The sequence below is a fragment of the Stegodyphus dumicola genome, chromosome 3, assembly GCF_044657685.1.
Source record: "Stegodyphus dumicola isolate Sdum_Otavi_A_Nest chromosome 3, ASM4465768v1".
NCBI lineage: Eukaryota > Metazoa > Arthropoda > Arachnida > Araneae > Eresidae > Stegodyphus > Stegodyphus dumicola.
The window spans coordinates 51,358,602-51,430,690 of NC_140770.1; positions in this window are offsets into that span (position 1 = coordinate 51,358,602).

Sequence of the window (72,089 nt, forward strand, 5' to 3'; positions counted from 1 at the left end):
TAATATCAATACAAATTCTTGAATTCTCCGGACCTCTGGAAGAACGTACAAAAAATATAAGTGGGCCTTGTGGATGGTGATTAAAATAATATTCGGGTTTTGTTCCAGAAATATGCAATGAAGGAATACGAAATCACATGCATGCGGATGCAATTTCGTTGTCTCAGTAATCTTGTCGAAAATACCATCACTCGCCTCTGTAAATAAGACGTATGTACTCAAAATGTTCAGATTCGAGACGAAGCCTCTAATAATGAAGAAGGTTTCTATTCTAAAACTTTTGCACTCAAGTGATGGGAAATATATCTCGAGATTAAGATCCTGCTTTATCTAAATAGGATTATCACGGTATTTTTAAAAAAAGACTTTAGTCGGTGCCTTCTTAAATTTGCATGATTTTCATATTGCGTCAAAGATAATCCGACGTACAACTGCGTCTTATGAAAAAGCGGAAAAGTAACTTCCGTCCGGTATTCGGAAGATTATTGGCTCATATAGTACGTATTCACCTCTTTTGAAACCATCTCCAGATGCGAAAAAAGGAAACCGGTCAATCTTCGTGGAATCAATTTCCTTTAAGCTCCTGCTTGTAAATGCGCTAAAATAACTTAACCATGCTATCGATGCAAATAAATCTTTTGCATGATTTGTGAAACATATAAGGAATGAAAAAGATGAAACTTGCCTGGCTTCATTTCTTAAATTAATTGAAGAACGCAAAATAGCCTGCATAATTCTTCAAAAACTGACGTTATGACAGTATGTCCTTCAAAAATGGCTTAAACAAAGAAGTTTTAGTTTCTTGCCTTCTAGCTAAGGGGATACTCGTTTAAGATAATTTCTGTCTGTTCTCCTCTTGTCTTGGTTTCCCAGTGAAGCAGATAGTTACATTTCCTATTAGATCGTACAAACTGGTTTCTGTATTCTGACTGATTCTTCGCAGCAAAACAATAGAATATTTGTTGCCTACTTCTCTATTTTTCCATGAGATACTACCACTATGACTTCTTTTGGGAAATGGATATGAACGGGAATTTTTAATAATTATACATACAATGAATCTGAAAGTAATTTGTCAAAAAAAAACTGAACCTGATATTTTAAAATTGAAATATCAAGTATCTGATGATATAAAAAGAAATAAAATCTCTAATTTACCTCTTTCGAAAGGAAAGTATCTGTACCCGACTTGATAAATGGCGACAATGTCGCTAACAAATGCATTGATAATTTAAGTCTACCAGAACCGTTTAAGTCAGTCGTGTACTATTTTTGGATTATCATAGCACTTTCCAAATACAAAATTGGAGTAGTCGAAAATGAAAAGTCGCCTTATGCGCTACAGTATTTCTATAATACAACCATGGATTGTAATAATAACTATATTATAAATTAAGGAGAACAAACCTTCGAATGGAAAAATTGGCCCTTTTAATAGCATGAATATAAAAGCAGGAAGACAAGCTGTGTCGGACATATGATATATTCAATGCATAATTTATCACGTATGTTAGCAGGTGTGCTAAATTATAAACATATTGCATGGAATTCCAGAACCTATATTTTAATCTCTTTATGTTATATACCTACATGGTTCAAAATACAGGCGTCGTCATCGGCAACGAAGCTCAAGAACATTTTTCTCTATTTGCAGTTTAATTTTTTTTTGCTTCAGTATGCAGAAAATTCCGTACATAATAATTCCTTCTCAGCTGTGATCAGGCAAATGGCCTCTGGTTATTCACTGTTTGCGGATTCCAGTACCAAATGTTTCTCGTAGTGAGTTCTGGATATTATAAAGCGAGTTCTGGATATTATAATCTATAATAATAATAACATTCCAGTAACTGCTTCAATTCATCAGAAATACCTTGTTCTAGGGAGACACAGGTAAGCTTCAAAATACTCTACACCGCACCAAAGCTACTTAACGAAGAATAAGCACGAAACCATAATTCTGTGTCTTATTTTGGCCAAGGTTAATATGAAAACAGATTACTCAAAATTTGCAAAGAACATTTGGTCTAAATGATGAAGTTTGCATTTGACACACAAAAATCTGAGACAACGGGAAAATGCTCAACCTTTTAAAACGACAAATGGTGCGAAAAATGTCGAAATCAAACTCATAAGAATTATCCCATGTTTGGAAGTTTCAAAATCATTGAAAACGTTATAAAGCGAATTCGGCCCGATGAGAATAATTCCCTGTAATGAGCACTAAGTCCAATTAGCCTACTCATATTGCAGATGCCTTCGCCAATATACTTTAAAAGCAATTCTAAAATAACGTTACTTCAGTAATGAACCTATGAGAAATTAATGACGAATTTCTATCTTCAAGCCGAGAGTAGCTATTTCATATGACAAGAACTTCCATAACATAATTTCTGCAGTTTTCAGCAAAATTCTGCAGGTTACAACAGAATTTCACATCATTGCAAGCAATATGAACCCAAGGAATCATTCATTATGGCTAAAGCAAAAAAAGGAAAAATGAAACAACATTGAATTCGTTACTGCAAGGATGAGAATATAGACTTCTGGAATAAGGCGATAATCTTAAGCGAAGAACACGGATGAAAATATAAAATTTCTTTTCAGAACCATTACAGAGAGCAGAAGGTAAAATGCTTGCCATAAGCAACAAAAATGAGCCGCTTTGTATGTCTCTAGGTTCGAGTAAGAGCTCTAAGTTTCGGAAAATAAATAAATTACTTAACAACTCAATCACTCCAGTTGTTTAGCAATCTTGAAATATCCTTCATGGAAACTGGGTCAACAGCAGATACTAATGAGAAAGTCGACAATGAACTTGCAATGCACTTGTTGCTAAAACTGACCATCAGGAAGACGATAAGAAAATGAAAGGTTCAGCTAAAATTGCTCCTGGAAGCGAGACGGCACAAGCATAGTGACCTATTTATTAAGGAAATCACATTATAAGAATTGGCTACTGCTCTCAAATTTCAAGGGAATTAAATCACTTGTAAATAATTTTATTTCCGCGGAAACGTTAAAAAACTTGGTTATAAACCAAGACAATCCTTAACAGATCATGGAAATGAGATAGGATCTCTAAGGCACGTAATATTTTTATCATTGTCAAACCAAATAAATCGCTACAGAATGCAAGAAATGTATGACCTACCGCCCTCCCAAGGAGCCTTTGCAAGACCTATAGAAATCAACATTATACGGAAGTTCAATTATTCTATCTCAATCAATCTATCATCGATGATTTCCAAGAACAACTACCAAAATGGTCATCGCTGTTTTTTATATGACTTCTGCATCTAGAAATAGGGCCGCCGAGTGGGTATTAGGTGCCCTTCTTCAAACTGAAAATTTGGCGCCCCTTTATGGAGTTTTGTTGCACATTTATAAAGTGCTGCAAATTATATGTGAAATACTCTCTTATAGTATTCAAAATTTGACTTTCGAATTGAAAAGTTTAAAAATTATAATATTAATACACGTTTGTCTTATTGTTTTTTATTATTTTTATTATTTCATTAATTATAATAACCCGATAATTTTTTTCCTAATTCTTTCCTAATTCCTGTTTTAAAATTTCGTTGTCACTCCAGTGTATGTAAATTAGGTATATAGTCAACATTGAAGAAAATGTAATTTTCTTTTAATTAAATGAATCTTTCAGTAATTGAAGAAATAGCAGTGTCTAATATTATATTGTAAAATTCAACCTTAAATTTTTGTCTTGTATTGTTGATTGGTTCGTCCGTTTGTTCATCTTGAAATAGTTTCTTTTTAAACCTGTATCGACTTTGTGGAAAATCAGTATCTACCCCCAAATCATCAGCAATGATACTTGCATTGGCAATTGCATGTTCATCCGCTTCATCTGATCTACGATTATTTAGTTCTGATATAAGATTTTCTATATTATCAGTCACGATTTGTAAATCACATTTAGAATTTTGCGTTATTTCATTTACCACAGTTACTAAATTTAAAATATCGTGCCAGATGTTAATGGAATAAAAGAATTTAAACCAGAAAACCTTCTGAATCAAATTTTTTGCTTCAGTTCTTGATTCCATGTCTCTTGTTTGATCTTGAATATTTATTAACGCTCTCAAAATTCCCTTCAAATCGTTCTTCAATGGTCTTAAAGCTTGAATTTTATTTTCCAATCTGGTGTTGAAGAGTGCCTTTTAAGTTAGATTTTCAACATACTGCTACAAAATAGACCAACGTTTAACAGATGAAGAAAAGTACTTGTAAAGCTCCTGCACTACTCCGAAGAAATTAACTGTTTCGAAGCAAATTTTAGCTGCGTCATTTACAACTAAGTTTAGAGAATCGGAAGAGCATTGGATATACAGTGCCTTGAAATATTTTCAATAATTATTTGTTGCAGTCCCTTGTGCTTTCCTCTCATATTGGCACCATTATCGTAAGATTGGCCTAGTAAATCTGATAAATTTAGTTCTAACGATTTTAAATGTCCATTTATGAATTCAAACAGACCTTGTCCAGTAGTGTCGTCGACAGATTGAAATCGTAAAAAATGTTCTTCAGTTTGGGCTTTATTGCTTTCCTCGTTTTTATAAGCAAATCGAATTACAGCAGTCAACTGTTCGGTATTACTGACATCCGGTGTAATATTCAGAATTAGTGAGTAATATTTTGACGATTTAATCATATATAATAAATGCTTTCTAATTCCGTCTAAAGATATCCCACTACTTTACTTATGATAAAGCACTAATTTAAGAAATGTTTATTTAATTTCTTCGTAATAATAACAAATATTTACACCTCTAGTAAGCAGGCATATTTGGCACCAAGATTGAATATACATTTATGGAAAAAGGCATTTACATCGCATCCTTATTACAGGAGGAAGAATATTTCAGTGGTTATAGGAACAGCAGTATTACAGTAATATCTAGGATATATTAAATTTAACAGATGTGTTAATTTTCTTTCTACTACGATCTCGAATCAATGTGTATGAAGGAAAGGCGAGGGAGTTATACTTCACACTGCAGACACACCTTCTTATACACCAGCTGAACATTCGCATTTATACCGTTAGGGAAGCCTTACTTGTCATTTTTGTTTCTATTCCAGTACACCTGAAATAATATACATCCTAAGCATAAATTTCTTGTCTAACCAAAATTCTTGTCGTTTTCCCAAAGTTAAGTATAGTTGATTTAAATGGATTTATTGTTAATATTTTGAAAGTTAGAGCTTCATTGAAAGACTTCGTAAAGCTCTGCTAAAAGCCTTTGACAGTATTTTTAAAAGAATATTAATTACTCTTATTCGCATAGTTAATAACATCCTCATAAATTGAGCTAGATCAATTAGGTTATGATTGTGCACAAATGAAAGTAAATTAAGCTAAAAAATCATTTAAATGCAGCAGTTAGGTATTTAATTATCTATTGATTTTATAGAAAACGTAATTACAATATATGTATATTATCCTAAAACTGAAAGACAAATTGTTTCGTTTTCGATTATTCACGGAAGATTAAACCGTAAACACTTTAATTCTGATTAAATAGGCTTGCATAACTAATTAATGTATCTATATATACATGTCAGCAACATTGCTTTCGTTGCTGAGGTTTCACAAAGTCGATGAGGATCACTACAGAGCGTTTTACACGGGAGCATTAAAAAAGATTAATGAAATTTGTGTAATCAATTGATTATAACGTCTGAAAGGTTTTTCAAGTTTTATGTCAACATATGAACGCTTTGAGCTCTCTCCTCATTGGCATGAGAAGAACAGATCTGCTATTATGCTTGAGCTGTTGTTGCATGTCCTCTGGATGCGAAAATCTGCTATCTGTGCACCACGATCAATGCCCGTAAGAGAAGCACAAGTAATATAACTTAAATAAATGTTGTTGAGTTAGATGGACATACAAAACCCTTGGAGGAAATACTTTGGAATCATGTGTTGCTATAAGTGAACAGCATGTCATCAGCTTAAAGTCTCACTGCATAAATTATAGGATTATTTGCATCAGTTTCATAGAATCACGTACTGTGCCAGATATAGAAATGTTTCATAGAATATGTGCATGTATCAATATTGTTGCGTGCGTACGGGTTCGTTACGAAATGAATGCACAAGTCTGATGAAAAAAATGAACAAAAATTTATTATTATCACAACAAAAATGCTTAAATTTCCTCAAATTATCATGCAGTATTACAATATCTCACAGTAGTTATCTTCTAACTACTCAAATGTCCAATAGAACGTAATTCAAAACAGCTAAAGAAAGCTAATCCGCGAATTCGCTACAATCAACAAGAGCAGTTTTCTAAACAACAACAAACTAAGCAACTACTACAAACTGAGATGTTTTCCTCCTTTTATAAGATTTTAAAATCACGAGCTAGAATTTTCCAGTACCTTCTCGAAATGAAAAAGAGATATCTATTTATTTAATGCACGCGCTCTTGTATTTTCAATTTTCCGGCTTAGCTTTCTTTTAATATTCGTCACGCGCTGCACTACGCGAGAAATAAAACCATTTAATTTATTATTGAACTATCATTAGCTTTTTAAATACCAAATTCCTAACAATATAATAATAATACTTGGCAGGAATATTTACAAACTATCGGGTCAGTCCATAAGTTCGTGCGCATTAAGAGTATGCGTGGAATTCACTATGACGCATTTACCAAAACAATACAATTCTCAACCTGTTGAAATTTTTCATTATTTGACTAACATATTATTCAGTTCATCACCAACTTTCGTAAATATCGAACGCGTTTTAGTACCCATAGAAGATGAATATAGATAATCAGTACAAATGTGCTGTGCTACATTTTTTTTTTTTTATTTTCGTGTGGTGAATCTGCCAGGTTTGCAGCGATAAAAAGTAATAGTGTACATGGTGAACACACTATTAGCACTATTAGTCTAAGGACTGTTCATAAATGGTTTAAAAAATTTAAAGTTGGAAAAAGCAGCATTGATGATGAACCCCGTTTCAGGACGTTTTGAACTGTTAGAACCAAATCAAACGATTAATTCAGAAGTTTATAATGAACAACTTTGCAGTCTAAACTCAGAAAGTGTTGTTTCATCATGATAATGCTAGACCGCATACGGCTCGAATAATGCTGCAAAACATGAGTGAATTTAATTGGGAGCTTTTGCCACATCCTGCTTACTTCCCAGATATTATCTCAAATGATTTTCACTTATTTCGTGCTTTAGAATCTTTTTTACTGTGAAACAAATTAAATTTTAAACAGGATGTACACAATGAACGTTCAAGTTTTTGTTGCATCAAAACCAGAATCTTTCTACAGCAATGGCATAAAGCTGCTTGTAAGATGACAAGACATTGTAGGTAATGGAGGAAAATATATAATTGGTTAAAATGTTAAATTGTGTTTTTTATATTATTTAAAATACCAAAAAATGCGCACTAATTAAAGTACTGACCCAATATTTACAATATAATGGTATCGACAACGTGAGGGAAATACATGCCTTGCAGATTAAACGTTATCTGAGACTGAACAACGTACTTAGTAGTAGACAGTTCAGTATTAAGAGTAAAGTTCTTTCCGATATATTACCAACGATACTAAATATTATCAACATTAGCTTTATGTGCAATTGCTTTGAGAGTTTTGGTTACACCCTTTTCATTTTCTGCTAGTCATGCTCTCAAGGCCTGAAGTTTATTTTCAGAGGGTTCTGAAAGATAAGTAATGTCTCAAATTGCCTACTTTACCGCAGAAGCACTAGTCTTAATCCCTAAGGTCGGCTGCTAGTAAAGGAAAGAATACAGAATGAAACGTAAGGAGCTTTGCCGTTGCCATTGCAGGCTTGTACTCCAGGGTGTGTGAATAGAGTAAGTTGGGAAAATCCCTCCCTTAACACTGTCAGTAACTTACGTTTACCAGCCGACAGTTGGTGGCGCTTCGGTATTCCGAAATTTTCGGTTTCAGTCTTAAAAGTAAGTTATTTAGCGGTTAATTCAACATACTGCAGCTATCGGATATAAATACTCGTACCAATGTAAATTTCAATATTTAGCTGTTAATACATTTGATTTAAAGTATAAACAGTAGACATTTCTTGCAGGTATCAACACCTAGACTTTAGATAAGAACTAAATGTAACTTTTAATTTTTCTTTTCATTATTATTATTATTATTATTGTTCATGTAAGCTATGATAAGTATTCAGTAAATGGAATTTACAATGTAGTCAATTTTTCTATTCTGTTTTGTTAAAAATATTTTAAAATTTTCTTTAAAAAATGCCATGGCCTTCAACTGCTTTCAGATCGAGCATTCGACCCGCATACAATTTGACTTCGAGACTACAATCTTAAATCATACTGAAAAGCAAAGTAATTTGATTCTCAGATAAAATAACAGTTCATTACTAATTGTATATTCAGAATACTATACCCATTATGTTCTGTTTAGTTGACATGCAGCGTACTATTAATTACACATTACTCATCGTTTAACCATCTACGCTTAGGGCCCACCAGCGAGCGAGCGGTAAAAGTCGCTGAATACTGGTAGTTCGGTCCGAGGCTCAAATCTCGCGAATGGGCTGGCTGCATGGCCGTTTTCATAGTTTTCCCTTTGTGCAACTCGTAGTCTCTCTACGATAAGAAAAGCTTTCGCCAGTTAGTCTGCAGCTGTCTGTTGCCGTAGAAACGAGCCTTGACCCATTTTCTGTACGGATGTCTTCAAACCAAATGATAAACTGTTTTCCCATCAGCCAACAGGCGCCAAAACCAAAATAACAGTAAAGCAACCATTGGTTCGCCCCTATTCCAAATATACTAGCACTGTTGCTAGCGACTGCCACCCGCCAGACACTGTGGCGGGATCTGTTCTTCTCGTAGACAGACAGTATACCAGCCAGTTTCACTTACAAAGTCCTCTACGAAGGCATCCTTCCCCCTAGGCAGATAGCCCTCGAGGCTTTGCCATCACAGCATAAATAAAAAAATATGATGTGTACACCACATGACCTCCTTGTGCGGAATATTAAATTATGCGCATTTTTTCTTGCATTTCGTTTAAACTTATTGGATTGAATTAAACCTACTTCGCCGACAGCTCATAAACCACAAAAGAATAAATGCATTCTTTAAAATTCACTTTGTTTACCATAGCGACACTCTGGTCACTAGGTTTACTTAACAGTATTATATTTCGTTCATATTCTAACTCAGAATGAACAAACTTTATGTCATTTAAAGAATGATCTAATCGTATTATAACTCAGAATGCACAAAATTTATATCATTTAAAAAATTATCTAATCGTTGCCACATGTTCTATTCAAATACTATAATAAAGCTAGAACGATGTATAAAAGAAATTAAGTAAACAAAGCAAAAAAGAAACAGTTTTTCACAGAAGATTGAGTATTTTACATTCAATTAATTCAGTTCTCACTTCGCGACAAGGCAAAAATATATAAAATTTCAAATCTGTATTAAAAATTACGAAGTAAATCTTAAACACTTATTTCCTCGAAAAAATTCCAGAAAGCATTAAGCATAATTTAATTGGCAAAACAAAATCTGTTGAGGAATATACAAATATATTACTTTAGAATTAGCCACTGAACCTTGAAAACTGCTCCTTTTCACTTCCTTGTACGAAGTAAAGGAATTCCTTTACTTTTATTTTAATTTTAAAACCTAAAATGGATTCAGAAGAGATTTTCTCAAGATATCTGTACGTACGTATGTATGTATCTCGCATAACTCAAAAACACGTACCCTCAGAACATTGAAATTTTGATATAGTAGCTATAATATGTAGTTGTGCACCTGCCTTTTTGGTTAAAATCAGACGCACCAAAAGTATATATATAGTATATATATATGTGATGTACCAGCTTTAGTCGTAGCTTAAATTATCAGACGATAAGTTTTTAAAAAAAAGAACAGGATCCATTTATAATTATTCAGGAGAAATAGCAGTTACAAAATCAGATATCCGGAGTAAATAAAAATAATTACTAATAACTTTTTGTATGAAGGTTACTGCATCGTGACATTTAAGAAAAAGCCCCGATATTCTTTTGCGAGTCCTTTTATAGCCTCTGGAAAGGCGGAGCTTCCAAGAAATGACGTCAGCCTCGTCAGCCAATCCAGTTCGCTTTAAATATTTTCAGAACATTCTATAACTGTACGTGTAGAAAAGGCGGGAAAAACAACTTGACTACGGGGCTGTAGATTTAATTCCACGTACTTTCAAATAAGAGAACGTCGCCATTAAAAATGAAAAGAACATACAGTTAGAAATTTAAGTGTATTCTTGACTATGGAATTTTATTATTACATATATATATATACTTGCTCTGTTACTCGGCTCCGTGAGCTCAGTTTTTTTTTATATATATTAGTAAACTGTGCATTTTTTTCTTTAAAGATGATTGAATTACGTTGTTCTTATCTTCCGGTTATGCTTTTATGCCTGTGGGTAATCTGCATGCAATAGTTTAGAATTATCAACAATTTAAAAGTTTTAATTTAGAAATCATACAACAAAACTCAGCGTTCTATTTTCAAATTTTCACAGGACTGTTTTCGATGTTTTTACGGAAACATCATCCTCAGCTGCAAAAGAGCTAATGAATGCGCTTATTATTCGTAAACACATTAGCAATTAAATCAGCCCCACGGAAGCACTCTAAGAGCTCGCCGTGGATGTATGCCCTTTTTGCATTAAAATTGCGCCCACGGCGCCAGAGTCCCTAGTCGGCATCAGCATTCATTTGCGCTTTTGCAGATGAGGATGATTGCTCGGTAAACCCATCGAAACTAGTCCTGTGAAAATTTGAAAATATAACGCTGATGTTTGTTATTTGACTTCTAAATTAATACTTGTTCGGGTGTTATCGTATTTTAGTTTAAAAGTTGTTTAAGTCTTTCTAAGCCTAATTCTTTTCACCATTGCTACCATATTTTTTTACTTATTAAACTTTAAAGAAGAGTAAATTAAGTAAGCTTCTGCACCTTTAATGCCTTTTTGCCGAGTGGGACTAAACGGAACTTTCAGTTTTGTACACGTAAAAATCTGCGTTCTTACTCGCTGGCCGAATTGCTTGTTTTTGCATTGAAAGTCTAATTTTAATTGTAAAAATTGTTTTTTAATTTTTTAAACTGTATTTGACGTTTTATATTTTTCTATAGTCTTCAATTTTCGATAAAGGTATTTTGAGGTTTTATGTATTTTTTGCCTTGCCACGAAGGGAGAACTGAATTAATTGAATTAGGAACTATATCTCTAATGAAATTCAAGGAAATAAGTTTAAATGAAATGCAGGAAAAAATTCGTATAATTTAACATTCCGTGCAAGAAAGTCGTGTGGTATATACATCCGTCTTTTAATTTATAGATTATTCAGAAATCCAATAGTTTCACGAGGAGTTATTATCTCAAGTTTAAATATTATAAACTAACTTTTACTATTCAGGAGAGTAATATTCGTTGAAAAAGAAAAGTAATAAAAGAGATTTCTCGCACTTAGATGGAAAAAAAAATTGCTTTTATCTCTTACGTCTCCAGAAAAACATTTTCTAGTTTTCCACTATTTATTTCATGATTTTGCTGTCCAAAATAGGAAGCCTTAGAATCTCTCATCAATCAAACACATGAACATTCGTAACATCTTGAGATTACAAGAGAATTGTGGATTGCCGTCGGGCGTGAGAAATTCGCTGCAAGTGTGGTAAATAAAAATTTATGACAACTTATCTGATTATATATAACTGCTGCACACTCTTTTGGCTAAATTTAATACTCCATTTAACTCTGATCTTGAAGAATTTTGAGGTTTTCGTAAAAACCTAGGATTTCGGTATTATGGTGTACTAGTAGGTATTGCTTACTAGTTAATGTATTTTAATAATGCCCATATATATACATGCAATTAATTATAGCATCGGTAACAAAATTCGGTATCTGTATGCCTGTATTAGTGATGTCTTCATCAATATATTTAGAACTAGTTTATGCACTTTTTTAAAAAGAGTGTTTTACAGACATGTACTTATGTACAAATCTATAGTGTCTGGTATGCTACATGTGATTATAGCAAAGCTTCGAGGGTTATCTGCCTAATTGGAGGGATGTCTTCGTCGAGGATTTTCTAAGGTGAATTGGCTCGTATACACGTTTCACATGGAGAAAACTACGAAAACGCCCATGCAGCCAGCCCTTTCGCGGAGATTGAACCTCGGATCGAACAGCCAGTGTTCAGCGACTTTCCCGCTCGGCCGCTCGTGGGCTGTGTAGGGTCTTGACCGAAATTCGTTAACATGAAGAATTCTTCATTTGAATGATTAATCGGTTTGCAACAATGATAACGTTTCGTAGGCAGTACATTTGCTCCCATTTCCCCCCCCCCCTCTATTATAATCTTTATAGTTTGTCTTTCAATATTTATTACTTTTGTTCATTTTGTCTTGCAAAGACAGACTTTAGGGAACATGACCTAAGATAATTAGAAATAATTATAATCGTCAACAGGAATTAAACAGGCGAACAAGGTATATTTAATTATAGAAACTTTATGGCAAAGCACTCGAGGACTCGACTTAACTTTATGGTAAATCCCATGAGGGATGCCATCATGGCCTGCTTAAGAGAAGGGATGCCTTCGTGGCCTGCTTAAGAGAAGGGATGCCTTCGTGGCCTACCTAAGATAAGGGATGCCTTCGTGGCCTTTCTAAGACAAGGGATGCCTTCGTGGATTTCTAAGAAAAAAAGGCTCGTATAAACGTTACACATTGATAGTTAGAAATAATTATAATATTAATTACAGTTATAAATAATTATAATCGTCGACAGGAATTAAACAGGCCGACAAGGTATATTTAATTATAGAAAGTTTGTGGCAAAGCATTCGAGGATATGCCTTCGTGGTGCAATGGCCAGCAAACTCGGCGCGTATTCAAAAGGCCCAAGGTTCGAGTTCCGGCTTGGATGCTGTTCATTTTTCATGTGTCCTGCTTCGAAACAACATAATGTCTCTGCAAATTGAAGAGTCAATTATTAATCTTTTTAAGCAATTTTAAGTGCAATTTCTATTTACGATTTTACGTATACCAAATACACGAAAATGTCCAATGTTTGTGAATAAGTGTCTAATGTTAGTATATTAAGCAACGAGCACTGACACATATTGTTGTAAAATGGTTTGTTCAATGTAAAACTTTCCAAAAAAGAGTTCTTACTTCAAAAACTCTCATAAAATGTATGTCTAGTAAACAACCAGAGGCACATCACTAATTCGTAATATTATTTGCATGGATTAAAAATGAAGCATATTTCCAGTTGAAAATTTGTTTATTTATGAGAATTAGGTTATGATCCTGAAGCAATAAAATTCCGTATGAATATTATAAAATATTTTTTTGCTTTGAAAATTTGAAATATATATGATCCTGAAGTAATAAAATTTCGTATGAATATTGTAGCGTTGCGCGCCTCCAACTTGCACGCAACCAAGAGGTGACTGTGAAAACTGGATAAAAGACAGAGTCTTGTTAAGGGTTTAAGCCTATTTTTATTCAACGTAATAAATTACAAGTGCGTGCTCTTAACGCTCACAAACTGCGCCAACTCGGCGGTCAAAAAAAATAATAACCTGAAAAGAAAGTAAAGACAAGACTCTAACTACGAGGCTCTCTAAAAGTAACTAATCTCACCGCGTTTTACAATACCGCTGCGAATTCAGCAAACTTGAAGATCACGTTGAACGATTAACAATACTTCCAGGCAAGCACACAGGCCAAAACGCGGGGTTCTTCAATTTCTGGCTAACTACCTCCGCGCTCGTTAAGTAAGAACAGCACACCTTGAACTCGTTTCCCTTCTATTTATTTCAGAATACTTCCGCTGATAATTTGAATCCTTGCGCGTTCTACTAAAATTTACATACTCTGGCATTGGCAGTTCCAGGGGAAAAGTAAGGCTTGACAGGAAAGGTAGTTTAAACTTAAAATAAATGTTAGTTAAAATAAATATAAACCCTACATTTGCCGCTGCCAGAATTTGGAAAACTTGGAAGCAGGTCCTATAAACAACCTGTTGTAAGTTTCTATAATTCTGAACTAACTCTCGAGAACCTCGTTTACACAAAAAAAAATCTTATGTAACAAATTGTATACTAAAATTCTGTATATACTTATAACTCTCTCTTCTTACAGCAACTTTTCCTGGACTTCATCAATCAATCTTGGTCTTTTCCTTCCAGCATCTGGAAGGAATAAGTATCAGTATCTTTCTAAATACATTATAATTTACACTTTCTTGACACAATAAATTGTTGTTTTAAAACGATTCGTATTCCTTAGTTATTGCTTAATTTACATTCATTCAATTTTTCAAGCATTAATTTAACTTTACCCTGGCTCTCCACCATGTGTGGTGTCAAACGGGAATATTCGTGTTTTAGTCTTACAACACTTCCCCTAACCACCATGATTTGTTAGAATTCAAGGACCAAATAGACACACCTTACTCGACATTCTACAACTCAATGAGCTACTTTCACATTCTTAAAAATTCAAGTGTAGGTGGAGAACCCTACAAAACACATTCATTCTAACTTCCCCCTCATTCATCTTTAAACATGCAGACTTCCGCTCTAAAGCATGACTTTATCTACAGTTTAATACTTAAATTTTGAATTCATTCCTTTTGAGCATTTTACTTTTAGCATCTAAAATTTTATGCTTCTAGACTAAATTCTACTTTTACATAACATTCAAGTATTTACGTACATTTACAAAATTTTAATACATATGATTTTTACAATTTACCATAAAATGAATAAGAGAAATAAATTTTTATTTTACTCATTCTTCGCCAAGCTGGCGGCACTGAAACTAAAATTCTTATTAATACAAGAATACGAAGTTATTTTTATCTTCGGCCAAATTTTGGCTTTAACATAACAGAATTAGTCTTTCGACCAACAGAAAATGCTTGTTCTTAGCTTTTATACTTAAAGAAAATAATACTTTCGCCTTAGCTAAATAAAGTAAAACAAAACTAAGTCTCAACCGAGACATATTGACTTTCGTCAAAACATAGAACTCCGTACTTATGCATAACATTTCGGAACAAAAGAGAAAAAAAATTTATAGAAGATTTTAACTTATCTTTGAGTTTTCGATGCTTGAAACTCCGTCATTCTTTTGTGGCAATATTGTTCCCAAGTTAGAGGTTTCATGGACGTCAATCTTCTCCTTACAGACCTCCGAGTGTCGTCCACATTAGTTTTTCTTTTGCGTCCTCTGCATGCTGGCCTCTTGGCGGAGTAATCGTCTGGTTGTTGTCGTTTCCGTTTTTCCATGGGACGGCTGGTCTTGACGTCCTCCGGCCTGGAGTCCTTCTTGAATTTCTTCTGTTCCTGGTATTTTTGTTCCTCCTGTTGCCGTTTAAGTTTCCGGAACGGCGGCCTTGCTGGCATCTGACTCTCTGGCCCTGGGCGCGTTCTCCTTGATGTATAATTTCTCCTGCGATCCGTTGTAGGTGGTGTTTTGCTCTTTACCACGGTTTCTTTACGCGGTGCATCTGTATTCTTGTTTTTCTTAACTGCTGGAGTTTGAAAGTTTTTCTTTTTTCTTTTTGGTACCGTCGTCCGAGTTGTAGAAGGGCTAGGTCTCTCTTCAATTCTCTGCTTCTTGGGTGGTGGAACAGTTGTTGTTATCTCTGGACCTTCTACTTCGTTTAGACTTGAGTCCTGCAAGAAACTTTTAAGGATTTCAAAATCATTTGGATTATAGTATTTTTTCACCTGGTCGGGACTTGCTTTACAGACCTCCCCTCTCTCGTTCTTAAGATATAATACGACACCTTTGATTTCCTGAATTACATAGGGGCCTTCAAATTTTGGAGCTAGCTTTGCCGTAAAATTGTCTGGGGCACTTGATAAAGAAAATTTCCGCTTCAATACTTTATCCCCAACTTTAAAATCTGCTTCACGGCGTTTTCTATCATAATGTGTTTTTTGCTTATTTCTTGCCGTATCCGAGCTTTTAAGCGCCTGATCAATCAGTTTTTGCACATCTTTCTGTTTAAACTCTTGCTCTCTTTGTTGCACAAAGAATAATTTATCTAAAGGCGTAATTAACTTTCTGCCTAAAAATAATTCTGCTGGGGTTTTTCCCGTAGTATCGTGATTTGCCGTTCTTAAAGCATAAGCTAATTCATTTATGTAGCCATCCCAGCGCTTGTGATGTATGCTCACGTAACTGCGAATTATTTTTACTATGTTTTTATTCGCTCTTTCTGCTATGTTTGCCTGTGGTCTATACGGAACCATTTTGATATGGCGTATGCCAAGTCCATTGCATATGTTTTCAAATATTTGACTAATGAATTGTTTTCCGTTATCGCTAATGACTTTTATCGGTGCACCGTATTTTAAAATGTATCTGTGTAAGAATGCATCTGCGACTGTTTTGGCTGACGCGCGTTTAAGTGGAACAATTTCTGTCCATTTTGAAAAATGATCTACTATTACAAAAAGAAAACGATTTTTATTTAACTCGCTCTGGGGGAAGGGACCAAGAAGATCTATGCCTAAAATTTCATTCGGAAATGTAGCGGGAATGCTATTTAAGTACCCTGCCGGGCTGTAATTAATATCATTTATTAACTGACATTGATTGCAGGACCTGACATACGCCGTTACTATTTTGTATAATTGCGGGAAATATACCGCCTCGTGTACCCTTTTTAAAGTCTTTCTGACCCCTAAATGACCCGCTGTTTTCGCGTCGTGTAATTCCTTCAAAATGTTTAATCGAAGCGAGGCTGGGATGACTGGTTTGTACTCAAGATTTTCGTTTGTTGTTTTCGTATAAAATAATAAATTATCTATTATTTCATAGTTTTCTGCTCTATTTCTTATCGCATCGATATCTGTGTGCTCAAAGCTTTCGGGGTCTTTCAAATATGCATAGATATTTCCAAATTCAGGATCATCTTTCAGTTCAGTGATAATCGTATCTCTAGAATCTAAAATTTTTGAAGTCAACACAGCGCATTTAAGTTCATTTCCTTCATCGTCCAGTTATACGAGAAAGTGCGTCAGCTACATTGTTTTCCTTACCCGGTTTATATTTTATTCTGATATTATCTTCTTGGAGTTTTAAAGCCCATCGTATTAACCTGGGCGTTAGGTTTTTCCCCGAGTAAAGTCTACCAACAGCCGCATGATCCGAAAAGATTGTTACTGGCGCTTTGCCGAAATAAACTCGAAATTTGTGTACAGCCATTAATACGGCTAATGTTTCTCTTTCTGTAGCTGTATAATTCCTTTGTGTCTGATTCAATGTTTTACTAAAAAATGCCAGAGGATGGCTATTTTGCATAAGAATCGCACCCACCGCATAGTCTGACGCATCTGCTGCAATTTCCAGGTTTTCGTCCCCCTCCGGGAATTTTAAAATAGGGACATTGATGAGCGCTTCTTTTAATCTTTCAAAAGCTGTGTTTGCTTCCGCTGTCCACGTAAATTTACCTCGCTTTCTTTTGATTACTAAGAGTGGTTCAACAATTTTAGCGAAATCTTTTATGAAAGACCGATAGTAAGAACATAACCCAAGGAAAGAAGGAAGTTTCTTGGCGGTGTTGGGCGGTGGGAAATTCTTGATGGCTTTTATTTTTGAATCTTGCGTTTCTATACCCTTTTGCGAAATTTTATAACCGCAATATTTATGTTCTTTAATTGCGAACTTGCATTTTGAGGCGTTAATTGTAAGACCGGCCTCTTTTAATAATTTAAAAACTTGTTCTAGATCATTAATGTGTTGTTCCAACGTACAACTCATTATAATTATATCATCTAGATAAATTAAAGTTGATTTTCCTAGGACAGGCTTTAGAACAATGTCCATAGCTCTCTGGAATGTTGATGGGGCCCCACACAACCCAAAGGGCATGCGTAAAAATGCATAAGTGCCCGATTTTGTTATAAACGCGGTTTTATGTTCGTCTTCGGGTCTCATAGCTATTTGATAGTAGCCAGACGTTAAGTCCAAAGTAGACATGTATCTTGTCGGTTTGATCTGTCTAATGATTTCCTCTATAACCGGCAAAGGGTAAATTGGAAATTTAGTAATACTATTTAGTTTTCTGTAATCGATAGCAAACCTCCAAGCCCTTTTATCCGAAGGAGGAAACTCGTTCTTTTTCCTACATAGTACGACTGGACTCGCGTACTCACTATTTATGGGCGTTATTATTTTATTCTTTAACATCTCCTGAATATGTTCTTCGATGATTACGTCTTTTTGTTTGTCGTACCGATAAGGTTTAGTCCTACAAGGTTTTTTGGCAGTTACTTGTATCTTATGCGTGACAATTTCCCGGTTTTTCTGAAAACAAATTAGAAAAATTACTCACAACTTGCTGTATTGCTTACCTTCCATGGTCATTCAGATGGCTAAGGTCCACTTGCGGTGTCTCCACAGGTTCCACCACCCTCTGGTTCATCTCCAGTACCACGGAACTGTCTTGAAAATTCAATTTGGCCCTCGCGGCCCTTAAAAACTCCATACCTAAAATAAGAGAATTTTGCAGATTTTTCACTACAAAAATTAATACTTTGAGGCTTTCCTCTTTTACCTGTATGTTTAATGATACTTTCCCGATGCAGTGACATGTTTTTCCTTGCGCCGCTATAATTTCCGTATTTTTGGTTTTAAATAATCGTACCCTACAAAAATTCTTTTTGAAGAAATTTTCGCTCATAAAATTCCCTTCTGCTCCTGTATCGATGAGGGCTTCTACTGGTACATCGCCAACCAGGACTTGTATAATTGGTAGATGTGAGTTTTTTACGATGACCGTATTTAAATGTCTTTTAAGGGTTTTTTAAAACTTCCGGGGTCTGGACCCTCCCTTTCACAGGCCCCTCTACTCGTTTAAAGCTTTCCTTTCAAGTTGTGCCTTCTGGGTACGCGGATGTTTATCTTCGAATTTTCTTTCTGGGCCTTGACCTTCGAGTTTCGATGAGTTAGATTGATAGCTCTTTCCCCCATAAGAGCAATTTCCATTTCTGGTTTCCTCATTTGAAGATTTCCTTCGGGTACTTTGAGAATACTTTGCCCCTCTAGCTTTTTTCGCTATTCTGCGATTTTGAAACTTGACCGCCAATTCGAAGAGCTCCTGCAATGTGCTTGGGTTTCTAATTTCGAAGTAGTCTTGAACAGCGGGTAACAATCTTGGTAAGATTATTTCAATAATTTCCGCATCGGGTTTCTTCCCATACAGCATGTCCGTCAGCTTAATTTTTCGTAGAATAAAGTCCGTCAATTCTTCTATATCCCGTTGATAGAAACTATATAGTTCGGCTTCCAGCCTTGCTCGGTCTTTCACTATGGGGAAGGCCTTTACTAACGACTTTTTGAAATTTTCGAATGTATATGTCTGGCTTCGAAATTCCCCTAATAAAAATTTGCCTATATTTTTCCACCATAGCGCGGCCTGTCCTCTTAGTGCGGATGTGGCGATGGAAACTTTTTGTCTTTCAGGAACAGGGTAGAGCTGAAAGTGGTTTTCTAGACCTTTTAGAAATAACGCCACCGAATTTTTTCCGTCGAAATGGACGTTTGGCTTGATTGACGCTCTCAACGTCTGGACCAGGTGTCCAAATCCTTCCAATTGGCTTGTCATTTCTTGGTGTTGTCCAGCGGCTTCCATCCAATTTTCGGCCATTTCAGTTCGATAGGAGTTCGGGCGCCAATGTCGCGTTGCGGGCCTCCAACTTGCACGCAACCAAGAGGTGACTGTGAAAACTGGATAAAAGACAGAGTCTTGTTAAGGGTTTAAGTCCCTTTTTATTCAACGTAATAAATTACAAGTGCGTGCTCTTGACGCTCACAAACTGCGCCAACTCGGCGGTCAAATAAAAATAATAACCTGAAAAGAAACTAAAGACAAGAGGCTCTCTAAAAGTAACTAATCTCACCGCGTTTTACAATACCCCTGCGAATTCAACAAACTTGAAGATCACGTTGAACGATTAACAATACTTCCAGGCAAGCACACAGGCCGAAATGCGGGGTTCATCATTTTCTGGCTAACTACCTCCGCGCTCGCGAAGTAAGAACAGCACACCTTGAACTCGTTTCCTTTCTATTTAACTCAGAATACTTCCGCTGATAATTTGAATCCTTGCGCGTTCTACTAAAATTTACATACTCTGGCATTCGCAGTTCCAGGGGAAAAGTAAGGCTTGACAGGAAAGGTAGTTTAAACTTAAAATAAATGTTAGTTAAAATAAATATAAACCTACAATATTATAAAATAGTTTTTGCTTTGAAAATTTGAAATATATATTTCCGTGAAAATGATTTCGCCATACCAAATATACCAAAATTATAAATTTAAGAACATTATTTACTAGTGAATCATATAAGAATATCCTGATTGATATTAAAGTAAAAATAAAAGTCTTGAATTATACTTATTTAATTATTAGCTTATTTAATTATTAGGTGACAGGTAACGGAAGGTGGGGCACCACTTTGCCGTCATCTTTGATAATCTAATATCTTGGAATCCAGAACTCAACCCTATAAAGCACATCTGGGACGCTCTGGGGAGGGCAATTGCTACTCCAACCCCTCTCCGAGAACCATACAGGAATTGAAAACAGCGTTATTGAATGAGTGGGACCAATTGCCACAAGCACTGATAAACTGCCTTATTTCCAGTATGACATGACGCTACGACGCCTGTATGGCTGTAAGAGAGGACCTATTAAGCCTTTTCTTTTGTGTCTTCTGCAACCGCTGTTTCAGACCTTCAGACTCCCATGAGTGTTACACACGAACATGTGTGTCTATTATAACTGATGAATGTTTATTTTGTTTGTATTATAGCAAACTACGTATGTTCACACCAAATTTTATTAAAATCTATCCGGTAGTTCTGGAGATCGTTCATCAAAGTTGCAAATTTCTTAATTTATTTCACCAGTTTATAACTGCTCATTTCAAGACCTTAATTTTAATAAAAAAACCTTGTTTTATATACCATCACTTATAAATTAAATTTTCTTGATTATTATTACCTTTGTTGCTTAACTCCTCTAAATATATCTTCCATTCAAAAAGCAGATTTAACATATTCATGAAACGTTCTTAAATCACTTTCATACCAGTTTATTGTTTTTTCTGCATTCTGATGTGAAAATTCTGTAACTTTGCAGCTTTCTTGTTTAATATTATCACATTACTTATCAGAATTCTAATGTTTTATTACAGTTTCTTTTGACAACAGTCATTAAATAGTACAACTAAATCGTAGCTACAGGCATACATAGCTTTGAGATTCAACCTCTTCAGTATTTAAACTCACAGCAGAAATTGCTTTCTGACAATAAAATCGAAGTTATACATTGTCACTAACGTGTAATTAACAAATGTTCATCTGATTACCATTACGTTACATAAAGAAAATTTATTCCATGCATAATTATCATTTTCATTCATATTTCATGACACTTAACTTTTAAAATCTGTAGACGTGGTGTGTGCCAGGATCTGTGAAGGTAACCTTCTCCCCTATCCCCCACAAAAACAGGTTTTGCTTTAAATTTTTTCATCACAAGCATCTAAACCATAAAGATTTTTTAAATTTTCATTTATGGTAATTTTTCATTTATGATATTTTAAAAGTATTATCAAACATGACATATTGTAATAATTATGTACCTATACAATAAAGAAAATTTTCCAAAGCTATGCAAATTGTTCAATAAATTCCAAAACAAATTCCATATTTCTTAAGATTAATCATATCGCTTGGTAACGTTATGTAGAAACGTAAACATTTCATATAAAACAAGTTGGGAAAAAAACCATAAGCTTAAATTAAGATACACAAAGCCTTAATGGAGGACATATTTAAATCAAAAGACAAATTTTGTGCAACTGCTACATAAGAAAATTAATCACTTAAGAAATATTTTATTTAATATATTATTTAAAACAGAAAAATTATCTTGTAGCCCCTTCGTGCGGCGTCATTTTCAGTCTCTGTCACCTGCCGTCTTATCGCTCAGTTCCCGGTCGTCTTGCATTTCTGAAAGTTGTAATTCCGTTCATTTCGCAAAATGACAACAAATTGATTCACTGGTACAAGGTAGATTACAGTTTTGATCATTTTGCGATAAATCTCCCTAAATGAAACATATGCAATTCGCAATCAGTGTATTTATTATGATTCATTTAAAGTGCACACTATCTGCATCGCTCTAACATAAGTATAATATGAGATATCTTGGCAGAGTAAAATTAATTTTAGAATTTCTTGCATTTTATTCTTGTATCTTGTAGGCACCAAATGTTTCAAAGATTAAATTTTGATCATTTTTATTTATTGTTATTATGTATTTATTATCTAAAATATATGTCAATCTTTTGTTACCTCTTCATTAATTATCTTATATTTTTGCTCCAAGAATCGGACGCGACTTTCCAAATTTCCAAAAATTGTCAAATTTTATTACTACTTCCTTTGTACGAAGTAAAAATGAACTATTGTAATCGAAAAGTATTTCAGGTATCATATTTCAAAGAAAATAACCATTTCTACCTCTATCGAATGCAATTTAACAACGTTTTTGCGCGTTATCTGGACGTAAGGACAGAATAAAGGGCAGTTATTCCCAAAAAAAATCCTAAAACTGATTTAAAACGGATTCCGAAAAGATTTTTTCGTGGCATCTGGGCTTAACGTATCTCACATAACTCAAAAACGCGTAGCCTCAGAACGCAGAAATTTTGTATATAAGACTGCTTTAACATGTTGATGCGCAACTCCCATTTTGGTTGCAATCTGGCCGCACCAAAAAGTCTCGCCACTCTGCTACTCGGCTCAGTGAGCTCAGTTTCTTTATTCTTATATGTTTATAAATTGTGCATTTCTTGCTTTAAAAATGACTGAATTACATTGTTCTTCTCTTCCGGTTAAGATTTTTATACCTTTAGTAAATATGATTGCAAGATTTGTAGAATTACCCACAATTTAAAAGTTGTTTAAGTGCGTCTAAGCCTAATTATTAGCATAGCCATATTTGGAGGACCATAGCAGCCATATTTGTTTAAATTTGAAACTTAGCAGAATAGTGGATTTGTTGCCAATATAGAGCAACTAAGCTGAGCGATAACTACAAAAACAACTTTTAATATTGTGAATTAAATTATGCTTAACCCATTCCGGAATTTATTCCAGGAAATGAGTGTCTAAGATTTACTTCGTAATTTGTAATATACGTAGATATTTTGAGTTTTTATATATTTTTGCCTTGTCGCGAAGTGAGAACTGAATTAGTTGAATGCGAAGTATTGAATTGTTTGTGAAAATCTGTTTCTTTTTTTTAATTATTTTTTTATGTATCGTTTTAGATTTATTATAGTATTTCAATAGAACTGTGGCAACGATTAGATAATTTTTCAGATGATAAAATTTTTGTGCATTCTAATTTGTAAAATGACTGAGCTGTGAACCTGTTAATTGAAACTAGCGCCAGAGTGTCAAAAATTTGCGTATAACTTAATATTCCGTACAACGAAGTCATGTGTTGTACACATCAGATTTTTTTTAACAATTTTGTTACTTTTATCAATTGAGTATTAGCTACCAATGTCTTACTTTACTAATACATTACTAATACTTACTTTACTAATACTTACATACTAATAGATTACTTTATTCTGGACAAGTATATTAATATATATCTTTTTCCAAACAAATTGGAAGTTCAAGGTTGGAACACTTTCCTTGTGAGTAGAAAGTCATGTCTTCACCATGCCTGCAATTTTATATTTTTCGTTATGAAAAAAACACACTACAGCTGTTTTTTATTAAAAGGGTATCTTGGTGAAAACTCTTCTGTGATGAACAAGATCATATCTGTGGTCAGGTATAAGGAATTCGAGTTATGTACGTAGGCTTATTTTTCTAAAGCTAGCCATGAAATATTTATTTAACCATGGCTTGGTTGGATACATATCCAATCCGTGGTTGGATATTTATCCAGCCTCTCAGGTTCTCAGGATTCTCAGGATTCAACCAAGGTTCTCAGAAGCTCCAGATCTCCTGAGAACAGAAACGTGGGATAATTATTAGTATTTTCCGCTTTCTGATAATTGAATCAAGGATAACAGAAATTGGCAATACTATAATTATCACATTCAATTATTATTATTAGTCCAAAAACTGTTATTAAACTCTAAATGGGATTTTGCATTGGTTCACTATAAACGGCGGATCATTTTTTCCTATTGTTATAACCAAATATTGTCACCCTAGTAATAGTATAATAAATAATCTGCATATATCCATTCATGTTACTCGCATTGTTAAAAAACGACAGAACTTAGAGCCAACAAATTTTGAATAATGTAGTCATCCAACCGAGCATGTGCACTTGTAGGCCCGAATTTTGATTTTCGATTCTTTCTATTATTTATTTCACATCCTGTAAAACGTAAATAAATTTTTGATGAACACACTCAAGAACACTGTTAGTGTTAATCAAAACACCGTTGGAGAATCGGGGGGGGAGGCTGCCAGTTACAATGTAATAATTCGAAGAAAAATTTGCTTTTTTAAGACGATTTGAAAAGCTATAAAACTTTTTAAAAGAGTTCCATTTCAGCTATGTACAGCAATAAAAAGTATTACATTAAAAAAATCTTCGATAAATAGGAAAAAGTATTCATATAAATTATTAATTAAACATATCATGAATTAAAGGCATTCTTTATTTGAATCGATTAGAATAAAAAGTAAAAACAAAATACTAAGAACTGCCTTTAATGAATTTAAATCAATAAAGCCAATATTGATTTAATATATTTAATTCTATATCTATGATTTTTAATCAACAATCAACTATGATTGTTTTTAATCAACAATCATAGATATAGAAATATTAATAGATGAATCCCATTCTCCAAACAAATATTTTTGATTCAAAAATTATTTGGGGCATCGTTTAACAGAGTGGCAAAAATATGCGTTTAATCTGCAGTTAGGAATCATTAATTTGAATTAGTCGAAAACAAGATGCAGCGAAGTGCAAAATTATTTGATTCCCAAAAAGGTGTAATCTTCGGATATCACAGAAATGACCCATCTTTGAGGGGCATATCTAGGCAGCTAAATTACCAAGTGGATTCTGTGATTCTGGAGCGACGACTTAAGGTCTTATAATCTGTACTTTGGATGGCAGGGTCTGTATAGACTGGAGGAAGCATCCTGTCATAATTTGTTGTGCTGGCAGTAAAATTCGGAGGAGGTGGAATTACGGTTTGGGGAGGGGGTGTTTCTTTGGGTATGAAATGGGACCTGTGGTCCAAATTCATCGTAAGGCCAAAGCCGACGCCTTCGGCAATATTTTGGGTGAAAGCGAGCTTCATAAGTTGAGGAAGTTTTTCGAACCCATGTTACTTTCAAGGCGAGAAGGCCAGCTGCCATGTTGTGAGCACCACCACGGTTTAGTATGGTGACAATGGGGTTAACCGAATGGACTTGGGCTGTTCAGAGCTCACACCTGAACCCTAAAGAGAACTTCTGAGACAAGTTAGATCGCCGAACTAAGGCGTGTAGAAACTCTCCAACACTGGTGAAGGAATTTATATGTCTCCTCGAAGTCGAGGGTAAGAACATAACAGTACCCCATCATCCAAGGACTTGCGGAAAGCATCCTAGGAGGGTTGAGGCTATAAATAACGTTCAACGGGGCTTTATGACTTATTGAATATGAACAAATTTCGTCTCTCTTTTCTATTGCAAGTAATCACATACAACACGCATATACATATGCAAGTATGCATGTGTATAAATTTTCTTTTATCATTACCTATGATAACGCGTTAAAAAATAAATTACATTTTTAGGCATCAGAATATTCTTAGCTGTATTGAGGCGAATTTAACTAAGTGTGTGGGGGGAAAGGGGGTAAATATGGTTATTTTTTGAGACACTCAAAGAATCTAAGGAGCAGTAGATATAATAGCATAGAAAAAATTGCATGCATTGTGCGTTACACACATGGGTATAAAGTAATTAAATATTACTGATTTGTTACCTCTACCGGCCGTCGAGTAGTTAAAACTGATAAATTTTGGTAGTTTGACTCGTCCACCAATCCAACCAAACGGCTCCATATATGATTGATTTTACTGGTTTTCCCCACATGTAACATAAATTCTATTTCACTACGGATATAAGAGAAGTAAAGAGTACATATGACAAAACTGTCCAATTAGTGCTAGGCAATTTAATTATGCAAAGGTATGTAGTAGAATTAGAAATTCCATATTTTACCACAAGCTATCGACTGGTCATAACCATTAAATGTTGATAGTTTGCTTCAAACTCCAATCAAGGCAAACGAGGTTGCTACATGGTTGATTATTGTGATTTTCTCCATATGTAACAGGAATGCAAGCCAATTTCCCTTAGAAAGTCCTCCACGAAAATTCCCCGATACTTTGGAAAATAGTCTCATGTGTTGTATCGTCTAAACATTTCCTAACCTGAGTTTACAAATTGTGTCAATTTTAATGTATTTTTTTTAATCCAGTTTCAGTTAGCAAAATGAATTTAATATAATAAGTCTAATCTAAATGTTGCAATCAAATTAAGGAAATATTCAGATAGATGACATTTTACCAAATCAAAATGGTATGCAATATAGATATTTTACGTCAAGCGCCTAAAACTCAACATTAAAATGATATCAACAGTTACTGAATCTTAAGAAAGAAAAAAATTCTCGTCATGACTGTGGTTTATTTAAATTAAGGAAAAACGAATTTGAGAAAAATAGAAAATTTGAAAGGAGACTTGGGAATTCGTTGTCATGGCCTATTTTCTGAACACTGTGTTGTTTTAAATCCAACAATTTGCAGAGATTGAGTAACACTTGGATATTTGCAACAATTTTCATCTGTTACACAACAAACAACTCAACAAAGCGTTTCATTTCTCTTATTTGAGATTTTTCTTGCGAATTTCTTGCTTTGAGACTTTCGTGCGATTTTATACGTATTTGAAAAACGTGTGAAGTTTTGATTATATTGCGAATTACCATCTTAAGATGCGTTTGAATATGCATTCATCACTCCCATTTACCATCATGTATTTTCTCGGGAGTTTATTACTTACCGTACCTTTTAGCACTGCGAAGAGTGTCTCTGGTAAGTCTTCATTCAGGAATAATTTTATGAAATTTAGTTGCTCTGAAACATTATTTTCTACCCTTTGCACACTTAAAGACAAAAGTTAAGATCAGTCTACGGGCTTAATTTTGTTATCAGGGCTCACATATTTCGGAAATGAAATTTTTATTTTTAATTGAATTCATTTTTTTCAACTTAAATTTTAGTATTTTGAAATTTTGCATTAATAAGTAATGTGTTATGTGTTAAAATTAATAATAAGAAAATTCAAATTTGATTTTAAGGCAACGATCCAAAATTAATGTTTTACCTCTAAAATTAATTATGGAAATCAGTTTCATACGAATATTTGTTTGAATTCTATCATTGTGTGTCTGAGTAGAGTACGTCGAGTTAAATAAAGATGAGTGCATATTTTCTTATTTAAAATACGCTTATTTCTTGCACTAAGTAAATGTTCCGTGATTTGATAACGTACTATAGATCATAATTAAAGGAATAAATTTAACTGACGGGAGTTGTTCATTCAAAATGTGAAATGTCTGTTTGAGCGCGCGAGTATCAAGAGTTGTAAAAATATTCAATTAACATCGTCTCACATTTAATAAATTCACCATGTATTACCATAATCCTCTTCCACTGTAAAATATGATTAAATTTTACTATTAAATTTGATATACGATAAATAAATTTCATACAATTTATAAGTTTTTCCCAAACATAAGATTTATATATTAACGGAATTAATGTAATTATTTACTTCATGTATTTATATTAACGTTCTGTTTTCTTAGTGATTATTCTTATGTGATTGTTCTCGTATAAATATTCCTCGCGAAAATCTATAAACCGCATGTTTCACGAACAGGAACGGAATCGTTATAAGCCGAAGTGAAAATATAGCAAAATTAGGCAAACCAGAAACCTTATTTTGCAATAGATATTAAACAAAACTAAGTATACTTCTATTAATACAATACTACATATAAATGTAGTGTATTAAATTAATATACATATAAATTAAACACGACTACGTATAAAACAATAGTGTTACTATATTAAAACAATACTACATATAAAACAATAGCGTTTATGGGTGTCTATCTAAAGTTGCGCTTGGGAGACTTGAAATACGCAAAATAAATTTCGTCAATCAAAGTAGCAGAACGGGAGATACAAAGCTATATTTTAATTTTCTTCTGTGCAGAGTTTGCCTAGTGTTTATGGGTGACACCTAATGATAACAACTCATCAAATATAGCCATAAGATAAAGAGCAACAAAAATAACTTGTGACTTAGTCCATCATAATAGCAGAATGATGGCAAGCTCTGTTACTAAACAATCTTTGCTTTAAAATATTGTTCTGTTCAGGAAAGCTATACGTTTGAATGAAATTAATTCCTTGTTTGTTATAGGTCCTTACTTATTTATGTTCAAATCGAAAAATTATTACGAATTTATCCAATATAGAAAAGCATCTAGGGTTAAGAAATATTCAGGAAATTCGTAATCTTAACCTGGACCCTGAGCAAACCTGGTTCGTTCTCTGTAGTAGTATAAATAATTTATATTATACCTACATTTTTTAGTTCCGAAACGTGGCCAAATTATTATTTTAAAAAAAATATTTGATCCATTAATAATTTTCACACAGTTTGATTTTATGGTTTTAATTTCTGTAAAAGTTCTATTTCTTAACCTAATTCACGGGTGCTTCATTAAAATAACAGAAAGGTAATATTAATTAACTTTAGGTGTGATTGATTGACCAATCGATCTCCTCCATTAATAGATTTGCTTTATTTAATTATGACAAATAACTCGAGCGCTTTCTGTCTAAAGGAAAGAATACTCTCATGGAGGGATTTGTAAGGAAAACTAGCTCGTATACATTTTAGACATGTTGAAAGCCACTGAAATTTCCGATGATACCAGCTCTTCCGCCAAGATTTAAACCCTGGATAGAACTACAAATTTTCAGCGATTTTACCATTCGGCCGCGATTGAATCTCCTCTAATTATGAAGTGGTACGAGAGGGTGTCTGCAACTTACTAAACATAACTTTAAAGTGTGATAAATAGTTTCAAACTATATGAAAACTACAGACTTGAAACACTCAGCATGCCATTGATCAGTCCTTTAATTTTTACATATCGTTGTTCTTAATGCTCGCTATTAAATATATTATTGTGATTAGAGGTAGGATGTACGTTTGTTTTTTATCTTAATCCATAAATGTACTTAAGTGTATATATAATGTTGTATGAACTTGTATATATATATATATATATAATTTATTTACTAAAAAATATTGATTAATTGATATTATCTCCTAAGTTTAATTATAGTAGAATTATCTTAAAAGAGTGAATCCATACTAGTAAGTTATATTTTGAAAGATGTTTTCAAGTAACTTGAAATCACTAAATGTTAAAAATGTTTTAACAGGGACTGGAATTAAATCATGAATAACAGAATTTCAATTGTCAAACGGAATAAATTAAAGGCAAGAATTAAAGTAAATGCATGTAATTATTGTCATTCATCGGAAATTAGTTGACTTTTCAAGGGGAACAAACGAACTCCCGTTCAATGACGTTCTCCCGTTCTTTAATTCTTGCCTTTAATTTATTCCTTTTTACAATAGAAATTTTGTTATTCATGATTTAATTCCACTCCCTGTTAAAACATTTTTAACATTTTACTTTCAAGTTACTTCAAAACATCTTTCAAAATATAACTTACTAGAATGGATTTACTCTTTTAAGATAATCCTACTATAATTAAACTTAGGAGATAATATAATCAATTAATCAATGATGTTTTAGTAAATAAATTATTATTAACTTACTTTGCAGCAATTGCGCAAGTAGTAGTAACTTGTTTTCGCACTAAATGAATTTAAGATCATAATAAAATATATATATATATATATATATATGTATATATAACATTGTAAATATACATTAAAACTATTTTTACATGAATTTCAGATGTACATTCTGATGCTGGTTCCCCTCCTATATTAATTTCAGAACCTACCGGAACAATAAACTCAATCTCAAGCTTATTTCCAAATTTCGTAACTTCTGAAAGAGGCTCAATACCATATACCATGACAACTGATATTCCACATTCACAGACAAAAACTACAATCCCAAGGAAGCGCTCAAATTTGTTTCATAAATTTCCCATCAACGAATACGGAGCTTCCGCAAAAGATTTTCTGAAAGACTATATCTCTTCTAAAGAATTTTTTCACCGTTATTCAACTTTTCGAAATTTTCACGAATATTTTATTCGTATGAAAGAAGCCGAAAAACAACGAAAGCTATCTCTGGAAAATAAAATAAATGAAACACAAATGGAGATGTTTTATACAGGTTGGATTTTATTTGGAGTTTTTAGTCTCATTTTCATAGTTTTCATTTGCTGTTTTATTTTACTGATTCACTACCTAAAAAAGCGATGGCCCGTTATGTCAGTAAAAGCTGGAAGAAAAGAATTACAAAATAACGACATTCGACAAGATTTAGAGGAGGGGAATTAAAAATACAACAATCTTAACAAGCATTGGAGGAGGAAGAAGGAGGTGTTAGAGGAGGGAAATACAAACGAAAACCACATTCAACAAGCATTGGTGGAGTGGAACTTAGAAAGCAACAACATTTAACAGGCGTTTCAGAAGGGGCCGTTGGAGGAGCGAAATTCAAAAAGCCACAACATTCAATAAGCAATTCAGGAGTGGAACACAGGAAACAACAATATTTAACAAGCGGGTGGAGAAAGGGTTGATGGAGGAGGGAAATTCATAAAGTAACTTTCTATAGCAGGAACAAGGGCGATCAACAGAAAGGAGGAAGCCGGACTCCCATCAATCTACAGTGAAATATATGGAAAATACAGCCTTAGAAAAAACCTACTAAACCCATCTAATGTACAAACAATGGACGAAAGAAATTACCTTCATTTAAGCCATTAATGCTCACCAAGAGATGTAAATGGATAGGCATGGTGATTAACAACAATATGAATTTTAACTAATAGGAAAACGAAAAAACTGAACAACGCCGATCAGTTGAACAAACAGCAAACTTTTATAAAAAGACAGAAGCAAATTCCAATGATACAAAGAATATAAATAAGGATAATATGAAATAGAACTTTTTAAATAAGAAAGGACCATGTTCACGAGCAATTCCAGGGACCTTTCAAGCCCATATAACAATTAAACGTACCCTGAGCAGACGAAAACAATCGAATTCGATTTGTACTAGGGTTTCGAAAAGATCAGTAAAATGCAAATAACTGGAGTGAATCTGAAGAATAGGATACTTTACCAAGAGAAATTTCTGATAATAAGAAATAGAGTTTTTAATAATCTTGATTTAAGGCCATCGCTCTGAAGAAAGTTTTCATTTTCTTATAGAATGAATGACTTTAATATCAATACAAATTCTTGAATTCTCCGGACTTCTGGAAGAACGTACAAAAAAATATAAGTGGGCCTTGTGGATGGTGATTAAAATAATATTCGGGTTTTGTTCCAGAAATATGCAATGAAGGAATACGAAATCACATGCATGCGGATGCAATTTCGTTGTCTCAGTAATCTTGTCGAAAATGCCATCATTCGCCTCTGTAAATAAGACGTATGTACTCAAAATGTTCAGATTCGAGACGAAGCCTCTAATAATGAAGAAGGTTTCTATTCTAAAACTTTTGCACTCAAGTGATGGGAAATATATCTCGAGATTAAGATCCTGCTTTATCTAAATAGGATTATCACGGTATTTTTAAAAAAAGACTTTAGTCGGTGCCTTCTTAAATTTGCATGATTTTCATATTGCGTCAAAGATAATCCGACGTACAACTGCGTCTTATGAAAAAACGGAAAAGTAACTTCCGTCCGGTATTCGGAAGATTATTGGCTCATATAGTACGTATTCACCTCTTTTGAAACCATCTCCAGATGCGAAAAAAGGAAACCGGTCAATCTTCGTGGAATCAATTTCCTTTAAGTTCCTGCTTGTAAATGCGCTAAAATAACTTAACCATGCTATCGATGCAAATATATCTTTTGCATGATTTGTGAAACATATAAGGAATGAAAAAGATGAAACTTGCCTGGCTTCATTTCTTACATTAATTGAAGAACGCAAAATAGCCTGCATAATTCTTCAAAAACTGAAGTTATGGCAGTATGTCCTTCAAAAATGGCTTAAACAAAGAAGTTTTAGTTTCTTGCCTTCTAGCTAAGGGGATACTCGTTTAAGATAATTTCTGTCTGTTCTCCTCTTGTCTTGGTTTCCCAGTGAAGCAGATAGTTACATTTCCTATTAGATCGTACAAACTGGTTTCTGTATTCTGACTGATTCTTCGCAGCAAAACAGTAGAATGTTTGTTGCCTACTTCTCTATTTTTCCATGAGATACTACCACTATGACTTCTTTCGGGAAATGGATATGAATGGGAATTTTTAATAATTATACATACAATGAATCTGAAAGTAATTTGTCAAAAAAAACTGAACCTGATATTTTAAAATTGAAATATCAAGTATCTGATGATATAAAAAGAAATAAAATCTCTAATTTACCTCTTTCGAAAGGAAATTATCTGTACCCGACTTGATAAATGGCGACAATGTCGCTAACAAATGCATTGATAATTTAAGTCTACCAGAACCGTTTAAGTCAGTCGTGTACTATTTTTGGATTATCATAGCACTTTCCAAATACAAAATTGGAGTAGTCGAAAATGAAAAGTCGCCTTATGCGCTACAGTATTTCTATAATACAACCATGGATTGTAATAATAACTATATTATAAATTAAGGAGAACAAACCTTCGAATGGAAAAATTGGCCCTTTTAATAGCATGAATATAAAAGCAGGAAGACAAGCTGTGTCGGACATATGATATATTCAATGCATAATTTATCACGTATGTTAGCAGGTGTGCTAAATTATAAACATATTGCATGGAATTCCAGAACCTATATTTTAATCTCTTTATGTTATATACCTACATGGTTCAAAATACAGGCGTCGTCATCGGCAACGAAGCTCAAGAACATTTTTCTCTATTTGCAGTTTAATTTTTTTTTGCTTCAGTATGCAGAAAATTCCGTACATAATAATTCCTTCTCAGCTGTGATCAGGCAAATGGCCTCTGGTTATTCACTGTTTGCGGATTCCAGTACCAAATGTTTCTCGTAGTGAGTTCTGGATATTATAAAGCGAGTTCTGGATATTATAATCTATAATAATAATAACATTCCAGTAACTGCTTCAATTCATCAGAAATACCTTGTTCTAGGGAGACACAGGTAAGCTTCAAAATACTCTACACCGCACCAAAGCTACTTAACGAAGAATAAGCACGAAACCATAATTCTGTGTCTTATTTTGGCCAAGATTAATATGAAAACAGATTACTCAAAATTTGCAAAGAACATTTGGTCTAAATGATGAAGTTTGCATTTGACACACAAAAATCTGAGACAACGGGAAAATGCTCAACCTTTTAAAACGACAAATGGTGCGAAAAATGTCGAAATCAAACTCATAAGAATTATCCCATGTTTGGAAGTTTAAAAATCATTGAAAACGTTATAAAGCGAATTCGGCCCGATGAGAATAATTCCCTGTAATCAGCACTAAGTCCAATTAGCCTACTCATATTGCAGATGCCTTCGCTAATATACTTTAAAAGCAATTCTAAAATAACGTTACTTCAGTAATGAACCTATGAGAAATTAATGACGAATTTCTATCTTCAAGCCGAGAGTAACTATTTCATATGACAAGAAATTCCATAACATAATTTCTGCAGTTTTCAGCAAAATTCTGCAGGTTACAACAGAATTTCACATCATTGCAAGCAATATGAACCCAAGGAATCATTCATTATGGCTAAAGCAAAAAAAGGAAAAAGGAAACAACATTGAATTCGTTACTGCAAGGATGAGAATATAGACTTCTGGAATAAGGCGATAATCTTAAGCGAAGAACACGGATGAAAATATAAAATTTCTTTTCAGAACCATTACAGAGAGCAGAAGGTAAAATGCTTGCCATAAGCAACAAAAATGAGCCGCTTTGTATGTCTCTAGGTTCGAGTAAGAGCTCTAAGTTTCGGAAAATAAATAAATTACTTAACAACTCAATCACTCCAGTTGTTTAGCAATCTTGAAATATCCTTCATGGAAACTGGGTCAACAGCAGATACTAATGAGAAAGTCGCCAATGAACTTGCAATGCACTTGTTGCTAAAACTGACCATCAGGAAGACGATAAGAAAATGAAAGGTTCAGCTAAAATTGCTCCTGGAAGCGAGAGGGCACAAGCATAGTGACCTATTTATTAAGGAAATCACATTATAAGTATTGGCTATTGCTCTCAAATTTCAAGGGAATTAAATCACTTGTAAATAATTTTATTTCCGCGGAAACGTTAAAAAGCTTTTTGATAAACCAAGACAATCCTTAACAGATCATGGAAATGTGATAGGATCTCTAAGGCATGTAATATTTTTATCATTGTCAAACCAAATAAATCGCTACAGAATGCAAGAAATGTATGACCTACCGCCCTCCCAAGGAGCCTTTGCAAGCTGATGGAACGATTTATTCATTCAAAAATCACGGAGGTCGTCATAAAAAAACGAGAAGATGAATTTTTATCAGACTACCTATAGAAATCAACATTATACGGAAGTCCAATTATTCTATCTCAATCAATCTATCATCGATGGTTTCCAAGAACAACTACCAAAATGGTCATCGCTGTTTTTTATATGACTTCTGCATCTAGAAATAGGGCCGCCGAGTGGATATTAGGTACCCTTCTTCAAACTGAAAATTTGGCGCCCCTTTATGGAGTTTTGTTGCACATTTATAAAGTGCTGCAAAGTATATGTGAAATACTCTCTTATAGTATTCAAAATTTGACTTCCGAATTGAAAAGTTTAAAAATTATAATATTAATACACGTTTGTCTTATTGTTTTTTATTATTTTTATTATTTCATTAATTATAATAACCCGTTAATTTTTTTCCTAATTCTTTCCTAATTCCTGTTTTAAAATTTCGTTGTCACTCCAGTGTTTGTAAATTAGGTATATAGTGAACCTTGAAGAAAATGTAATTTTCTTTTAATTAAATGAATCTTTCAGTAATTGAAGAAATAGCAGTGTCTAGTATTATATTGTAAAAATAAACCTTTAATTTTTGTCTTGTATTGTTGATTGGTTCGTCCGTTTGTTTATCTTGAAATAGTTTCTTTTTAAACCTGTTTCGACTTTGTGGAAAATCAGTATCTACCCCAAATCATCAGCAATGTTCATCCGCTTCATCTGATCTACGATTATTTAGTTCTGATATAAGATTTTCTATATTATCAGTCACGATTTGTGAATCACATTTAGAATTTTGCGTTATTTCATTTACCACAGTTACTAAATTTAAAATATCGTGCCAGATGTTAATGGAATAAAAGAATTTAAACCAGAAAACGTTCTGAATCAAATTTTTTGCTTCAGTTCTTGATTCCATGTCTCTTGTTTGATCTTGAATATTTATTAACGCTCTCAAAATTCCCTTCAAATCGTTCTTCAATGGTCTTAAAGCTTGAATTTTATTTTCCAATCTGGTGTTGGAGAGTGCCTTTTAAGTTAGATTTCCAACATACTGCTACAAAATAGACCAACGTTTAACAAATGAAGAAAAGTACTTGTAAAGCTCCTGCACTACTCCGAAGAAATTAACTGTTTCGAAGCAAATTTTAGCTGCGTCATTTACAACTAAGTTTGGAGAATAGGAAGAGCATTGGATATACAGTGCCTTGAAATATTTTCAATAATTTTTTGTTGCAGTCCCTTGTGCTTTCCTCTCATATTGGCACCATTATCGTAAGATTGGCCTAGTAAATCTGATAAATTTAGTTCTAACGATTTTAAATGTCCATTTATGAATTCAAACAGACCTTGTCCAGTAGTGTCGTCGACAGATTGAAATCGTAAAAAATGTTCTTCAGTTTGGGCTTTATTGCTTTCCTCGTTTTTATAAGCAAATCGAATTACAGCAGTCAACTGTTCGGTATTACTGACATCCGGTGTAATATCCAGAATTAGTGAGTAATATTTTGACGATTTAATCATATGTAATAAATGCTTTCTAATTCCGTCTAAAGATATCCCACTACTTTACTTATGATAAAGCGCTAATTTAAGAAATGTTTATTTAATTTCTTCGTAATAATAACAAATATTTACACCAATAGTAAGCAGGCATATTTGGCACAAAGATTGAATATACATTTATGGAAAAAGGCATTTACATCGCATCCTTATTACGGGAGGAAGAATATTTCAGTGGTTATAGGAACAGCAGTATTACAGTAATATCTAGGATATATTAAATTTAACAGATTTGTTAATTTTCTTTCTACTACGATCTCGAATCAATGTGTATGAAGGAAAGGCGAGGAAGTTATACTTCACACTGCAGACACACCTTCTTATACACCAGCTGAACATTCGCATTTGTACCGTTAGGGAAGCCTTACTTGTCATTTTTGTTTCTATTCCAGTACACCTGAAATAATATACATCCTAAGCATAAATTTCTTGTCTAACCAAAATTCTTGTCGTTTTCCCAAAGTTAAGTATAGTTGATTTAAATGGATTTATTGTTAATATTTTGAAAGTTAGAGCTTCATTGAAAGACTTCGTGAAGCTCTGCTAAAAGCATTTGACAGTATTTTTAAAAGAATATTAATTACTCTTATTCGCATAGTTAATAACATCCTCATAAATTGAGCTAGATCAATTAGGTTATGATTGTGCACAAATGAAAGTAAATTAAGCTAACAAATCATTTAAATGCAGCAGTTAGGTATTTAATTATCTATTGATTTTATAGAAAACGTAATTACAATATATGTATATTATCCTAAAACTGAAAGACAAATTGTTTCGTTTTCGATTATTCACGGAAGATTAAACCGTAAACACTTTAATTCTGATTAAATAGGCTTGCATAACTAATTAATGTATCTATATATACATGTCAGCAACATTGCTTTCGTTGCTGAGGTTTCACAAAGTCGATGAGGATCACTACAGAGCGTTTTACACGGGAGCATTAAAAAAGATTAATGAAATTTGTGTAATCAATTGATTATAACGTCTGAAAGGTTTTTCAAGTTTTATGTCAACATATGAACGCTTTGAGCTCTCTCCTCATTGGCATGAGAAGAACAGATCTGCTATTATGCTTGAGCTGTTGTTGCATGTCCTCTGGATGAGAAAATCTGTGCACCACGATCAATGCCCGTAAGAGAAGCACAAGTAATATTACTTAAATAAATGTTGTTGAGTTAGATGGACATACAAAACCCTTGGAGGAAATACTTTGGAATCATGTGTTGCTATAAGTGAACAGCATGTCATCAGCTTAAAGTCTCACTGCATAAATTATAGGATTATTTGCATCAGTTTCATAGAATCACGTACTGTGCCAGATATAGAAATGTTTCATAGAATATGTGCATGTATCAATATTGTTGCGTGCGTACGGGTTCGTTACGAAATGAATGCAAAAGTCTGATGAAAAAAACGAACAAAAATGTATTATTATCACAACAAAAATGCTTAAATTTCCTCAAATTATCATGCAGTATTACAATATCTCACAGTAGTTATCTTCTAACTACTCAAATGTCCAATAGAACGTAATTCAAAACAGCTAAAGAAAGCTAATCCGCGAATTCGCTACAATCAACAAGAGTAGTTTTCTAAACAACAACAAACTAAGCAACTACTACAAACTGAGATGTTTTCCTCCTTTTATAAGATTTTAAAATCACGAGCTAGAATTTTCCAGTACCTTCTCGAAATGAAAAAGAGATATCTATTTATTTAATGCACGCGCTCTTGTATTTTCAATTTTCCGGCTTAGCTTTCTTTTAATATTCGTCACGCGCTGCACTACGCGAGAAATAAAACCATTTAATTTATTATTGAACTATCATTAGCTTTTTAAATACCAAATTCGTAACAATATAATAATAATACTTGGCAGGAATATTTACAAACTATCGGGTCAGTCCATAAGTTCGTGCGCATTAAGAGCATGCGTGGAATTCACTATGACGCATTTACCAAAACAATACAATTCTCAACCTGTTGAAATTTTTCATTATTTGACTAACATATTATTCAGTTCATCACCAACTTTCGTAAATATCGAACGCGATTTAGTACCCATAGAAGATGAATATAGATAATCAGTACAAATGTGCTGTGCTACATTTTTTTTTTTTTATTTTCGTGTGGTGAATCTGCCAGGTTTGCAACGATAAAAAGTAATAGTGTACATGGTGAACACACTATTAGCACTATTAGTCTAAGGACTGTTCATAAATGGTTTAAAAAATTTAAAGTTGGAAAAAGCAGCATTGATGATGAACCCCGTTTCAGGACGTTTTGAACTGTTAGAACCAAATCAAACGATTAATTCAGAAGTTTATAATGAACAACTTTGCAGTCTAAACTCAGAAAGTGTTGTTTCATCATGATAATGCTAGACCGCATACGGCTCGAATAATGCTGCAAAAAATGAGTGAATTTAATTGGGAGCTTTTGCCACATCCTGCTTACTTCCCAGATATTATCTCAAATGATTTTCACTTATTTCGCGCTTTAGAATCTTTTTTACTGTGAAACAAATTAAATTCTAAACAGGATGTACACAATGAACGTTCAAGTTTTTGTTGCATCAAAACCAGAATCTTTCTACAGCAATGGCATAAAGCTGCTTGTAAGATGACGAGACATTGTAGGTAATGGAGGAAAATATATAATTGGTTAAAATGTTAAATTGTGTTTTTTATATTATTTAAAATACCAAAAAATGCGCACTAATTAAGGAACTGACCCAATATTTACAATATAATGGTATCGACAACGTGAGGGAAATACATGCCTTGCAGATTAAACGTTATCTGAGACTGAACAACGTACTTAGTAGTAGACAGTTCAGTATTAACAGTAAAGTTCTTTCCGATATATTACCAACGATACTAAATATTATCAACATTAGCTTTATGTGCAATTGCTTTGAGAGTTTTGGTTACACCCTTTTCATTTTCTGCTAGTCATGCTCTCAAGGCCTGAAGTTTATTTTCAGAGGATTTTGAAAGATAAGTAATGTCTCAAATTGCCTACTTTACCGCAGAAGCACTAGTCTTAATCCCTAAGGTCGGCTGCTAGTAAAGGAAAGAATACAGAATGAAACGTAAGGAGCTTTGCCGTTGCCATTGCAGGCCTGTACTCCAGGGTGTGTGAATAGAGTAAGTTGGGAAAATCCCTCCCTTAACACTGTCAGTAACTTACGTTTACCAGCCGACAGTTGGTGGCGCTTCGGTATTCCGAAATTTTCGGTTTCAGCCTTAAAAGTAAGTTATTTAGCGGTTAATTCAACATACTGCAGCTATCGGATATAAATACTCGTACCAATGTAAATTTCAATATTTAGCTGTTAATACATTTGATTTAAAGTATAACCAGTAGACATTTCTTGCAGGTATCAACACCTAGACTTCAGATAAGAACTAAATGTAACTTTTAATTTTTCTTTTGCATTATTATTATTATTATTATTATTCATGTAAGCTATGATAAGTATTCAGTAAATGGAATTTACAATTTAGTCAATTTTTCTATTCTGTTTTGTTAAAAATATTTTAAAATTTTCTTTAAAAAATGCCATGCCCTTCAACTGCTTTCAGATCGAGCATTCGAACAGCATACAATTTGACTTCGAGACTACAATCTTAAATCATACTGAAAAGCAAAGTAATTTGATTCTCAGATAAAATAACAGTTCATTACTAATTGTATATTCAGAATACTATACCCATTATGTTCTGTTTAGTTGACATGCAGCGTACTATTAATTACACTTTACTCATCGTTTAACCATCTAAGCTTAGGGCCCACCAGCGACCGAGCGGTAAAAGTCGCTGAATACTGGTAGTTCGGTCCGAGGCTCAAATCTCGCGAATGGGCTGCCTGCATGACCGTTTTCATAGTTTTCCCTTTGTGCAACTCGTAGTCTCTCTACGATAAGAAAAGCTCTCGCCAGTTAGTCTTCAGCTGTCTGTTGCCGTAGAAACGAGCCTTGACCCATTTTCTGTACGAATGTCTTCAAACCAAATGATAAACTGTTTTCCCATCAGCCAACAGGCGCCAAAACCAAAATAACAGTAAAGCAACCATTGGTTCGCCCCTATTTCAAATATACTAGCACTGTTGCTAGCGACTGCCACCCGCCAGACACTGTGGCGGGATCTGTTCTTCTCGTAGACAGACAGTATACCAGCCAGTTTCACTTACAAAGTCCTCTACGAAGGCATCCTTCCCCCTAGGCAGATAGCCCTCGAGGCTTTGCCATCACAGCATAAATAAAAAAATATGATGTGTACACCACATGACTTCCTTGTGCGGAATATTAAATTATGCGCATTTTTTCTTGCATTTCGTTTAAACTTATTGGATTGAATTAAACCTACTTCGCCGACAGCTCATAAACCACAAAAGAATAAATTCATTCTTTAAAATTCACTATGTTTACCATAGCGACACTCTGGTCACTAGGTTTACTTAACAGTATTATATTTCGTTCATATTCTAACTCAGAATGAACAAACTTTATGTCATTTAAAGAATGATCTAATCGTACTATAACTCAGAATGCACTAAATTTATATCATTTAAAGAACTATCTAATCGTACTATAGCTCAGAATGCACAAAATTTATATCATTTAAAAAATTATCTAATCGTTGCCACATGTTCTATTCAAATACTATAATAAAGCTAGAACGATGTATAAAAGAAATTAAGTAAACAAAGCAAAAAAGAAACAGTTTTTCACAGAAGATTGAGTATTTTACATTCAATTAATTCAGTTCTCACTTCGCGACAAGGCAAAAATATATAAAATTTCAAATCTGTATTAAAAATTACGAAGTAAATCTTAAACACTTATTTCCTCGAAAAAATTCCAGAAAGCATTAAGCATAATTTAATTGGCAAAACAAAATCTGTTGAGGAATATACAAATATATTACTTTAGAATTAGCCACTGAACCTTGAAAACTGCTCCTTTTCACTTCCTTGTACGAAGTAAAGGAATTACTTTACTTTTATTTTAATTTTAAAACCTAAAATGGATTCAGAAGAGATTTTCTCAAGATATCTGTACGTACGTATGTATGTATCTCGCATAACTCAAAAACACGTACCCTCAGAACATTGAAATTTTGATATAGTAGCTATAATATGTAGTTGTGCACCTGCCTTTTTGGTTAAAATCAGACGCACCAAAAGTATATATATAGTATATATATATGTGATGTACCAGCTTTAGTCGTAGCTTAAATTATCAGACGATAAGTTTTTAAAAAAAAGAACAGGATCCATTTATAATTATTCAGGAGAAATAGCAGTTACAAAATCAGATATCCGGAGTAAATAAAAATAATTACTAATAACTTTTTGTATGAAGGTTACTGCATCGTGACATTTAAGAAAAAGCCCCGATATTCTTTTGCGAGTCCTTTTATAGCCTCTGGAAAGGCGGAGCTTCCAAGAAATGACGTCAGCCTCGTCAGCCAATCCAGTTCGCTTTAAATATTTTCAGAACATTCTATAACTGTACGTGTAGAAAAGGCGGGAAAAACAACTTGACTACGGGGCTGTAGATTTAATTCCACGTACTTTCAAATAAGAGAACGTCGCCATTAAAAATGAAAAGAACATACAGTTAGAAATTTAAGTGTATACTTGACTATGGAATTTTATTATTACATATATATATATACTTGCTCTGTTACTCGGCTCCGTGAGCTCAGTTTTTTTTTTATATATATTAGTAAACTGTGCATTTTTTTCTTTAAATATGATTGAATTACGTTGTTCTTATCTTCCGGTTATGCTTTTATGCCTGTGGTTAATCTGCATGCAATAGTTTAGAAATATCAACAATTTAAAAGTTTTAATTTAGAAATCATACAACAAAACTCAGCGTTCTATTTTCAAATTTTCACAGGACTGTTTTCGATGTTTTTACGGAAACATCATCCTCAGCTGCAAAAGAGCTAATGAATGCGCTTATTATTCGTAAACACATTAGCAATTAAATCAGCCCCACGGAAGCACTCTAAGAGCTCGCCGTGGATGTATGCCCTTTTTGCATTAAAATTGCGCCCACGACGCCAGAGTCCCTAGTCGGCATCAGCATTCATTTGCGCTTTTGCAGATGAGGATGATTGCTCGGTAAACCCATCGAAACTAGTCCTGTGAAAATTTGAAAATATAACGCTGATGTTTGTTATTTGACTTCTAAATTAATACTTGTTCGGGTGTTATTGTATTTTAGTTTAAAAGTTGTTTAAGTCTTTCTAAGCCTAATTCTTTTCACCATTGCTACCATATTTTTTTAGTTATTAAACTTTAAAGAAGGGTAAATTAAGTAAGCTTCTGCACCTTTAATGCCTTCTTGCCGAGTGGGACTAAAAGGAACTTTCAGTTTTGTACACGTAAAAATCTGCGTTCTTACTCGCTGGCCGAATTGCTTGTTTTTGCATTGAAAGTCTAATTTTAATTGTAAAAATTGTTTTTTAATTTTTTAAACTGTATTTGACGTTTTATATTTTTCTATAGTCTTCAATTTCCGATAAAGATATTTTGAGGTTTTATGTATTTTTTGCCTTGCCACGAAGTGAGAACTGAATTAATTGAATTAGGATCTATATCTCTAATGAAATTCAAGGAAATAAGTTTAAATGAAATGCAGGAAAAAATGCGTATAATTTAACATTCCGTGCAAGGAAGTCATGTGGTATACACATCAGTCTTTTAAGTTATAGATTATTCAGAAATCCAATAGTTTCACGAGGAGTTATTATCTCAAGTTTAAATATTATAAACCAACTTTTACTATTCAGGAGAGTAATTTTCGTTAAAAAAGAAAAGTAATAAAAATGATTTCTCGCACTTAGATGGAAAAAAAATTGCTTTTATCTCTTACGTTTCCAGAAAAACATTTTCTAGTTTTCCACTATTTATTTCATGATTTTGCTGTCCAAAATAGGAAGCCTTAGAATCTCTCATCAATCAAACACATGAACATTCGTAACATCTTGAGATTGCAAGAGAATTGTGAATTGCCGTCGGGCGTGAGAAATTCGCTGTAAGTGTCGTAAATAAAAATTTATGACAACTTATCTGATCATATATAACTGCTGCACACTCTTTTGGCTACATTTAGTACTCCATTTAACTCTGATCTTGAAGAATTTTGAGGTTTTCGTAAAAACCTAGGATTTCGGTATTATGGTGTACTAGTAGGTATTGCTTACTAGTTAATGTATTTTAATAATGCCCATATATATACATGCAATTATTTATAGCATCGGTAACAAAATTCGGTATCTGTATGCCTGTATTAGTGATGTCTTCATCAAATATATTTAGAACTAGTTTATGCACTTTTTTAAAAAGAGTGTTTTACAGACATGTACTTATGTACAAATCTATAGTGTCTGGTATGCTACATGTGATTATAGCAAAGCTTCGAGGGTTATCTGCCTAATTGGAGGGATGTCTTCGTCGAGGATTTTCTAAGGTGAATTGGCTCGTATACACGTTTCACATGGAGAAAACTACGAAAACGCCCATGCAGCCAGCCCTTTCGCGGAGATTGAACCTCGGATCGAACAGCCAGTGTTCAGCGACTTTCCCGCTCGGCCGCTGGTGGGCTGTGTAGGGTCTTGACCGAAATTCGTTAACATGAAGAATTCTTCATTTGAATGATTAATCGGTTTGCAACAATGATAACGTTTCGTAGGCAGTACATTTGCTCCCATTTCCCCCCCTCTATTATAATCTTTATAGTTTGTCTTTCAATATTTATTACTTTTGTTCATTTTGTCTTGCAAAGACAGACTTTAGGGAACATGACCTAAGATAATTAGAAATAATTATAATCGTCAACAGGAATTAAACAGGCGGACAAGGTATATTTAATTATAGAAACTTTATGGCAAAGCACTCGAGGACTCGACTTAACTTTATGGTAAATTCCATGAGGGATGCCTTCATGGCCTGCTTAAGAGAAGGGATGCCTTCGTGGCCTGCTTAAGAAAAGGGATGCCTTTGTGGCCTACCTAAGACAAGGGATGCCTTCGTGGCCTGCTTAAGAGAAGGGATGCCTTCGTGGCCTACCTAAGACAAGGGATGCCTTCGTGGCCTTTCTAAGACATGGGATGCCTTCGTGGATTTCTAAGAAAAAAAGGCTCGTATAAACGTTACACATTGATAGTTAGAAATAATTATAATATTAATTACAGTTATAAACAATTATAATCGTCGACAGGAATTAAACAGGCCGACAAGGTATATTTAATTATAGAAAGTTTGTGGCAAAGCATTCGAGGATATGCCTTCGTGGTGCAATGGCCAGCAAACTCGGCGCGTATTCAAAAGGCCCAAGGTTCGAGTTCCGGCTTGGATGCTGTTCATTTTTCATGTGTCCTGCTTCGAACCAACATAATGTCTCTGCAAATTGAAGAGTTAATTATTAATCTTTTTAAGCAATTTTAAGTGCAATTTCTATTTACGATTTTACGTATACCAAATACACGAAAATGTCCAACTTTTGTGAATAAGTGTCTAATGTTAGTATATTAAGCAACGAGCACTGACACATGTTGTCGTAAAATGGTTTGTTCAATGTAAAACTTTCCAAAAAAGAGTTCTTACTTCAAAAACTCTCATAAAATATATGTCTAGTAAACGACCAGAGGCACATCACTAATTCGTAATATTATTTGCATGGATTAAAAATGAATCATATTTCCAGTTGAAAATTTTTTATTTATGAGAATTAGATTATGATCCTGAAGCAATAAAAATCCGTATGAATATTATAAAATATTTTTTTGCTTTGAAAATTTGAAATATATATGATCCTGAAGTAATAAAATTTCGTATGAATATTGTAGCGTTGCGCGCCTCCAACTTGCACGCAACCAAGAGGTGACTGTGAAAACTGGATAAAAGACAGAGTCTTGTTAAGGGTTTAAGCCTATTTTTATTCAACGTAATAAATTACAAGTGCGTGCTCTTAACGCTCACAAACTGCGCCAACTCGGCGGTCAAAAAAAATAATAACCTGAAAAGAAACTAAAGACAAGACTCTAACTACGAGGCTCTCTAAAAGTAACTAATCTCACCGCGATTTACAATACCGCTGCGAATTCAGCAAACTTGAAGATCACGTTGAACGATTAACAATACTTCCAGGCAAGCACACAGGCCAAAACGCGGGGTTCTTCAATTTCTGGCTAACTACCTCCGCGCTCGTTAAGTAAGAACAGCACACCTTGAACTCGTTTCCCTTCTATTTATTTCAGAATACTTCCGCTGATAATTTGAATCCTTGTGCGTTCTATTAAAATTTACATACTCTGGCATTGGCAGTTCCAGGGGAAAAGTAAGGCTTGACAGGAAAGGTAGTTTAAACTTAAAATAAATGTTAGTTAAAATAAATATAAACCCTACATTTGCCGCTGCCAGAATTTGGAAAACTTGGAAGCAGGTCCTATAAACAACCTGTTGTAAGTTTCTATAATTCTGAACTAACTCTCGAGAACCTCGTTTACACAAAAAAAAAAAAAAATCTTATGTAACAAATTGTATACTAAAATTCTGTGTATACTTATAACTCTCTCTTCTTACAGCAACTTTTCCTGGACTTCATCAATCAATCTTGGTCTTTTCCTTCCAGCATCTGGAAGGAATAAGTATCAGTATCTTTCTAAATACATTATAATTTACACTTTCTTGACACAATAAATTGTTGTTTTTAAACGATTCGTATTCCTTAGTTATTGCTTAATTCACATTCATTCAATTTTTCAAGCATTAATTTAACTTTACCCTGGCTCTCCACCATGTGTGGTGTCAAACGGGAATATTCGTGTTTTAGTCTTACAACACTTCCCCTAACCACCATGATTTGTTAGAATTCAAGGACCAAATAGACACACCTTACTCGACATTCTACAACTCAATGAGCTACTTTCACATTCTTAAAAATTCAAGTGTAGGTGGAGAACCCTACAGAACACATTCATTCTCACTTCCCCCTCATTCATCTTTAAACATGCAGGCTTCCGCTCTAAAGCATGACTTTATCTACAGTTTAATACTTAAATTTTGAATTCATTCCTTTTGAGCATTTTACTTTTAGCATCTAAAATTTTATGCTTCTAGACTAAATTCAACTTTTACATAACATTCAAGTATTTACGTACATTTACAAAATTTTAATACATATGATTTTTACAATTTACCATAAAATGAATAAGAGAAATAAATTTTTACTTTACTCATTCTTCGCCAAGCTGGCGGCACTGAAACTAAAATTCTTATTAATACAAGAATACGAAGTTATTTTTATCTTCGGCCAAATTTTGGCTTTAACATAACAGAATTAGTCTTTCGACCAACAGAAAATGCTTGTTCTTAGCTTTTATACTTAAAGAAAATAATACTTTCGCCTTAGCTAAATAAAGTAAAACAAAACTAAGTCTCAACCGAGACATATTGACTTTCGTCAAAACATAGAACTCCGTACTTATGCATAACATTTCGGAACAAAAGAGAAAAAAAAATTATAGAAGATTTTAACTTATCTTTGAGTTTTCGATGCTTGAAACTCCGTCATTCTTTTGTGGCAATATTGTTCCCAAGTTAGAGGTTTCATGGACGTCAATCTTCTCCTTACTGACCTCCGAGTGTCGTCCACATTAGTTTTTCTTTTGCGTCCTCTGCATTCTGGCCTCTTGGCGGAGTAATCGTCTGGTTGTTGTCGTTTCCGTTTTTCCATGGGACGGCTGGTCTTGACGTCCTCCGGCCTGGAGTCCTTCTTGAATTTCTTCTGTTCCTGGTATTTTTGTTCCTCCTGTTGCCGTTTAAGTTTCCGGAACGGCGGCCTTGCTGGCATCTGACTCTCTGGCCCTGGGCGCGTTCTCCTTGATGTATAATTTCTCCTGCGATCCGTTGTAGGTGGTGTTTTGCTCTTTACCACGGTTTCTTTACCACGGTTTCATCGATATCTGTGTGCTCAAAGCTTTCGGGGTCTTTCAAATATGCATAGATATTTCCAAATTCAGGATCAGCTTTCAGTTCAGTGATAATCGTATCTCTAGAATCTAAAATTTTTGAAGTCAACACAGCGCATTTAAGTTCATTTCCTTCATCGTCCAGTTTTATACGAGAAAGTGCGTCAGCTACATTGTTTTCCTTACCCGGTTTATATTTCATTCTGATATTACCTTCTTGGAGTTTTAAAGCCCATATTATTAACCTGGGCGTTAGGTTTTTCCCCGAGTAAAGTCTACCAACAGCCGCATGATCCGAAAAGATTGTTACTGGCGCTTTGCCGAAATAAACTCGAAATTTGTGTACAGCCATTAATACGGCTAATGTTTCTCTTTCTGTAGCTGTATAATTCCTTTGTGTCTGATTCAATGTTTTACTAAAAAATGCCAGAGGATGGCTATTTTGCATAAGAACCGAACCCACCGCATAGTCTGACGCATCTGCTGCAATTTCCAGGTTTTCGTCCCCCTCTGGGAATTTTAAAACAGGGACATTGATGAGCGCTTCTTTTAATCTTTCAAAAGCTGTGTTTGCTTCCGCTGTCCACGTAAATTTACCTCGCTTTCTTTTGATTACTAAGAGTGGTTCAACAATATTAGCGAGATCTTTTATGAAAGACCGATAGTAAGAACATAACCCAAGGAAAGAAGGAAGTTTCTTGGTGGTGTTGGGCGGTGGGAAATTCTTGATGGCTTTTATTTTTGAATCTTGCGTTTCTATACCCTTTTGCGAAATTTTATAACCGAAATATTTAAGTTCTTTAATTGCGAACTTGCATTTTGAGGCGTTAATTGTAAGACCGGCCTCTTTTAATAATTTAAAAACTTGTTCTAGATCATTAATGTGTTGTTCCAACGTACAACTCGTTATAATTATATCATCTAGATAAATTAAAGTTGATTTTCCTAGGACAGGCTTTAGAACAATGTCCATAGCTCTCTGGAATGTTGATGGGGCCCCACACAACCCAAAGGGCATGCGTAAAAATGCATAAGTGCCCGATTTTGTTATAAACGCGGTTTTATGTCCGTCTTCGGGTCTCATAGCTATTTGATAGTAGCCAGACGTTAAGTCCAAAGTAGACATGTATCTTGTCGATTTGATCTGTCTAATGATTTCCTCTATAACCGGCAAAGGGTAAATTGGTAGGTAAAAAGGTAGTTTTCTGTAATCGATAAAACCGGCAAAGGGTAAAAAGGTAGTTTTCTGTAATCGATAGCAAACCTCCAAGCCCTTTCATCCGAAGGAGGAAACTCGTTCTTTTTCCTACATAGTACGACTGGACTGGCGTACTCACTATTTATGGGCGTTATTATTTTATTCTTTAACATCTCCTGAATATGTTCTTCGATGATTACGTCTTTTTGTTTGTCGTACCGATAAGGTTTAGTCCTACAAGGTTTTTCGGCAGTTACTTGTATCTTATGCGTAACTATCTGACAATTTCCCGGTTTTTCTGAAAACAAATTAGAAAAATTACTCACCACTTGCTGTATTGCTTACCTTCCATGGTCATTCAGATGGCTAAGGTCCACTTGCGGTGTCTCCACAGGTTCCACCACCCTCTGGTCCATCTCCAGTACCACGGAACTGTCTTGAAAATTCAATTTGGCCCTCGCGGCCCTTAAAAACTCCATACCTAAAATAAGAGAATTTTGCAGATTTTTCAATACAAAAATTAATACTTTGAGGCTTTCCTCTTTTACCTGTATGTTTAATGATACTTTCCCGATGCAGTGACATGTTTTATTTGCGCCGCTATAATTTCCGTATTTTTGGTTTTAAATAATCGTACCCTATAAAAATTCTTTTTGAAGAAATTTTCGCTCATAAAATTCCCTTCTGCTCCTGTATCGATGAGGGCTTCTACTGGTACATCGCCAACCAGGACTTGTATAATTGGTAGATGTGAGTTTTTTACGATGACCGTATTTAAATGTCTTTTTGAGGGTTTTTTAAAACTTCCGGGGTCTGGACCCTCCCTTTCACAGGCCCCTGTACTCGTTTAAAGCTTTCCTTTCAAGTTGTGCCTTCTGGGTACGCGGATGTTTATCTTCGAATTTTCTTTTTGGGCCTTGACCTTCGAGTTTCGATGAGTTAGCTTGATAGCTCTTTCCCCCATAAGAGCGATTTCCATTTCTGGTTTCCTCATTTGAAGATTTCCTTCGGGTACTTTGAGAATACTTTGCCCCTCTAGCTTTTTTCGCTATTCTGCGATTTTGAAACTTCAACGCCAATTCGAAGAGCTCCTGCAATGTGCTTGGGTTTCTAATTTCGAAGTAGTCTTGAACAGCGGGTAACAATCTTGGTAAGATTATTTCAATAATCTCCGCATCGGGTTTCTTCCCATACAGCATATCCGTCAGCTTAATTTTTCGTAGAATAAAGTCCGTCAATTCTTCTATATCCCGTTGATAGAAACTATATAGTTCGGCTTCCAGCCTTGCTCGGTCTTTCACTATGGGGAAGGCTTTTACTAACGACTTTTTGAAATTTTCGAATGTATATGTCTGGCTTCCAAATTCCCCTAATAAAAATTTGCCTATATTTTTCCACCATAGCGCGGCGTGTCCTCTTAGTGCGGATGTGGCGATGGCATCTTTTTGTCTTTCAGGAACAGGGTAGAGCTGAAAGTGGTTTTCTAGACCTTTTAGAAATACCGCCACTGAATTATTTCCGTCGAAATGGACGTTTGGCTTGATTGACGCTCTCAACGTCTGGACCAGGTATCCAAATCCTTCCAATTGGCTTGTCTTTTCTTGGTGTTGTCCAGCGGCTTCCATCCAATTTTCGGCCATTTCAGTTCGATAGGAGTTCGGGCGCCAATGTAGCGTTGCGCGCCTCCAACTTGCACGCAACCAAGAGGTGACTGTGAAAACTGGATAAAAGACAGAGTCTTGTTAAGGGTTTAAGTCCCTTTTTATTCAACGTAATAAATTACAAGTGCGTGCTCTTGACGCTTACAAACTGCGCCAACTCGGCGGTCAAATAAAAATAATAACCTGAAAAGAAACTAAAGACGGGACTCTAACTACGAGGCTCTCTAAAAGTAACTAATCTCACCGCCTTTTACAATACCCCTGCGAATTCAACAAACTTGAAGATCACGTTGAACGATTAACAATACTTCCAGGCAAGCACACAGGCCGAAATGCGGGGTTCTTCAATTTCTGGCTAACTACCTCCGCGCTCGCGAAGTAAGAACAGCACACCTTGAACTCGTTTCCTTTCTATTTAACTCAGAATACTTCCGCTGATAATTTGAATCCTTGCGCGTTCTACTAAAATTTACATACTCCGGCATTGGCAGTTCCAGGGGAAAAGTAAGGCTTGACAGGAAAGGTAGTTTAAACTTAAAATAAATGTTAGTTAAAATAAATATAAACCTACAATATTATAAAATAGATTTTGCTTTGAAAATTTGAAATATATATTTCCGTGAAAATGATTTCGCCATACCAAATATAACAAAATTATAAATTTAAGAACATTATTTACTAGTGAATCATATAAGAATATCCTGAATGACATTAAAGTAAAAATAAAAGTCTTGAATTATACTTATTTAATTATTAGCTGACCCTTCAACGAGTAGTATAAAAATTAATTTTTGGTATTGGAAAATCTAAAAATGCCTGAAATTTGAAATTAAATATCTCGTTCAGTTTTTGGTTTTAAACATATGTGCATCTTTTATGATTAAGAAGATTATAAAATCTTTATGAAATATATTAAAGGACAAATTAAGCTGACCATAATTTCAGTTTTGCATTTTTTACAAATTTAAAAACAATTAAATGCCATAACATGATCGTTATGCCGCCCAACAGGTATAGCGGTTAGCATCGCAGACTGCCACGCCGAAGGGCGCCCCTTAGGAACCTTAAAGTTTTGAATCCCGGAGAGGGCATGGATGTTTGTAAATGTATAGTGCCTGTGGGGTATGGGGGCACTCTAAAAATGCGGCTAGCCGAAAGCCCTCCCGAGAGGTTCTGGTAGGCGAAGAGGGATGGGTGACCCTCGGACCCGTCTCCCACGGAATGATCATCTAAATTGGGGACGGAACTGAGTTAAATCGTTCTGTCACCTGTAAGGTGCTCAACGCTATCGCCAACGACTGGCGTAAACTTGCGCCCCTTGCCGCGAGGAATTTAGTGGCATTGGGCTTATAAGTGAGCATTAGTAACAATAACAATATAGTTCAGACAAGTGAGCATTAGTAACAATAACAACAACAACAACACGATTGTTATTATCAATTAACAATCACTTTTGCACTCCAAAATTCTGCACTCAGAAATCCGTGTCTCCAATCAACAGTTATGAAAAAAACGCCGCGCAGGGACTTTTGTCTATATGTTGTATTTTTAAGCCCTCCATGTAGAAAGTGTCATATTTCACCACAGTGGTGCCATCTATACTAGGCTAAACTTATGCTTAACGTATATATCATAATTTAGTTTTAGTTACTTAATTACGATTATTTCATATACTGTGCCACCCATACGGTATAGTGTTTAGAGAAGCCTAACTGCTGAAGGCCCAGGGTCGAATCGCGGAGAAGGTAAGGGTGTAAAATCGTCTGTCTCTTCATAGGAGGTAACGATGACCGCCTATTAGGTGCCTTCAAAATAAAATGACCGCCTCTTCTGGTCTTAGTAGTGGCCAAAGCCGTTATAGGTAAGTGCCTGCCATTGGAAAAAAAAAGCATTTCATGTACTGTTTGCTCAACTGAGGGAACTAAATCATGATTACCAGTCGAGTATTTCACTCAAAGTATCATTTCGTTTACAAGCAACGTATTTTACATTTTACAAAACCTTTTAGATTTGTTACCGCATGTAAAAGTATTTTTCCTGCTACATTTCAAACAAAGCGGAAAAGTCCAGAGAACGCTTGAGCAATTTCGGCTTCTTTAGTACAGGTGACAGGTAACGGAAGGTGGGGCACCACTTTGCCGTCATCTTTGATAATCTAATATCTTGGAATCCAGAACTCAACCCTATAAAGCACATCTGGGACGCTCTGGGGAGGGCAATTGCTACTCCAACCCCTCTCCGAGAACCATACAGGAATTGAAAACAGCGTTATTGAATGAGTGGGACCAATTGCCACAAGCACTGATAAACTGCCTTATTTCCAGTATGACGACGCTACGACGCCTGTATGGCTGTAAGAGAGGACCTATTAAGCCCTTTCTTTTGTGTCTTCTGCAACCGCTGTTTCAGACCTTCAGACTCCCATGAGTGTTACACACGAACATGTGTGTCTATTATAACTGATGAATGTTTATTTTGTTTGTATTCTAGCAAACTACGTATGTTCACACCAAATTTTATTAAAATCTATCCGGTAGTTCTGGAGATCGTACATCAAAGTTGCAAATTTTCTTAATTTATTTCACCAGTTTATAACTGCTCATTTCAAGACCTTAATTTTAATAAAAAAACCTTGTTTTATATACCATCACTTATAAATTAAATTGTCTTGATTATTATTACCTTTGTTGCTTAGCTCCTCTAAATATATCTTCCATTCAAAAAGCAGATTTAACATACTCATGAAACGTTCTTAAATCACTTTCATACCCGTTTATTGTTTTTTCTGCATTCTGATGTGAAAATTCTGTAACTTTGCAGCTTTCTTGTTTAATATTATCACATTACTTATCAGAATTCTAATGTTTTATTACAGTTTCTTTTGACAACAGTCATTAAATAGTACAACTAAATTGCAGCTACAGGCATACATAGCTTTGAGATTCAACCTCTTCAGTATTTAAACTCACAGCAGAAATTGCTTTCTGACAATAAAATCGAAGTTATACATTGTCACTAACGTGTAATTAACAAATGTTCATCTGATTACCATTACGTTACATAAAGAAAATTTATTCCATGCATAATTATCATTTTCATTCATATTTCATGACACTTAACTTTTAAAATCTGTAGACGTGGTGTGTGCCAGGATCTGTGAAGGTAACTTTCTCCCCTATCCCCCACAAAAACAGGTTTTGCTTTAAATTTTTTCATCACAAGCATCTAAACCATAAAGATTTTTTAAATTTTCATTTATGGTAATTTTTCATTTATGATATTTTAAAAGTATTATCAAACATGACATATTGTAATATTTATGTACCTATACAATAAAGAAAATTTTCCAAAACTATGCAAATTGTTCAATAAATTCCAAAACAAATTCCATATTTCTTAAGATTAATCATATCGCTTGGTAACGTTATGTAGAAACGTAAACATTTCATATAAAACAAGTTGGGAAAAAAACCATAAGCTTAAATTAAGATACACAAAGCCTTAATGGAGGACATATTTAAATCAAAAGACAAATTTTGTGCAACTGCTACATAAGAAAATTAATCACTTAAGAAATATTTTATTTAATATATTATTTAAAACAGAAAAATTATCTTGTAGCCCCTTCGTGCGGCGTCATTTTCAGTCTCTGTCGCCTGCCGTCTTATCGCTCAGTTCCCGGTCGTCTTGCATTTCTGAAAGTTGTAATTCCGTTCATTTCGCAAAATGACAACAAATTGATTCACTGGTACAAGGTAGATTACAGTTTTGATCATTTTGCGATAAATCTCCCTAAATGATACATATGCAATTCGCAATCAGTGTATTTATTATGATTCATTTAAAGTGCACACTATCTGCATCGCTCTAACATAAGTATAATATGAGATATCTTGGCAGAGTAAAATTAATTTTAGAATTTCTTGCATTTTATTCTTGTATCTTGTAGGCACCAAATGTTTCAAAGATTAAATTTTGATCATTTTTATTTATTGTTATTACGTATTTGTTATCTAAAATATATGTCAATCTTTTGTTACCTCTTCATTAATTATCTTATATTTTTGCTCCAAGAATCGGACGCGAATTTTCAAATTTCCAAAAATTGTCAAATTTTATTACTACTTCCTTTGTACGAAGTAAAAATGAACTATTGTAATCGAAAAGTATTTTAGGTATCATATTTCAAAGAAAATAACCATTTCTACCTCTACCGAACGCAATTTAACAACGTTTTTGCGCGTTATCTGGACGTAAGGACAGAATAAAGGGCAGTTATTCCCAAAAAAAAATCCTAAAACTGATTTAAAACGGATTCCGAAAAGATTTTTTCGTGGCATCTGGGCTTAACGTATCTCACATAACTCAAAAACGCGTAGCCTCAGAACGCAGAAATTTTGTATATAAGACTGCTTTAACATGTTGATGCGCATCTCCCATTTTGGTTGCAATCTGGCCGCACCAAAAACTCTCGCCACTCTGCTACTCGGCTCAGTGAGCTCAGTTTCTTTATTCTTATATGTTTATAAATTGTGCATTTCTTGCTTTAAAAATGACTGAATTACATTGTTCTTCTCTTCCGCTTAAGAGTTTTATACCTTTAGTAAATATGATTGCAAGATTTGTAGAATTACCCACAATTTAAAAGTTGTTTAAGTGCGTCTAAGCCTAATTATTAGCATAGCCATATTTGGAGGACCATAGCAGCCATATTTGTTTAAATTTGAAACTTAGCAGAATAGTGGATTTGTTGCCAATATAGAGAAACTAAGCTGAGCGATAACTACGATAACAACTTTTAATATTGTGAATTAAATCATGCTTAACCCATTCTGGAATTTATTCCAGGAAATGAGTGTCTAAGATTTACTTCGTAATTTGTAATATACGTAGATATTTTGAGTTTTTATATATTTTTGCCTTGTCGCGAAGTGAGAACTGAATTAGTTGAATGCGAAGTATTGAATTGTTTGTGAAAATCTGTTTCTTTTTTTTAATTATTTTTTTATGTATCGTTTTAGATTTATTATAGTATTTCAATAGAACTGTGGCAACGATTAGATAATTTTTCAGATGATAAAATTTTTGTGCATTCTAATTTGTAAAATGACTGAGCTGTGAACCTGTTAATTGAAACTAGCGCCAGAGTGTCAAAAATTTGCGAATAATTTAATATTTCTTACAACGAAGTCATGTGTTGTACACATCAGATTTTTTTTAACAATTTTGTTACTTTTATCAATTGAGTATTAGCTACCAATGTCTTACTTTACTAATACATTACTAATACTTACTTTACTAATACTTACATACTAATAGATTACTTTATTCTGGACAAGTATATTAGTATATATCTTTTTCCAAACAAACTGGAAGTTCAAGGTTGGAAGACTTTCCTTGTGAGTAGAAAGTCATGTCTTCACCATGCTTGCAATTTTATATTTTTCGTTATGAAAAAAACACACTACAGCTGTTTTTTATTAAAAAGGTATCTTGGTGAAAACTCTTCTGTGATGAACAAGATCATATCTGTGATCAGGTATAAGGAATTCGAGTTATGTACGTAGGCTTATTTTTCTAAAGCTAGCCATGAAATATTTATTTAACCATGGCTTGGTTGGATAAATATCCAATCCGTGGTTGGATATTTATCCAGCCTCTCAGGTTCTCAGGATTCTCAGGATTCAACCAAGGTTCTCAGAAGCTCCAGATCTCCTGAGAACAGAAACGTGGGATAATTATTAGTATTTTCCGCTTTCTGATAATTGAATCAAGGATAACTGAAATTGGCAATACTATAATTATCACATTCAATTATTATTATTAGTCCAAAAACTGTTATTAAACTCTAAATGGGATTTTGCATTGGTTCACTATAAACGGCGGATCATTTTTTCCTATTGTTATAACCAAATATTGTCACCCTAGTAATAGTATAATAAATAATCTGCATATATCCATTCATGTTACTCGCATTGTTAAAAAACGACAGAACTTAGAGCCAACAAATTTTGAATAATGTAGTCATCCAACCGAGCATGTGCACTTGTAGGCCCGAATTTTGATTTTCGATTCTTTCTATTATTTATTTCACATCCTGTAAAACGTAAATGAATTTTTGATGAACACACTCAAGAACACTGTTAGTGTTAATCAAAACACCGTTGGAGAATCGGGGGGGGAGGCTGCCAGTTACAATGTAATAATTCGAAGAAAAATTTGCTTTTTTAAAACGATTTGAAAAGCTATAAAACTTTTTAAAAGATTTCCATTTCAGCTATGTACAGCAATAAAAAGTATGCCATTAACAAAATCTTCGATAAATAGAAAAAAGTATTCATATAAATTATTAATTAAACATATCATGAATTAAAGGCATTCTTTATTTGAATCGATTAGAATAAAAAGTAAAAACAAAATACTAAGAACTGCCTTTAATGAATTTAAATCAATAAAGCCAATATTGATTTAATATATTTAATTCTATATCTATGATTTTTAATCAACAATCAACTATGATTGTTTTTAATCAACAATCATAGATATAGAAATATTAATAGATGAATCCCATTCTCCAAACAAATATTTTTGATTCAAAAATTATTTGGGGCATCGTTTAACAGAGTGGCAAAAATATGCGTTTAATCTGCAGTTAGGAATCATTAATTTGAATTAGTCGAAAACAAGATGCAGCGAAGTGCAAAATTATCTGATTCCCAAAAAGGTGTAATCTTCGGATATCACAGAAATGACCCATCTTTGAGGGGCATATCTAGGCAGCTAAATTACCAAGTGGATTCCGTGATTCTGGAGCGACGACTTAAGGTCGTATAATCTGTACTTTGGATGGCAGGGTCTGTATAGACTGGAGGAAGCATCCTGTCATAATTTGTTGTGCTGGCAGTAAAATTCGGAGGAGGTGGAATTACGGTTTGGGGAGGGGGTGTTTCTTTGGGTATGAAATGGGACCTGTGGTCCAAATTCATCGTAAGGCCAAAGCCGACGCCTTCGGCAATATTTTGGGTGAAAGCGAGCTTCATAAGTTGAGGAAGTTTTTCGAACCCATGTTACTTTCAGGGCGAGAAGGCCAGCTGCCATGTTGTGAGCACCACCACGGTTTAGTATGGTGACAATGGGGTTAACCGAATGGACTTGGGCTGTTCAGAGCTCACACCTGAACCCTAAAGAGAACTTCTGAGACACGTTAGATCGCCGAACTAAGGCGTATAGAAACTCTCCAACACTGGTGAAGGAATTTATATGTCTCCTCGAAGTCGAGGGTAAGAACATAACAGTACCCCATCATCCAAGGACTTGCGGAAAGCATCCTAGGAGGGTTGAGGCTATAAATAACGTTCAACGGGGCTTTATGACTTATTGAATATGAACAAATTTCGTCTCTCTTTTCTATCGCAAGTAATCACATACAACACGCATATACATATGCAAGTGTGCATGTGTATAAATTTTCTTTTATCATTACCTATGATAACGCGTTAAAAAATAAATTACATTTTTAGGCATCAGAATATTCTTAGCTGTATTGAGGCGAATTTAACTAAGTGTGTGGGGGAAAAGGGGTAAATATGGTTATTTTTTGAGACACTAAAAGAATCTAAGGAGCAGTAGATATAATAGCATAGAAAAAATTGCATGCATTGTGCATTACACACATCGGTATAAAGTAAATAAATATTACTGATTTGTTACCTCTACCGGCCGTCGAGTAGTTAAAACCGATAAATTTTGGTAGTTTGACTCGTCCACCAATCCAACCAAACGGCTCCATATATGATTGATTTTACTGGTTTTCCCCACAAGTAACATAAATTCTATTTCACTACGGATATAAGAGAAGTAAAGAGTACATATGACAAAACTGTCCAATTAGTGCTAGGCAATTTAATTATGCAAAGGTATGTAGTAGAATTAGAAATTCCATATTTTACCACAAGCTATCGACTGGTCATAACCATTAAATGTTGATAGTTTGCTTCAAACTCCAATCAAGGCAAACGAGGTTGCTACATGGTTGATTATTGTGATTTTCTCCATATGTAACAGGAATGCAAGCCAATTTCCCTTAGAAAGTCCTCCACGAAAATTCCCCGATACTTTGGAAAATAGTCTCAAGTGTTGTATCGTCTAAACATTTCCTAACCTGAGTTTACAAATTGTGTCAATTTTAATGTATTACTTTTTAATCCAGTTTCAGTTAGCAAAATGAATTTAATATAATAAGTCTAATCTAAATGTTGCAATCAAATTAAGGAAATATTCAGATAGATGACATTTTACCAAATCAAAATGGTATGCAATATAGATTTTTTACGTCAAGCGCCTAAAACTCAACATTTTAAATGATATCAACAGTTACTGAATCTTAAGAAAGAAAAAAATTCTCGTCATGACTGTGGTTTATTTAAATTAAGGAAAAACGAATTTGAGAAAAATAGAAAATTTGAAAGGAGACTTGGGAATTCGTTGTCATGGCCTATTTTCTGAACACTGTGTTGTTTTAAATCCAACAATTTGCAGAGATTGAGTAACACTTGGATATTTGCAACAATTTTCATCTGTTACACAACAAACAACTCAACAAAGCGTTTCATTTCTCTTATTTGAGATTTTTCTTGCGAATTTCTTGCTTTGAGACTTTCGTGCGATTTTATACGTATTTGAAAAACGTGTGAAGTTTTGATTATATTGCGAATTACCATCTTAAGATGCGTTTGAATATGCATTCATCACTCCCATTTACCATCATGTATTTTCTCGGGAGTTTATTACTTACCGTACCTTTTAGCACTGCGAAGAGTGTCTCTGGTAAGTCTTCGTTCAGGAATAATTTTATGAAATTTAGTTGCTCTGAAACATTATTTTCTACCCTTTGCACACTTAAAGACAAAAGTTAAGATCAGTCTACGGGCTTAATTTTGTTATCAGGGCTCACATATTTTGAAAATGAAATTTTTATTTTTAATTGAATTCATTTTTTTCAACTTAAATTTTAGTATTTTGAAATTTTGCATTAATAAGTAATGTGTTATGTGTTAAAATTAATAATAAGAAAATTCAAATTTGATTTTAAGGCAACGATCCAAAATTAATGTTTTACCTCTAAAATTAATTATGGAAATCAGTTTCATACGAATATTTGTTTGAATTCTATCATTGTGTGTCTGAGTAGAGTACGTCGAGTTAAATAAAGATGAGTGCATATTTTCTTATTTAAAATACGCTTATTTCTTGCACTAAGTAAATGTTCCGTTATTTGATAACATATTATAGATCATAATTAAAGGAATAAATTTAAATGACGGGAGTTGTTCATTCAAAATGTGAAATGTCTGTTTGAGCGCGCGAGTATCAAGAGTTGTAAAAATATTCAATTAACATCGTCTCACATTTAATAAATTCACCATGTATTACCATAATCCTCTTCCACTGTAAAATATGATTAAATTTTACTATTAAATTTGATATACGATAAATAAATTTCATACAATTTATAAGTTTTCCCAAACTTAAGATTTATATATTAACGGAATTAATGTAATTATTTACTTCATGTATTTATATTAACGTTCTGTTTTCTTAGTGATTATTCTTATGTGATTGTTCTCGTATAAATATTCCTCGCGAAAAACTATAAACCGCATGTTTCACGAACAGGAACGGAATCGTTATAAGCCGAAGTGAAAATATAGCAAAATTAGGCAAACCAGAAACCTTATTTTGGCATAGATATTAAACAAAACTTTAAGTATATTTTATTTAAAGTGTATACCAAAAAAGGTGGAGTTTTAAGCTTTACATTGAAGTGTTTCTCTTGACGTTTGAAAATACCTTGTTCATTCAAAATAAAATTCAACGATTTATTTTTTATGCTACTTGCACGCAACCAAAACCAAATTGGTAAAATCCTAGTATACGGTGCAGCCTTGGCGCGATTTTGAAAATTATCGCCAACACCAAAAATGATCCAAAGAACGTCTATATACACTATATACTATGTGTGTATATACATAATATATACTATATATATTCTTTGAATTACCCGTTTCCTACTCATCGTATATGTCCCGTTTTGATTGCTCATCATAAAGTCGCCCAAAGTAGCCAAATCCCGTAAGCACCGGATACTAGGATTAAACCAACCAAATTTGACAATAGGTGATGCGAAATTGTAAGCTTTCATGCTTTTTTATTTGCATTTCATTTGGCTATTTTGGCATTATCCCAACCACATTGGCAGAATTTGCGGATTATTTGAAGAAGAAATCAATGGTGATTACTAACTGTATAAAGTTATTTCTTTCAAATCATACATATTCTTAAATATATATTTTAATTTTTGTTCGATGTTTATAACGGAAAGCAATTAATAATTAATTACATGTAATTATATTACATAACAAATATAATATAACAAATTCTATTTGTAAAGTAATATCTCGCATGAATTTATTCAATCTAACACATTTTTACAGGCAATACACTTAAAAATGGTATATGTAAGCAACCTCCGGCATGTATCTGTTCCCATTTTCACACTGTTATAGGCTATTTCAAACTCTTCCAAGCAAAATTTAACATTCGTTTATTCTTTGCTCGAGCACTATGTAAATCTGTTTGCTGTGGTAAATGGCAAACGAGTCTTCTTGAGCCAATTATCGCTTCGAATGCCGACGTGTTCGCTACATTTTTTCATGTTAAATTTATCTAATTTTTTTTAAATATAACATCATCAAATACGAATATGAATATTCCCGCTTTTGTGCCAAAATATATTCCTGCAAAAATTTCCCAGAAATTTTCTTCATTTGAAGGTTTTCAGACAAGCGCATATTTCAAAATTCAACTGAAGACCACAATTATTCCAGTTTGCCTTTAGAGCATCTAATACAACCACAACAGCATGTACATAAATCGCGACGTCGATTATTGAAACTTACAGTTGTTGATATTTTTATCTGTAGAATTTTTATTCACATGATTTCTGCATTTCGGCGACTTCTACCAATGTGGTTGCTATAACACCAAAGTATCTACGCTTGTTTGCATTTAAAAGAATATATTATAAACAAATCGATGCATTCTATAAAGCAGTATTGTAAAGAAATTTTTCATGTATGTAGTTTGAGATATGAAGTAGTAAAAATTATTTCGAAATGAAGGACCGATTGTGAGAGAGCTATTTCTTTCACAGATTTGGTTCAGTTTATTTAATTATGACAAAGCACTTAAATGCTATCTGCCGCAGTGAAGGGATACCTTCGTGGAAGAGGCCCACAAGCGGACGAGCGGTAAAGTCTCTGGACAATGGTAGTTCGGTCCGAGGTTCGAATTCCCCGAACGGGCTGGCTACATGGGCGATTTCAGGGTTTTCCCAATGTATAACGTGTATACGAGTCAGTTTCCCTTAGAAAGTTCTCCACGAAGGCATCCCTCCTCTGAGGCAGATAGCCCTAATGTGCTTTGTCATAATTAAATAAACTACACAAAACCTTCGTGGAAGCTTTTCTAAGGGAAACTGGCTCAAATACCTCTCTTGTGACAGTACTGAACAAATCTGATGGGATACAACAAAATTTGAACGATTTCAAATTTCCACTTAAAATATCTAAAATTATTGCGAATATTAATACTCCGTCGAGAATTCATGCCAAAATGTGTATATAGTGTGTATTCAAAGTCTCAGGCTGATATTGAACACAAGCCACTCCGAGTAACGCATGAGGAATAAACAACAAAAACTAGCACTCACACTATGTAAACTGAATGCAATACTTATCGCATGCATAGATGCCGCTCTAAACATTGAGCATCTACGTGTAAGGTTAAAGAAGAGAGTATCTGAGCTGCACATTACACTCAGGGAATAGCAGTATATACGCGAAAACAAGAACTGCGCTTAAGAAACGTGAGAATAACTTTCTCCTTTTCCATCCGATTCTTTATTTTTGAAACAATACGTATTTTATGTTATTATAAAATACATTCTGCATGAAAACAGTACAATAGACCCCTTGCTCTATTGCGTTTCTCAAGTATCGAAGGCGGAATTCGGGATATATATAAAATTTATATATAGCATTATTCTGACATAGGAATTTTGACCGAAAATCGGACTGTTCCTTAAATTTTTAATAACCGACTTTTTTTTTATGTTTCGATTCTACGATTCAAGTTATGTGAAAATGCCAAGTTTTTCAAAAATCATACGAGTAATATTAAAAACTAACTCTCAAAATTTTAGGTCCTCAATTTTAATCGTATTTGGCATATATTCATGAATTTATCGTTTTTTCTTAAACTTCCTTGATTTCTTCTTTAAGAGCTCTAAATCTAGATTCGAGACAAAGAAAATTCGCTGACATTTTCTGATTTACGTTTTAAATTTATATTTTAAATTTTTTTTAATCTTTTGGAAACATGTTTCAATAATAAACTCCAAACCGTTTAACATCACTTTTAAATAGATATATTTCTAGGTTAAGAGTTTTTTATTCAAAATTTCCGAGGATATACTTATATTTATTAAGTATATCCTCGGAAAGGCACGTTTGAATTTGGTGTATTTCGTTATACGCTATGTTAACGGCAAAAGAAGTTTACGCGCTTTGTTAAAATTACTTGAATGGATGAACGATGGCCCATTTTTTTCTCTTCTGTATAAGGAGGGGGGCAGCAAAATAGTTTAGCAGAAATTAAGAATTTCGCCAAATGAATTAATCCTGGCGCAAACTGAAAACATCAGCGCCAAATGAAATTTTTAAGTTTCTTGGTATGTTTTCACCAAATTTTAAAAAATTTAATATTTAGGCATAATTTGAATTGTAGAAATGAAATATGAAAAAAATCGATATGCAATTCTTGAAAAAGGTCAGATTTTGAGCCAAAATACTTCTATTAATACAATACTACATATAAATGTAGTGTATTAAAACAATATACATAAAAATTAAACACTACTACGTATAAAACAATAGTGTTACTATATTAAAACAATACTACATATAAAACAATAGCGTTTATGGGTGTCTATCTAAAGTTGCGCTTGGGAGACTTGAAATACGCAAAATAAATTTCGTCAATCAAAGTAGCAGAACGGGAGATACAAAGCTATATTTTAATTTTCTTCTGTGCAGAGTTTGCCTAGTGATTGTGGGTGACACCTAATGATAACAACTCATCAAATATAGCCATAAGATAAAGAGTAACAAAAATAACTTGTGACTTAGTCCATCATAATAGCAGAATGATGGCAAGCTCTGTTACTAAACAATCTTTGCTTTAAAATATTGTTCTGTTCAGGAAAGCTATACGTTTGAATGAAATTAAATTCCTTGTTTGTTATAGGTCCTTACTTATTTATGTTCAAATCGGAAAATTATTACGAATTTATCCAATATAGAAAAGCATCTAGGGTTAAGAAATATTCAGGAAATTCGTAATCTTAACCTGGACCCTGAGCAAACCTAGTTCGTTCTCTGTAGTAGTATAAATAATTTATATTATACCTACATTTTTTAGTTCCGAAACGTGGCCAAATTATTATTTTAAAAAAAATATTTGATCCATTACTAATTTTCACACAGTTTGATTTTATGGTTTTAATTTCAGTAAAAGTTCTATTTCTTAACCTACTTCACGGGTGCTTCATTAAAATAACAGAAAGGTAATATTAATTAACTTTAGGTGTGATTGATTGACCAATCGATCTCCTCCATTAATAGATTTGCTTTATTTAATTATGACAAATAACTCGAGCGCTTTCTGCCTAAAATAAAGAATACTCTCATGGAGGGATTTGTAAGGAAAACTAGCTCGTATACATTTTAGACATGTTGAAAGCCACTGAAATTTCCGATGACACCAGCTCTTCCGCCAAGATTTAAACCCTGGATAGAACTACAAATTTTCAGCGATTTTACCATTCGGCCGTGATTGAACCTCCTCTAATTATGAAGTGGTACAAGAGGGTGTCTGCAACTTACTAAACATAACTTTAAAGTGTGATAAATAGTTTCAAACTATATGAAAACTACAGACTTGAAACACTCAGCATGCCATTGATCAGTCCTTTAATTTTTACATATCGTTGTTCTTAATGCTCGCTATTAAATATATTATTGTGATTAGAGGCAGGATGTACGTTTGTTTTTTATCTTAATCCATAAATGTACTTAAGTGTATATATAATGTTGTATGAACTTGTATATATATATATAATTTATTTACTAAAAAATATTGATTAATTGATATTATCTCCTAAGTTTAATTATAGTAGAATTATCTTAAAAGAGTGAATCCATACTAGTAAGTTATATTTTGAAAGATGTTTTCAAGTAACTTGAAATCACTAAATGTTAAAAATGTTTTAACGGGGACTGGAATTAAATCATGAATAACAGAATTTCAATTGTAAAACGGAATAAATTAAAGGCAAGAATTAAAGTAAATGCATGTAATTATTGTCATTGATCGGAAATTAGTTGACTTTTCAAGGGGAACAAACCAACTCCCGTTCAATGACGTTCTCACGTTCTTTAATTCTTGCCTTTAATTTATTCCTTTTTACAATAGAAATTTTGTTATTCATGATTTAATTCCAGTCCCTGTTAAAACATTTTTAACATTTTACTTTCAAGTTACTTCAAAACATCTTTCAAAATATAACTTACTAGTATGGATTTACTCTTTTAAGATAATGCTACTATAATTAAACTTAGGAGATAATATAATCAATTAATCAATATTTTTTTAGTAAATAAATTATTATTAACTTACTTTGCAGCAATTGCGCAAGTAGTAGTAACTTGTTTTCGCACTAAATGAATTTAAGATCATAATAACATATATATATATATATATATATACATATATATATATATATATATATATGTATATGTATATATAACATTGTAACATTGTATACATTAAAACTATTTTTACATGAATTTCAGATGTACATTCTGATGCTGGTTCCCCTCCTATATTAATTTCAGAACCTACCGGAACAATAAAGTCAATCTCAAGCTTATTTCCAAATTTCGTAACTTCTGAAAGAGGCTCAATACCATATACCATGACAACTGATATTCCACATTCACTGACAAAAACTACATTCCCAAGGAAGCGCTCAAATTTGTTTCATAAATTTCCCATCAACGAATACGGAGCTTCCGCAAAAGATTTTCTGAAAGACTATATCTCTTCTAAAGAATTTTTTCACCGTTATTCAACTTTTCGAAATTTTCACGAATATTTTATTCGTATGAAAGAAGCCGAAAAACAACGAAAGCTATCTCTGGAAAATAAAATAAAGGAAACACAAATGGAGATGTTTTATACAGGGTGGATTTTATTTGGAGTTTTTAGTCTCATTTTCATAGTTTTCATTTGCTGTTTTATTTTACTGATTCACTACCTAAAAAAGCGATGGCCCGTTATGTCAGTAAAAGCTGGAAGAAGAGAATTACAAAATAACGACATTCGACAAGATTTAGAGGAGGGGAATTAAAAATACAACAATCTTAACAAGCATTGGAGGAGGAAGAAGGAGGTGTTAGAGGAGGGAAATACAAACGAAAACCACATTCAACAAGCATTGGTGGAGTGGAACTTAGAAAGCAACAACATTTAACAGGCGTTTCAGAAGGGGCCGTTGGAGGAGCGAAATTCAAAAAGCCACAACATTCAATAAGCAATTCAGGAGTGGAACACAGGAAACAACAATATTTAACAAGCGGGTGGAGAAAGGGTTGATGGAGGAGGGAAATTCATAAAGTAACTTTCTATAGCAGGAACAAGGGCGATCAACAGAAAGGAGGAAGCCGGACTCCCATCAATCTACAGTGAAATATATGGAAAATACAGCCTTAGAAAAAACCTACTAAACCCATCTAATGTACAAACAATGGACGAAAGAAATTACCTTCATTTAAGCCATTAATGCTCACCAAGAGATGTAAATGGATAGGCATGGTGATTAACAACAATATGAATTTTAACTAATAGGAAAACGAAAAAACTGAACAACGCCGATCAGTTGAACAAACAGCAAACTTTTATAAAAAGACAGAAGCAAATTCCAATGATACAACGAATATAAATAAGGATAATATGAAATAGAACTTTTTAAATAAGAAAGGACCATGTTCACGAGCAATTCCAGGGACCTTTCAAGCCCATATAACAATTAAACGTACCCTGAGCAGACGAAAACAATCGAATTCGATTTGTACTAGGGTTTCGAAAAGATCAGTAAAATGCAAATAACTGGAGTGAATCTGAAGAATAGGATACTTTACCAAGAGAAATTTCTGATAATAAGAAATAGAGTTTTTAATAATCTTGATTTAAGGCCATCGCTCTGAAGAAAGTTTTCATTTTCTTATAGAATGAATGACTTTAATATCAATACAAATTCTTGAATTCTCCGGACCTCTGGAAGAACTTACAAAAAATATAAGTGGGCCTTGTGGATGGTGATTAAAATAATATTCGGGTTTTGTTCCAGAAATATGCAATGAAAGAATACGAAATCACATGCATGCGGATGCAATTTCGTTGTCTCAGTAATCTTGTCGAAAATGCCATCATTCGCCTCTGTAAATAAGACGTATGTACTCAAAATGTTCAGATTCGAGACGAAGCCTCTAATAATGAAGAAGGTTTCTATTCTAAAACTTTTGCACTCAAGTGATGGGAAATATATCTCGAGATTAAGATCCTGCTTTATCTAAATAGGATTATCACGGTATTTTTAAAAAAAGACTTTAGTCGGTGCCTTCTTAAATTTGCATGATTTTCATATTGCGTCAAAGATAATCCGACGTACAACTGCGTCTTATGAAAAAGCGGAAAAGTAACTTCCGTCCGGTATTCGGAAGATTATTGGCTCATATAGTACGTATTCACCTCTTTTGAAACCATCTCCAGATGCGAAAAAAGGAAACCGGTCAATCTTCGTGGAATCAATTTCCTTTAAGCTCCTGCTTGTAAATGCGCTAAAATAACTTAACCATGCTATCGATGCAAATATATCTTTTGCATGATTTGTGAAACATATAAGGAATGAAAAAGATGAAACTTGCCTGGCTTCATTTCTTAAATTAATTGAAGAACGCAAAATAGCCTGCATAATTCTTCAAAAACTGAAGTTATGACAGTATATCCTTCAAAAATGGCTTAAACAAAGAAGTTTTAGTTTCTTGCCTTCTAGCTAAGGGGATACTCGTTTAAGATAATTTCTGTCTGTTCTCCTCTTGTGTTGGTTTCCCAGTGAAGCAGATAGTTACATTTCCTATTAGATCGTACAAACTGGTTTCTGTATTCTGACTGATTCTTCGCAGCAAAACAATAGAATGTTTCTTGCCTACTTCTCTATTTTTCCATGAGATACTACCACTATGACTTCTTTCGGGAAATGGATATGAATGGGAATTTTTAATAATTATACATACAATGAATCTGAAAGTAATTTGTCAAAAAAAACTGAACCTGATATTTTAAAATTGAAATATCAAGTATCTGATGATATAAAAAGAAATAAAATCTCTAATTTACCTCTTTCGAAAGGAAATTATCTGTACCCGACTTGATAAATGGCGACAATGTCGCTAACAAATGCATTGATAATTTAAGTCTACCAGAACCGTTTAAGTCAGTCGTGTACTATTTTTGGATTATCATAGCACTTTCCAAATACAAAATTGGAGTAGTCGAAAATGAAAAGTCGCCTTATGCGCTACAGTATTTCTATAATACAACCATGGATTGTAATAATAACTATATTATAAATTAAGGAGAACAAACCTTCGAATGGAAAAATTGGCCCTTTTAATAGCATGAATATAAAAGCAGGAAGACAAGCTGTGTCGGACATATGATATATTCAATGCATAATTTATCACGTATGTTAGCAGGTGTGCTAAATTATAAACATATTGCATGGAATTCCAGAACCTATATTTTATTCTCTTTATGTTATATACCTACATGGTTCAAAATACAGGCGTCGTCATCGGCAACGAAGCTCAAGAACATTTTTCTCTATTAGCAGTTTAATTTTTTTTTGCTTCAGTATGCAGAAAATTCCGTACATAATAATTCCTTCTCAGCTGTGATCAGGCAAATGGCCTCTGGTTATTCACTGTTTGCGGATTCCAGTACCAAATGTTTCTCGTAGTGAGTTCTCGATATTATAAAGCGAGTTCTGGATATTATAAAGCGAGTTCTGGATATTATAATCTATAATAATAATAACATTCCAGTAACTGCTTCAATTCATCAGAAATACCTTGTTCTAGGGAGACACAGGTAAGCTTCAAAATACTCTACACCGCACCAAAGCTACTTAACGAAGAATAAGCACGAAACCATAATTTTGTGTCTTATTTTGGCCAAGATTAATATGAAAACAGATTACTCAAAATTTGCAAAGAACATTTGGTCTAAATGATGAAGTTTGCATTTGACACACAAAAATCTGAGACAACGGGAAAATGCTCAACCTTTTAAAACGACAAATGGTGCGAAAAATGTCGAAATCAAACTCATAAGAATTATCCCATGTTTGGAAGTTTCAAAATCATTGAAAACGTTATAAAGCGAATTCGACCCGATGAGAATAATTCCCTGTAATGAGCACTAAGTCCAATTAGCCTACTCATATTGCAGATGCCTTCGCCAATATACTTTAAAAGCAATTCTAAAATAACGTTACTTCAGTAATGAACCTATGAGAAATTAATGACGAATTTCTATCTTCAAGCCGAGAGTAGCTATTTCATATGACAAGAACTTCCATAACATAATTTCTGCAGTTTTCAGCAAAATTTTGCAGGTTACAACAGAATTTCACATCATTGCAAGCAATATGAACCCAAGGAATCATTCATTATGGCTAAAGCAAAAAAAGGAAAAATGAAACAACATTGAATTCGTTACTGCAAGGATGAGAATATAGACTTCTGGAATAAGGCGATAATCTTAAGCGAAGAACACGGATGAAAATATAAAATTTCTTTTCAGAACCATTACAGAGAGCAGAAGGTAAAATGCTTGCCATAAGCAACAAAAATGAGCCGCTTTGTATGTCTCTAGGTTCGAGTAAGAGCTCTAAGTTTCGGAAAATAAATAAATTGCTTAACAACTCAATCACTCCCGTTGTTTAGCAATCTTGAAATATCCTTCATGGCAACTGGGTCAACAGCAGATACTAATGAGAAAGTCGCCAATGAACATGCAATGCACTTGTTGCTAAAACTGACCATCAGGAAGACGATAAGAAAATGAAAGGTTCAGCTAAAATTGCTCCTGGAAGCGAGAGGACACAAGCTTAGGGACCTATTTATTAAGGAAATCACATTATAAGAATTGGCTATTGCTCTCAAATTTCAAGCGAATTAAATCACTTGTAAATAATTTTATTTCCGCGGAAACGTTAAAACGCTTGGTGATAAACCAAGACAATCCTTAACAGATCATGGAAATGAGATAGGATCTCTAAGGCATGTAATATTTTTATCATTGTCAAACCAAATAAATCGCTACAGAATGCAAGAAATGTATGACCTACCGCCCTCCCAAGGAGCCTTTGCAAGCTGATGGAACGATTTATTCATTCAAAAATCATGGAGGTCGTCATAAAAAAACGAGAAGATGAATTTTTATCAGACTACCTATAGAAATCAACATTATACGGAAGTCCAATTATTCTATCTCAATCAATCTATCATCGATGGTTTCCAAGAACAACTACCAAAATGGTCATCGCTGTTTTTTATATGACTTCTGCATCTAGAAATAGGGCCGCCGAGTGGGTATTAGGTGCCCTTCTTCAAACTGAAAATTTGGCGCCCCTTTATGGAGTTTTGTTGCACATTTATAAAGTGCTGCAAATTATATGTGAAATACTCTCTTATAGTATTCAAAATTTGACTTTCGAATTGAAAAGTTTAAAAATTATAATATTAATACACGTTTGTCTTATTGTTTTTTATTATTTTTATTATTTCATTAATTATAATAACCCGTTAATTTTTTTCGTAATTCTTTCCTAATTCCTGTTTTAAAATTTCGTTGTCACTCCAGTGTATGTAAATTAGGTATATAGTCAACCTTGAAGAAAATGTAATTTTCTTTTAATTAAATGAATCTTTCAGTAATTGAAGAAATAGCAGTGTCTAATATTATATTGTAAAATTCAACCTTAAATTTTTGTCTTATATTGTTGATTGGTTCGTCCGTTTGTTCATCTTGAAATAGTTTCTTTTTAAACCTGTATCGACTTTGTGGAAAATCATTATCTACCCCCAAATCATCAGCAATGATACTTGCATTGGCAATTGCATGTTCATCCGCTTCATCTGATCTACGATTATTTAGTTCTGATATAAGATTTTCTATATTATCAGTCACGATTTGTAAATCACATTTAGAATTTTGCGTTATTTCATTTACCACAGTTACTAAATTTAAAATATCGTGCCAGATGTTAATGGAATAAAAGAATTTAAACCAGAAAACCTTCTGAATCAAATTTTTTGCTTCAGTTCTTGATTCCATGTCTCTTGTTTGATCTTGAATATTTATTAACGCTCTCAAAATTCCCTTCAAATCGTTCTTCAATGGTCTTAAAGCTTGAATTTTATTTTCCAATCTGGTGTTGGAGAGTGCCTTTTAAGTTAGATTTTCAACATACTGCTACAAAATAGACCAACGTTTAACAGATGAAGAAAAGTACTTGTAAAGCTCCTGCACTACTCCGAAGAAATTAACTGTTTCGAAGCAAATTTTAGCTGCGTCATTTACAACTAAGTTTAGAGAATCGGAAGAGCATTGGATATACAGTGCCTTGAAATATTTTCAATAATTATTTGTTGCAGTCCCTTGTGCTTTCCTCTCATATTGGCACCATTATCGTAAGATTGGCCTAGTAAATCTGATAAATTTAGTTCTAACGATTTTAAATGTCCATTTATGAATTCAAACAGACCTTGTCCAGTAGTGTCGTCGACAGATTGAAATCGTAAAAAATGTTCTTCAGTTTGGGCTTTATTGCTTTCCTCGTTTTTATAAGCAAATCGAATTACAACAGTCAACTGTTCGGTATTACTGACATCCGGTGTAATATCCAGAATTAGTGAGTAATATTTTGACGATTTAATCATATGTAATAAATGCTTTCTAATTCCGTCTAAAGATATCCCACTACTTTACTTATGATAAAGCACTAATTTAAGAAATGTTTATTTAATTTCTTCGTAATAATAACAAATATTTACACCAATACTAAGCAGGCATATTTGGCACCAAGATTAAATATACATTTATGGGAAAAGGCATTTACATCGCATCCTTATTACGGGAGGAAGAATATTTGAGTGGTTATAGGAACAGCAGTATTACAGTAATATCTAGGATATATTAAATTTAACAGATTTGTTAATTTTCTTTCTACTACGATCTCGAATCAATGTGTATGAAGGAAAGGCGGGGGAGTTATACTTCACACTGCAGACACACCTTCTTATACACCAGCTGAACATTCGCATTTGTACCGTTAGGGAAGCCTTACTTGTCATTTTTGTTTCTATTCCAGTACACCTGAAATAATATACATCCTAAGCATAAATTTCTTGTCTAACCAAAATTCTTGTCGTTTTCCCAAAGTTAAGTATAGTTGATTTAAATGGATTTATTGTTAATATTTTGAAAGTTAGAGCTTCATTGAAAGACTTCGTGAAGCTCTGCTAAAAGCATTTGACAGTATTTTTAAAAGAATATTAATTACT